The sequence below is a fragment of the Schistocerca gregaria genome, chromosome 3 (assembly GCF_023897955.1).
Source record: "Schistocerca gregaria isolate iqSchGreg1 chromosome 3, iqSchGreg1.2, whole genome shotgun sequence".
NCBI classification, from domain to species: Eukaryota; Metazoa; Arthropoda; class Insecta; order Orthoptera; family Acrididae; genus Schistocerca; species Schistocerca gregaria.
Genome location: NC_064922.1, coordinates 315,702,263 through 315,774,351, shown reverse-complemented (window position 1 = coordinate 315,774,351; position 72,089 = coordinate 315,702,263). Strand labels below are relative to the sequence as shown.

At 40.8% G+C, this 72,089-nt stretch overlaps 1 protein-coding gene across 2 annotated transcripts; it reads left to right on the top strand.

Moving 5' to 3' along the window:
* Window positions 1-14,022: 14,022 nt before the first annotated feature.
* Window positions 14,023-56,001, top strand: LOC126354090 (histone-lysine N-methyltransferase KMT5B-A). Of its 2 annotated transcripts, none has more exons than XM_050003475.1 (7): window positions 14,023-14,414; window positions 15,589-15,746; window positions 16,738-16,903; window positions 16,982-17,094; window positions 34,449-34,635; window positions 37,116-37,252; window positions 46,230-56,001. In XM_050003475.1, exons 2-7 carry the CDS (start codon window positions 15,598-15,600, stop codon window positions 48,499-48,501), a joined length of 3,024 nt encoding a protein of 1,007 aa, XP_049859432.1. In that variant the 5' UTR covers window positions 14,023-14,414; window positions 15,589-15,597; the 3' UTR covers window positions 48,502-56,001. The 2 variants fall into 2 exon arrangements, with proteins under 2 accessions (XP_049859432.1, XP_049859433.1); XM_050003476.1 differs by lacking the exon at window positions 14,023-14,414 and adding an exon at window positions 14,423-15,321.
* The last annotated feature ends 16,088 nt before the right edge of the window (window positions 56,002-72,089 follow it).

Sequence of the window (72,089 nt, the reverse complement as noted above, 5' to 3'; positions counted from 1 at the left end):
ACAATAGCTTATTGCTGAACATTTGAGAATTGATAAATAAAGTTCATACTTCTGTCTGGTCATGTTCAGATAGAGCGGAAAACTATAAAGTGTCTTTATATGTCGGTTGACATGAATTTTAAGTCAAGACTTCTACGTGCAGTTCATAGTTGCATCAGCAGGTTCATAATACACTTTATATTCCAGAAAGAACGTTTTTTTTAATTATTTCTCTACACATACATCATTTATGGGCTGGTCAGTTACTTTTCTCAGTTTTTTTATATGTTTTCATTTTTAGTCCCAGTAATAATTCTAACTGGGATACGCTGATTATGCAGTAGAAATTTTTTGGGGTAAAGGTATTGACTACTCACTGTCATATAATTGTACAGGAAACGACCACCATTATACAGAACATATTTGTTTTTATCCATAAGTGCTAAGTTGTTTTCTTTATCTGTATGTCAACTCCTAACTAAAATTCTCTAGGTAGTCGCCTGACAAATTTATGAAACAGTCTGTAAATTATTATTTGATGCCAACTATGATGTTTTTACTTGATTTATCCTGTGCTGATCCCATGCTTGGTTGAGATTACTAATTTAATTGACATGTTATAAGCTGCTGGCAATCATTTGCGTGACTGAGGACTGATGTTAAAAACTGCGTGCCAACCAAAAGGTTGAAGTGAGATCATTGCTTCTATTCAGTAGCAGAATTTTTAGAACATTTGAGGTACAAGAGACTTGCAACATGGCACTGCATCTATACAAGAAGTACAAGAAGCTAATTTGTGGGTGTATCAACTGAAATAATACTGTATTTTTACTGTGTTGTGTTACTGTGTTGATTTGGCGTTTGTTCTGTGACCCAGTATCTGGAAACCATCACAGAATATGGTTTGGATGATTTAGAGAAACATGGAAAATCTAAATCTGAATGGTGTGACAGATATTTGAACCACTGAGATGAATAAATAAATTAATTAATAAACAGTCAATGCTCTTCTAACCAAGCCATCTGGGTATACCTCCTGGATCATTTCACTGATTTAGTTCACCATCACTTCTCTGCCAAGAAAAAAAGATGATCAGTACATTATTACAATCCAGTAACAATTCTGGTGCTCTGATAAGTCACTCTGTCTACAGTACGGTATCATTCTATGTATACATCTATACTCTGTAAATTAATGTGAATTGCATGATAATTTTGACACATGTTAAGTTTCTTTCTATTTTCATATGGAGTGCAAGAAGAATGACTGCCGCTGTATGTGCACTGTAATTAGTCTAATACTGATTTTGTGATACGTAAGAGGCTGTAGTATTTTCCTTGGTTTTTCACTCAGTATTGGTATTTGAAACTTTGGAAGTAGGTTTCTGCATGATAGTTGGAATCTATCTTCAAGTACCTGAAGGTTAGGATTTTCAGCTCTCTGTGATGTTCTCCCAAGGCTCAAACAAACCTATTACAATTTGTGATGTTTTTTTCTGTACTTCCAACATATTATAGCCTGTGGAGGAGAAAACTGGTGATTGAAAATTCAAGAAAACATCTCACCACAGCAAAAATGTCTGCCTTAATGTACAACATAGAGGGGGATTAGCATGCATTAATAAACATCTGTTGTCCCTACCATGCAGCAATCAGAAGAACCAATACTGCTTTCCCATAAGAGGTGCGAGTGAACAATCTAAAAGTAGCAGATGGCTTGGCTACTGAGAGGAGCAGCTCTCCGCAGTTGAATTTATGCCCTGATGTGCATGTTTTCAATGAATCTCAGTCAGTAAGTAATTAAAACAAAACACATTAACACTTTTAAATCTACAAAAATAATCAATTTTTGAAAATATAATGTACATGGAGAGATACAAAATCTACTCACTAAGTGGCTGCAAGAGAACACAATCATAAAAGATATTAAAGCTTCCAAGTTTTTGTAGCTGGAGGCTCTTTCTTTGAGAAGGAAAGACTGAAACTTATGAACTCTACCCCTTTTCCTAAATATCACCAGTCCTTTTCCTTCACCCCTCTTCCCTTGCCTTCAATCCTTCTGTCAGAAGAAGGAGCCACTGGCTCTGAAAGCTTACAAACTTAAATACCTTTTATATGTGTGTTCTTCTGTTGCTGCTTGGTGACCAGATTTTTTTATCTATTCACTTACATTAACACTTTTGAAACACCTGATTTATTGAAAATAGTACACATTCAAGTACTGCTTAACAGAAGATTCATCATTACAAAATATAAAATGAAATATGGACTTTATGATATCAACAAGCATGAATCAGTTTGATATTATTCCGAGAAAACATGTCTACCAGAGCATGCAGGCCAGTTTGCAGGCAAAGTATATGTACACATGTGAATCCATAAAACATTACATTGTACACAAGGGAAAACCAGCTACTGGTATTTGAGAAACACTGAATATATCTCAGTCCAAACATTAAATCAGAATCCCAAAATGCTTTACTTGGCTCACATACATGAGGGGCACTTTGCAACCTAAACAACCTTACCAGACTGGTATCTACCAGCAAAAGACCGCAGAAACACTAGTGCATGCTCTCAGCTCAGCAAGTCACATGACCAACCACCCTAGTCAAAAGTCCATCTGTAGCCAACCACATCTGCTTCCAAACAGTCATTTATGTTTAACATTTAAATTATATTCACTGAAAATTATTAACCATAAATTTTAAAATATTCTTTCATTCTTAATTATTATAAAATTCACCCTTTCTCAGGTCATTGAATCACTGGGATCCACACACACTAGTCAGAGTCTTACTATTTTTACACATTCCATTTCCACACTGCATTATTGAAATGTTATTTTTGTTTTGAGTACCATTTCCAACTTTTCATTCAAAACATATGGTCAAATATTATATGGCTTAATGTAGAACTTAAAGTGTTTCATTGTGGGTGACTTGTATTTTCACTTAGTTTTTTCAAATCAATTTTCTCTCCCATTAAAAAATTTTCAGTGAAATTCACCACAGTACATATGTTCAGTAGGCAACATTGCCATAGCTGTGAAATGTGTTATTATGTGACACTGCTTCCTGTTATCTTCCAAATAATACTCACCCTAACTTGCTTATCATATCTATCACAGTCTCTCCCTTATTAAATGATAATATGAAATGAACAGGCCTTCTTTGAACTTTTCTGATATCCTTTGTTAAACCTATCTGGCAACAATCTCATACTGTGCAGCAATACTCCAGAAAAGGCTGGACAGATTCGATGAGGGTAACTTCTTTAACAGAGTTGTTGCCCTTTCTAATTCTTAAGTCAATTAAAATACAATATTTGGTTCATCTTTCCCATAACATTTGTGTAATGGATCTAATTTAAGTTGTTTGTAATTCTAATACTTAGGTATTTATTTAAATCAACAATCTTTAAATTTGTATTGCTGTATTTAGCAGATTTTAAGAACAGCTAACTATTGCTGCTGAGGACAACATTTTTACTTTGTTTGGCAGAGTATATGGAGATGGTCTTACATTCATAAGGGTCGTTTTGCATTTAGAGATGAAGCTTTGGCTACTGAGGTCATCGACAGATTTATTTTGAAGAATTGGGAAGCGCAGGGCTTAGCAAATGATACTTGCATTCTAACAGGCTCAAGGTTTCTTGATAAGCTAATATATGGTTGATACAGTATTGATGTTGCTCAAACAATCACGTGACACTGACACGCAGGCACTAGTGCAAGAGATAGACGAGAAACTATGAACTGGCCGTTACAAAATTCTTCTGTTCTGATTAAAATTTGATAGTTTTATGAAATAAAGGAGAAAATAGGATTAATGCTATCGTCTTACAAACTTTTGTTGTATTTGGACAGGTTTTCAATAAAGATTCACATAAATTTAAGGATACTAATGCTGCTTTTTAAGTTAAGGGTACACATTCAAGGGGCGGAGACCCTCTCCTTCTCGGGAATAAGAACTGCCTGGGCTGCCTTTGGGGTTTAAATTTCAATAGGAAGAAGTTTACAGCTGTCTACATCAGTGTCATCACTTTCTCTGCCTGTCTTTGTTGCCAGTCCTTGATACTTGTCATTGCTTTTGGTGCCAGCAATCCCTACCCATCATCACATTCACTGCTAGTCATCATCTTCACATCCAGTTGTTGCCCTCACCACCAGTTATCATCGGCCTGCGTCTTCACCGCCAGTATTCACTTCCATCAGCATCGACACCGTTTCATCACCCGTTTGTCACCACCGCCACCTCCATCTGTTTATTAGCAGCTCCACATCTTGCCTGACTTAGTTTCTTCCATCCCTGTCACATGAGAGACATTCTCATAATACACAACTTCACCAAAGCTCATCACCACTGTCCCAGCACTACTTTGATGGCCACTCACTAGAATCGGTGCCTTTAATTACTCTCCACCATCATCGACCATCCTATTGTCAATTATCTACACATCTCCATCTCTTGCTCCCACTGTCACCACATGGAGCATGTCTTCTAATCCACCTTCCTACATCCATCACCCCTTACCTACAGTATCCTGTCCAACCACAGTAGTTACACCTGCATCTCTCTCCATCCCAGCTCCCCCTACCTTTTCTCTTTCAGCTACAACTCACCAACTCCCTGTACTGAATGACACGCACAGTGCCCAGGTAACCATCAACAATGTCATCTCCCACCACCCCTCATCCCATAACCATCCTTCCCTCCAACAGCTAGGTTTAATGCAGCCTGCCACGAATTCCTCTCCTGTGCTAACTTCTTCGTCTCAGAGTAGCACTTGCAACCTACACCCTCAATTATTTGCTGGATGCATTCCAGTCTCTGTCTTCCTCTACAGTTTTTGCCCTTTATGCTTCCTCTAGTACCATGGAAGTCATTCCCTCATGTCTTAAAACAGATGTCCTATCATCCCATCCCTTCTCCTTATCAGTGTTTTTCATGTATTCCTTTTGTCTCTGATTCTGCATAGAACCTCCTCATTCCTTACCTTATCAGTCCACCTAATTTTCAACATTCGTCTGTAGCACCGCATCTCAAATGTTTCGATTCTCTTCTGTCCTGGTTTTCCCACAGTCCATGTTTCACTACCGTACAATGCTTACTCCAGACGTACATTCTCAGAAATTTTTTCCTCAAATCAAGGCTGATATTTGATACTAGTAGAATTCTCTTGGCTAGTCTGCTTTTTATGTCCTCCTTGCTCCATCCATCGTTGGTTATTTTATTGCCTAGGTAGCAGTATTCCTTAATTTCATCTACTTAATGACCATCACTTTTAATGTTAAGTTTCTCGCTGTTCTCATTTCTACTACTTTACATTACCTTCGTCTTTTTTCTATTTACTCTCAGTCCATACTGTGTACCCATTAGATTGTTCATTCCATTCAGCAGATCTTGTAATTTGTCTTCACTTTCACCCAAAATAGCAATGTCATCAGCAAATCGTACCATTGATATCCTTTCACCTTGAATTTTAATTCCACCCCTTAACCTTTCTTTTATTTCCATCATTGCTTCCTCAATGTACAGATTGAACAGTAGGGGCGAAAGGCTACATCCTTCTATTACACCCTTTTTAATATGAGCACTTCATTCTTGGCTGTCCACTCTTATTATTCCCTCTTGACTGTTGGACATATTGTATATGACCCATCTCTCCCTATAGCTAATTTTTCAGAATTTCGAACATCTTGCACCAATTTACATTGTCAAATACTTTTTCCAGGTCAACAAATCCCATGAATGTGTCTTGATTTTTCTTTAGTCTTGCTCCATTACTAGCTGCAATGTCAGAATTGCCTCTCTTGTGCCTTTACTTTTTCTAAAGCCAAACTGATCGTCATCTAGCACATCCTCAGTTTTCTTTTCCATTCTTCTGTATATTTTTCTTGTAAGCAACTTGGATGCATGAGCTGTTAAGCTGATTGTGCAATAATTCTCCCTCTTTTCAGCTCATGCCATCTTCGGAATTGTGTGGATGATGCTTTTCTGAAAGTCAGATGCTATGTTGCCAGACTCATACATTCTACACACCAATGTGTATAGTTGTTTTGTTACCATTTCCCTTAATGATTTTAGAAATTCTGATGGAATGTTGTCTATCCCTTCTGCCTTGTTTGACCTTAAGTCCTCCAAAGTTCTTTTAAATTCTGATTCTAATATTAGATCCCCTATCTCTTCTAAATCAACTCCTGTTCCTCCTTCTATCACATCAGACAAATCTTCCCCCTTATAGAGGCTTTCAACGTATTCTTTCAACCTATTCACTCTCTCCTCTGCATTTAACAGTCGAATTCCCACTGCACACGTAATGTTAGCACCAATGCTTTTAATGTCATCAAAGGTTTTGACTTTCCTGTATACTGAGTCTGTTCTTCCGACAATAATTTCTTTTTCAATGCCTTCACATTTTTCCTGCAGCCATTTCGTCTTGGATTCCCTACACTTCCTGTTTATTTCATTCCTCAGTAACTTGTATTTCTGTATTCCTGAGTTTCCTGGAACATTTTTGTACTTCCTCCTTTCATCAATCAACTGATGTATTTCTTCTGTTACCTATGGTTTCTTCGCAGTTACCTTCTTTGTACCTACGTTTTCCTTCCCAACTTCTGTGATGGCCCTTTTTTAGAGATGTCCATTCCTCTTCAACTATACTGCATACTGAGCTATTCCTTATTGCTGTATTTATAGCCTCAGAGAACTTCAAGAATATCTCATCATTTCTTAGTACTTCTGTATCCCACTTCTTTGCATATTGATTCTTCCTTGTTTGGGCCAAGTGAGCAAACATTTTTCAGCGTGCACAAGATATGATGTTCAGAGTGCATTAGACTCTGGGGAATATACATGTTCCGTGTTTGTTGATGGGGCAACGAAATATATATTTGGTAATCAAATGTATTAATATGTGTTGTGTGAATAAAGCATAAGTTTATTTTGTGCTTTAAATAGTTGTTACCTGTCATTTAGCTGTGATAATCTGCATAAACTACAACATTCCTGACTAATGTGTTAAATTTCAGCCTGCTTTTCATCACTACTATATTGTGATCTGAGTCTATATATGCTCCTGCGTGCACCTTACAATCCAGTATCTGATTTCAGAATCTCCGTCTGACCATGATGTAATCTAACTGAAATTTTCCTGTATCACCATGCCTTTTCCAAATTTAAATCCTCCTTTTGTGATTCTTGAACAGTATATTCATTATTATCAGCTGAAACTTGTTACAGAATTGAATTAGTATTTCTCCTCTCTCATTCCTTGTCCCAAGCCCATATTCTCCTGTAATCTTTTCTTCTACTCCTTCCCCTACAACTGCATTTCAGTCCCCCATGACTACTAGATTTTCATTCCCCTTTACACACTGTATTATCATTTCAATATCCTCATACACTTTCTCTATCTCTTCACCGTCAGCTTGCGACATTGGCATGTATACCTGGACTATCGTTGCTGGTGTTTGTTTGCCGTCGATTCTGATAAGAACAACCCTGTCACTGAACTGTTCACAGAAATACACTCTCTGCTCTACCATCCTATTCATAACAAATCCTATTTCTATTACACCATTTACTGTTGCTGTTGATGTTATTCTATACTCATCTGACCAGAAATCCTTGTCTTTTTTCCACTTAACTTCACTGACCCGTACTATATCTAGATTGAGTGTTTGGATTTTCCATTTCAGATTTTCTAGTTTCACTATCACATTCAATCTTCTGACATTCCACACCCCATCTCGTAGAACATTATCCTTCCATTGATTATTCAGTCTTTTTCTCATGGTAACCTCCCCCTTGGCAGTTCCCTCCCAGAGATCCGATTGGGGGGCTATTCCAGAATCTTTTGCCAATGGAGAGATCGTCATGACACTTCTTCAATTACAGGCCACATGTCCTGTGGATACACATTACATGTTTTTAATGCAGTGGTTTCCATTCCCTTCTGAATCCTTATGCTGTTGATCATTGCTGATTCTTCCGCCTTCAGGGGCAGTTTCCCACCCCTAGGTCAAAAGAGTGCCCTGAACCTCTGTCCGCTACTCTGTCCTGTTTGACAAGGCTGTTGGCAGGATGAGGGTGACTTCTTATGCTGGAAGATGGCTGGCAGTTATCTAGCTGAAATATTATGGAATGTAGTTTACAACAAGCGGCTGCAAGCCCGAAATCTCTTTGAACAGTTGATTCCCTGGGAAAATTTCAAATTTTACAACAATACAAGCCCCTGACTACCAATCTATTCTGTGAAAACCACATATCAATAGCACTTCCATTTCTGCTATATTTGCAGCGCATGTTTTAGTTGATTCACCTGTGTACAAGTACATGAACACTGTACAGTGATAGGATGCAACATACCATGAGTAATTCCCATGCGAAATAATGGGCATTTGTCACAAGGAGACATTTCAACTTTTATTTGTAGCTTTGGAGTATATCGCTCACATTTTTAGTTCTCCTGGAATAACGGTGAAAGGGGAACCCTGCTATACAATGTTCAAGGAAGATTATCCAAGGGCAAATCATTTTTCTCCATTCTAGCATTCACTGAGTAGCTGCTGCAGTTGCTTTAGAGATACAGATACTATGTTTTAGTGTCATTGACAGTGGAGATTATTCTTACAGTTTTCATCTTAAGAATTTCAAAAGTTTGACTTCACTGAATATCCTTAATAATAAAATTTTGTGTTTACAGGACATCAGTATCAGAAACTGCTTACACTCTGTTTTGCAGCAGTTAAAAGTCACAGCTAGCCACAAGCTGGAAACCTGTACTAGTCTATTTTCTAACCATTTGTATGACAGTGCACATCCTTAATGAAATTTATGACTATCTAAAAAGAGAAATTTTTTGCCCATCGGTATGGTTATGTTCTTCTTGTATCAGTCATCTAAGGACCACACTATACTTTTCCTTAAATTTCCTTCAGTGTTCTCATGTTCCTTCTTTGCTTTAGTCGACATTTGGTCAGTTATAGTTTTGTATTTTCATGGAAATCAAAGTGTTATTGTAGTTTACTCTTGAACAGAATGCATGTTTGGTCTTTTGCTACCTCAATGAACCATAACTCCTTTGTTTTGTTGCTGAGAAAGTAGCAGCAGAGTTGACTGCTCAACCTGGCAGCAGTAAGATGAGCAATATGGGCAACAGAGAAAACTCCTCATCCTTCGAATAGTATCTGTGATCTTTCCTACATGGGCATGAAGTTCATGGTTGTGTTGTGCTCTGACATCACCGTTTTATTTGACTGGAACTAGTCTTGACTTCAAGATCTGTTTTACCTTTATTTCTAATTTCTTGGCCAGACCTTTCCTATTCATTAAAGGACATTTTATGGCATACTAAGCTTCCAGTCACATTACAGTGCAGTAATGTCATACCTTGTTATTCATGAACATTGGTTTCTTCTTGTTGACAGTTTTATTTAGTTGATAGTTGTTTCCATTTTCCTGATTTGTGAAGCAAAGGCTTCTTTCTCAGAGGTGTTTGACTCTATCCACTCTCCTAGGTATTTAAATTTCTCTATCTATTGGTTATGCACTGTAGATTAAAACTGAAGAAACTGCAAAAAGGTGAGAATTTAAGGAGATGGGATCTGGATAAACTGAAAGGACCAGAGGTTGTACATAGTTTCAGGAAGAGCATAAGGGAACAATTGACAGGAATGGGGAAAGAAATACAGTAGAAGAAGAATGGGTAGCTTTGAGGGATGAAGTAGTGAAGGCAACAGAGGATCAAGTAGGTAAAAAGACGAGGGCTGGTAGAAATCCTTGGGTAACAGAAGAAATATTGAATTTAATTGATGAAAGGAGAAAATATAAAAATGCAGTAAATGAAGCAGGCAAAAAGGAATACAAAGTCTCAAAAATGAGATCGACAGGAAGTGCAAAATGGCTAAGCAGGGATGGGTACAGGACAAATGTAAGGATGTAGAGGCTTAGCTCACAAGGGGTAAGATAGATACTGCGTACAGGAAAAAATTAAAGAGACCTTTCAAGAAAAGAGAACCACTTGTATGAATATCAAGAGCTCAGATGGAAACCCAGTTCTAAGCAAAGAAGGGAAAGCAGAAAGGTGGAAGGAGTATATAGAGGGTCTATAAAAGGGTGATGTACTTCAGGACAATATTATGGAAATGGAAGAGGATGTAGATGAAGATGAAATGGAGATATGATACTGTATGAAGAGTTTGACAGAACACTGAAATACCTGAGTCGAAACAAGGACCGGGAATAGACAACATTCCATTAGAACTACTGACGGCCTTGGGAGAGCTAGTCCTGACAAAACTCTACCATCTGGTAAGCAAAATGTATGAGACAGGTGAAATACCCTCAGACTTCAAGAAGAATATAATAATTCCAATCCCAAAGAAAGCAGGTGTTGACAGATGTGAAAATTACCGAATTATCAGTTTAATAAGTCACAGCTGCAAAATACTGACGCAAATTCTTTACAGATGAATGGAAAAACTGGAGGAAGCCAACCTCAGGGAAGATCAGTTTGGATTCTGTAGAAATATTGGAACACGTGAGGCAATACTGACCTTACGACTTATCTTAGAAGAAAGATTAAGGAAAGGCAAACCTACGTTTCAAGCATTTGTAAAGTTAGAGAAAGCTTTTGTCAACACTGACTGGAAAACTCTCTTTCAAATTCTTAAGGTGGTAGGGGTAAAATACAGGGAGCAAAAGGCTATTTACAATTTGTACAGAAACCAGAGGCCAGTTATAACGATTGAGGGGCACAAAACGGAAGTTGGGAAGGGAGTGAGACAGGGTTGTAGCCTCTCCCCAATGTTATTCAGTCTGTATATTGAGCAAGCAGTAAAGGAAACAAAAGAAAAATTCAGAGTAGGTATTAAAACCCATGGAAAAGAAATAAAAACGTTGAGGTTTGCTGACGACATTGTAATTCTGTCAAAGACAGCAAAGGACTTGGAAGAGCAGTTGAATGGAATGGACAGTGTCTTGAAAGGAAGATATAAGATGAGCATCAACAAAAGCAAAATGAGGATAATGGAAAGTGGTCGAATTAAGTCGGGTGATGCTGAGGGAATTAGATTAGGAAATGAGAAACTTATTAGTAAAGGAGTTTTGCTATTTGGGGAGCAAAATAACTAATGATGGTCAAAGTAAAGAGGATTTAAAATGTAGACTGGCAATAGCAAGGAAAGCATTTCTGAAGAAGAGGAATTGTTAACATCGAGTATAGATTTAAGTGTCAGGAAGTTGTTTCTGAAAGAATTTGTATTTAGTGTAGCCATGTATGAAGTGAAACATGGACGATAAATAGTTTGGACACGAAGAGAATAGAAGCTTTTGAAATGTGGTGCCACAGAAGAATGCTGAAGATCAGATGGGTAGATCACATAACTAATGAGGAGGTATTGAATAGAATTGGGGAGAAGAGGAGTTTGTGGCACAACTTGACAAGAAGAAGGGACCGGTTGGTAGGACATGTTCTGAGGCATCAAGGGTTTACTAATTTGGCATTGGAGGGCAGCATGGAGGGTAAAAATCGTAGAGGGAGACCAAGAGATGAATACACTAAGCAGATCCAGGAGGTTGTAGGTTGCAGTAAGTACTGGGAGATGAAGAAGCTCGAACAGGATAGAGTAGCATGGAGAACTGCATCAAACCAGTCTAAGGACTGAAGACCACAACAACAACACATCTGTTTGATTTCCTACCCTTTTGCCTCTAGTGCTCTGGGAGCAGATCTAATAATGTTTAAAAATTTGTTATTCTCAAAGAAGGTCTGGCATCCTGCCTTTGCTGCTCACGCCTTCAATTTATTTATTTGTACTGCAGATATGTCTAGTGAACCAGAAAAAACTTGGAACTTCATCTGCTACAACTAGACAATTATCTGAAAAGTTCATATTTCTGTAGCTAAGCCCGACCCCATTTCTTACACTTTTGTTTCTCATTCCCTTCCACCATTTGCTGATAGCTTTGTTGAGTGCAAAGTGTATGAGACAATCTTCTTGCTGACTCTCATCCTGATTATAAAAGCATTTGTAATTTCACCCATAAATTTGACTTTGGATCTGATGTCTGTAAGAGTCTGTTGGATAACAGACCTTTCTTTGAGAATATTCGTTCAGTCACATAAATCATAAGCCTTTTTCAAAACAAGAGATGTCACTATGACTTCGTTACTTATGTGTTTCAGGTAAGGGAGAACTTGTTTAAGATTTATGATTTGTTCCGTACACAAATATCCTTTCCTGACCCGTCCTTGGCAATCACCCAATTGCGAGTCCATTTACTTATCTGCCCTAGTCTGAAGCACTCTGGAAAGGCTATTGTACGTTATTAAGAGAAGAAAGATGACATGGTAATTGTTTACATTCAGTCTGTCACCCTTCTTGTAAAGTGGGTGGATCAATGTGGAGAACTGCTCACATAGATGTTCTTGTTTTCCAGATGTGGATTATCTCAGTTCATCACCCCTCTTTTCTTCTGCATTCTTTCACTGCAATTTTCAAATCTTCCCCTGGTGCCTTATTTTTCTTTTGTGAAAGAATGAGTTGTCCAAGATCTCTTGTGGGAAGTAGTGAACCAGGATGGAACGGTGTGCTGTTTCTGAACTTGAAACTGGATTTTGGGCCCTCAAAATTAAGCAAGAATTTGAAATAATTTACCAGAATATGACAGTTGTTCTTACTGTACACAACTTAGGCCCCCTTAAGTGCAGACATGGGAGACTACACTTGCAGAGAGTTTATTTGAAAGTGTTACAGAAGTCTCAGATGAATCTGTCTTGAAGTCTCCCTAAATGTGAAAGAAGAGGTTCTTGTCAAAAGCACATTTTACCCTGCAGATAGTTATGGTACTGTTTTTCTCGGGTCCAGGAGTTTTGTACAGTTATCTTAAGTTCCATTTCTGCCACTTAAACTGCTTTTGCCTCAAAACATCTATAACACCACATCTGAAATGTTTTGTTTCTCTCCTTTCTCTGTTTAGCCACAGTCCATCATTCACTCTCAGAAACTATTTCCTTGAGGCTCAATTGAAATGCTGAGCATATCAAGAAGCATGTAACAAAGGTGTGCCATTTTTCCGTCCAGTCATATATATCTCCGTTTTTTCCGCCATCAACTTTTTCTTATTTCCTTCCACTCCCCAGAATCACTATCCCATCCCCTCGATTGAAGTTAATCAAATCTGAGCCTCCTTTCTATATTGACCCAATTGTTTAATATTCTTCTGATAAATAATAATTCAGGTTCAGTGACTAGATTTTTATGCACTAATAAAAGTAGCAGTAATCACGAGCCTTCTGTTTCCTATCACGTTGGATTTCTTTTCTTGATATGATTTAGTGCATATGTCATACACAAAAAGTTAAGTAAGAAAATGGGTAACCATTACATTTGTTTGGTGGTCGTAAGACATTATGGCAGGAATCATGTAAAACAGAAGATGCCGACTAAGTTAACTGGGGCAATCTTGTACAGAACTGGTCCGGGTGTTTTTGGTTATATAAATGTCACGGCTGAGTATCAATTACAGTATGAAGCACAACTTTACAGTGTGAAACACAACTTACATAGGCCTAAGTACTGTAATAGCAGGTCGATCGGATACAAAAAATGTAATACGAATAAACTCCAAGTACATATACGAATGAGATATTAGGCCCACCTACATGCAGGCGTTTATAGAGATCTGTTGAAACATCAAATGTTGTCTGTACGGAAAGATGTATGAAAAGCAGGGAGTTATAAAATGTATTCGTTGTCTTCACTTTGATCCTAACGACTCCAAAACTACATTTCTCCCAATGGTACAGAGTCCCAGTCTAATTTTTTTTAAAATCTCGTCATTTACATTCTCTCTCTCTCCTACCCTGTATCCTTTAGCACTGTTTTTTTTTATTACTTAACGACCCTTTGCAATTTTCTTTTCCAATACGTATTTTACTCCTGGGAAATGATCAAATATTATATCTCCTATCGTCCATTCTCTAATCATCACCAGTATATTGCAAACCAACAATGTAAGCAAGCTTCACTAATATTCAAGAAGGCCATGGACACGTAAACGACAAAATAGACCTTATTGTAGTAGAACCACCGTTATACGAATTCCTCCGCGAAGTCATAAGTAGTTCCGGAGTTGGAGCAACGATTGGAATGGCAGCTAATATGTTGTTGTAGTTGACGTTTTTAAATTAGATACGAACTTTGTATTATCCTAGAAAATTAAATGGAGATTCGGTAGTATACAGTGGTGTACGTCAGCTGTAGGCGTGTATTGAGTGAATCCTTGTCTGCCATGATTGGTTCGAAGCGTCTATCGGGAAGAAGTGTACAGATTTTCGCATAATGTGCAACAGACACACCTTATGTAGTAGTTTAGTGGGGAGCTGACTTACAAACATAGTTCTGCAATATTTCTTTTTGTAATTAGGTAAGGAAATGTGTTTGAAGTACATGTTTGTCATGTGCTTGGACCCAAATTGATGCCGAACCATGCAGCTAGCCATTGAACTTTTTAACGGTTTTCGTATGAACTTCGCAATGTTTCTTTCCTCTGTCTTCAGTAAATCTAAAAATTCTGTGTTTTGGAAGTGACAACATTGTATGTGACGATATTACACTTTTGTATTTGTGGCGCATATGTGTGGAATACGTAGCATCATTCCATCGCGTATCTTTTGTGTCCACGGGGGAGTGTCGTTTTTAACAAATAGCTTCATGCGTGTCATTGAGTTTGTTTTTATGTTATGCAGATACGATATAGGAAGTATCAGCTGTACACAGTATCATTACTCGTGATGCATGGACAACTAGAAATACTGCTGCGCCGTGTGCAGTCCTGTTAAGGCCACTCATTTTGAAATGTTGGAGAACTAGTTTGACAAATCCTAGAGTCTGCGAAAAAGAGAGATGCTAATGTGTGTTACGCATCCATAATCCAAATTTTTGAAACTTCAGTTGTAAAATTATAATAGCGTTTGCCATCGCCCAAATCGGCAAGGACGGTTTTGTTTTCATATATAGAAAGTTAACTACAACGCATAAAGAAACGCGCATAGAATTAATTGTGCATTACGTGTCAAGAATATTTTTCGTTTCAATATTTCACATTCGGTATTTGGTTACAAATGACACCAGTTCTAGGCACGCGACTGAGAACTTTTTGTACCCTACGTCTGACTCAGTTGCCGAACGCTCTTGTCATATCTTTTTAATATGTCACATTTCTGTCACCAAGAATGACTCCATGTTCTGGCGGTGCTTAAGTGCAAGTAATCGAATTGTATTCAGTTAGGCTAAGTGAAGTGTTCTCACACCAACCTCTGCTTTTACAGCTAGTACGTAAAAAAGTTTAACTTTGTCATGGTTACCACTCTATCTTTTCTCGACTTTGTAACTTTAAATAAGTGTCTTGGGGAAATATTTTTTCAGTTTCATTTTTGTTTTCGCCATTCATTTCCCTCGTTGTTTTTGTAGCTATTTTAATTTCTGTGCAAACGTAGCAAGCACAGTACTCCTCAGATGCAGCAAATAATGTTGTAACGAAGTTAATAGATGCCTTCACTGTGGTGCTGTGGAATCACTGGGACTGTTGTTTGCTTCAGTGAATCAGGATGGTTGTGGATCAGGTGCCTCGACATCTGTTTCACAAGATGCAGCCAACAGGAATGTCACCAAAAGAGCTGTCGGAGAATGACGATTTGGCGACGTCATTAGTTCTTGATCCTCATTTGGGTTTTGTTACTCACAAGATGAACATCAGGTACTGTAACTAACATGATATCTCCTCACCATTATTATTTAATGTGGAAAGCAATAGTTTTAAGTAAGGATCTCTTCAATATAGTTATGTTCCTACAAGTTTTAAATGTAAACACTAGGTATAACAGCTGTAATTTACTTCACACATTGCATAAAGTAATCTGCATTTGCAAATTATTGCTTGCTATTCTACAAATGTAGGCCATATTCACTGTGAATTCGACACATTTCCTCAGGTTGTACCAGTGTAATCCTAACACTGGTTTCATCATGCTCAACCACTGTTTATGGTGTAGTCTGTATTACTTGTTAATCACTGACAACTTTGACATTGTGAAAAAGTTCTTTTAACTGAAAAAGACGATGAGATTTGGGTATAGTATATGTCAGTTGGTGGGAATACTGTAATAATATGGCAGTTTCACCGTGTAATGTTATTGATCTGTCCAAGAGGACTGTTGCATAGTTATCTTTAGAAATATCATAAATTAAATGTTTGACCTAGAAACTTGTGATCATTATTTAGCCACTGCTGAAATTAAACTCTTGTTTACATTCTTTTTGTGGGAGTATTTGAATAATTAGTATTTTAATCATAAATCTTTACTTATCTTGATGCGTAAAAGAACTGGGAAACAAAGAAGGCTGTTAGTAGAAAGGCAAAGGTTTGTCATTAGCAACTGTGCAGCCTTAAATTTTTACTGTTTCTTTAGTTCAGTTAAAACCCATGTTGTGGCCTGTGTTTTTGTTGTTGGTACTACTAAAATTATTCATTGCCTTTGGAATGTGAAAAGATTAGGCATAGATAGATGACAAAAGCTTATACTGAAAGGCTAGCTGCAATTTGTACAGTTTTGTCTTCCTTGCTTTTTACTTCAGTTCTCAGATGTAATTAATAATTATTTTTCAAACTAAGCTATGACAGAAGGTACTGTAGATGCAGAAACCATGACCACATAAATAATACATGCATGTATTGTGTTGGTTTTCAGGTACAGACCTTTAAAAGCAAACAAAGAAGAATTGAAAGGAATTATAGAAGAGTTCATAGTGACACAAAATTATGAAAAGGCGTATAATCGTTTAATATCTGGTGAATGGATGCCACGGATGACCCATTTCAAGTCGAAGCAGCAGCAACTGCGCTTAGAGGAACATGTAATATTATTGTAACAGAGTTATTTATTTTTTGTAAACCAGTTTAATGGATTAGCTAACAGACATTTTAAATTGCAGATATATCGCTATTTACGAGTCTTCGACAAAGATTCTGGTTTCATTATTGAGCCTTGTTATCGATATTCTCTTGAAGGACAGAAAGGTGCAAAGATATCGGCCACGAAAAAATGGTAAGTTTTTGTTTACGTTTATATCTTGTAGAGATCTTGGTATTCCATACCCAAAATAAACAATGTGTACAAAATTGACAGAGTAAATATAAGAGAGACGGTAGGAACTCTGACATTGAATTATGTTGTAGCTATAGGGTATCTCCTATGTCCATCTATGGAAAGTATTCCACTATGACTTTCAGATAGAATCATTTGCACTCCTAAACTTTCATTACAGTTGGGGAAAACAAATTCCCTTTAACATTAAAGGAAACATAATCATGCTTCTAGTTAATTGAATACTTGACAGTCTTGACTGAAAACATTTTTGTCTTGGCTGAAGCACAGTAAATAAAAATTAAATTTACTGTTGAAAGTAAAGGTTCCTAATGTTTTTAAACAGTGTCAGTATCATTGCGTTATTAACAACCATCTGTAATTTTACTTAATTATTTTAAATATTCCAAGTTATGTGCACATAATCTAATGGGAGGTCATAGTGAAATACTTATAACCCACAGTTAGGTAAATAGAAAAAAACTGCATTTAAGAAAATTTTTTAGGGACTAGCTAACATCAGGTTAGACACTGTTTGCCACAGAAAACATATTTTATAGTACGTGGTGTGACTATTGTAGGTCAAGCAAGTAATACTCAGTCAGTTTAGTAAGTTGAGAGACTGAATTTTTCAATGACGAACAAGTGGCACCATGTGTGTGCATGTATGTGTGTGTCAAATACTATGAGCTCCTCCCTGATGTTATGTCCCTCGTTCCATGATTTGCATGTTATAGATCTGTTTGGTTTTAATAATATGCCAACAAGTTCTTTTACCTTGACTATTGACGCTGTTGATTTTTCTCGTTCTAGACTTAATAAGGTGTGATAAAAAAGTAACAGGATTTTAAAAATTTTATGAGCTTTATGCATTCGTTTTTCAGTTTTTTTTTTTTTTTTTAAATCTTCTTGACACACATGTTCCTGTTGTATATTTGCATTTTCAGCTGTTTTGAATATTTAGTGTACTGTTGACTGTTGAAAAGGTCGTAAGTGTTTTTGAGTGCTCAGCTAATTTTTACTTTAAAAAACAATACCTCAAAGAATTTGAATTAAATTTTGCTTGAAAAGTGAAGTAAAGTGTAGCACTGCATTCGAAAAGTCCACAGTAGCTTTTGGTAGATCTACTATCAATAAGACAAGAGTTTACAAGTAGTATAAACATTTCAAAGTGGGGGGGGGGGGGGGGGACCTTTGGGGTGACTGCCGTGGAAACCCAATAGCTCATCAATTACTGATGAAAATGTCCAAAGAAGTAATGAAAATGTGTCTGGAAAATCACCAGATCATCATCAGAGAGGTTGCTGATGGTGTCAGCATATCCTTTGGCTCATACTAAGCAATTTTTTCTGATGTTTTGGGTGTGATACATGTTGCAGCAAAGTTTGACTCAAAGTTGTTGAATTTAGGTAAAAAAATGTTGCACAGTCATTGCTCAGGAATTGCTGAATGAAGTCAACAAGCCAGAACTTATAAAGAAAGTTATAACATGTGTTGAAATAAGATGAACGTTGAAACCAAGGCCCAGTTGTCCCAATGAAAACTGCCTGAGGAGCCAAGACCGAAAAAAAATTGAATAGTTTAATCACATTTGATGGTTATTCTCACCGTTTTCTTTGATTACAGTGGTTAGTGGATCATGAGTTCCTGCCCTATGGTTGTACTTCAATAAGGAACACTATCTAGAAGTTAGGACCCATTTGTGCAAAACAATCTGAAGAAAACGATGAGAAGTGTGACAAAACCACTCTTGGAAATTGCATAACGATAATGCTCTCCCTGACCCCTCAGTGCTTGTTCTTGACACCCCCCTCTTTTTTTGTATAAAAACAAACTTTGTATGTTGCCTCAGGCACAGTATTAAGTGAACATGACCACCTGTGTTTTTTCTGTTGTTGAGGCTGAAGAAAACCCTGAAAGGATGTTGTTTTACCACCATTGATGAGATAAAAATACAATCGCTGAAGGGGCTAAAGCCATAATGAGAGGTCAGTTCAAGAATTGCTTCTGAGATTGGAGAAAGTGCTGGCACAAGTGTATGATGCCTGAGGGGGGGGATTACTTTGGAACAGAAAAATTGATGTTGTTGAACTATTAAAGATTCTTTAAGAAAAACAAAAATTCCTGTTGGTTTCTGATCACACTTTTATCACCCTGTCTTGTAAGTTCCATATCATTGCTATGTAATGGAATATTTGGCAGTAACAGTCAGAGTAATTATTAACAAACTTATATAGAGTCATTAATTCTTTTATAATGTATCATTGCGTCAAGTGTGCGGTGGTGATGTGCATTTACATGTGCTTGGTAGCAGATACTTAAAATTATCGTGTTAGATGGCAGGCCTCCTGGAAGTAACTCATAGTTATTAGTTCTAGTCAAACTCTTATTATACTATTGCTAATTTCTTCTGCAGTTTTCATTTGTATTTAAAACTTGAATAGGCTACAGGAATCATTATGCTGACTGCATGAAACTTCAGGCCCATTCAAGATGTTGGTGACAAGAGCTTGCAGTGCAGACATAAATGTAGCACACAGTGTATGTTGCATCCTACACCAAATGGCAGCTCACAAGCTGTAGTCTGGCTGGGTTGAAGGTGCCACCCTGGATTACGGATATAGGCTGGCTGAACTGAGATGGGCCATTGATGGGCCAGCCTGCCTGACAGGCTAGTGGGCCAGCAGTCAGCAGCACAGGAACTCTGACCACCCTCTTACGCCACCACCTCATCTGCCTCTCAACATGTCCCCCTTCAAACCCTCCCCTCAACCTCCCCCTGCGGGTTTGGGGGTAAGAATAGGCCCGCGGTATTCCTGCCTGTCGTAAGAGGCGACTAAAAGGAGTCTCAAACGTTTCGGTCTTTATGTGATGGTCCTCTTTTGGGTTTGACCTCCTTATCTCAAAATTCTTCCGAAGAGCGAGCCGATTGGGGAAGGCCGCCTTACTTGGTGCATTGTGTCCATTGTGCATTGAGATCTTTTGCCAAGTTATTCGTCATTGCATTGCAGTCCTGACCGCTCTCCAACTCTTTGGAATGGATACGTTCCTGCGTGCATTTTCCGCCATGCACTGTGCAGTGCCGCTTTCTGCTCTGACGACAAACATGGACTACGTGTCACCTAATATCCAGCACGGTAGCCAGTCCGTTGTGGTGGGGCCGCCATGTACCATGTTGGTTGTAGCCCCCGACAACACAGCGATCGCTCTGCTGATGCCTGCGCCGTTAACTCCCCATGTATGCCAAGGAGTAGATGCCTATCTCCCTGGGGCATCGAGACTCCCGGCAGTCTCTAAGCGTTCTCGGACTCGATTTAATGCTCAGAAACATGATCGGAAAACGTTCCCCTCCCTGGCCACACCGTGGGAGGAGCGTAAGTCTCAGGATAGCAGTGACAGTTATTCGCCCCGGTTCCTAGTTTGTAAGAGAGCTGATGGGGAGTCCATCATGTCCACAAAGCCTCAGTTTTTTGTTGAGCATTTAGAGGACAAGTTTGGGGAGGTGGAGGGCTTGTCCAAAATGCACTGTGGGTCAGTTTTGATAAAAATGGCATCCTCTGCCCAGTCACAAAGGTTACTTGCTTGTGACAAGTTGGATGTTAACGTTACCATCATACTACATAAGAGTTTAAATATGGTCCAGGGTATTATTTTCCATAGTGACCTACTTTTGCAGTCTGATGACTAGCTGTGCGCCAACTTAGTGTCGAGGTGTTCATTTCGTCTGGCGCGTTCATTGGGGTCCGAAGGATAATCAGGTTGCTATTGGTGCCTTCATCTTGGCTTTCGAGGGTGATACAGTACTGGAGAAGATCAAGGTGATGGTCTACCAGTGTGATGTCCCTCCCCCCCCCCCCCCCCTCCCCCTCCCCACCCCCTGTGGTGCTTAAAGTGCTGGAGGTTTAGCCATATGTCTTCCCGCTGTACTTCCAACCTCACATGTAGAGATTGCAGACGCCCATCACATCCCAATACTCCATTTGCCCCGTCTCCCATCTGTGTCAGCTGTGAAGAGCATCATTCACCTTGCTCGCCAGACTGCAAGATATTACAGAAAGAGCGAAAAATCATGGAATATAAGACCCTGGACCGACTGACCTATACTGAGGCTAAGAGGAAATTTGAACCGTTACATTCTGTGAGAAAGACATCTTCATACGCTGCTGCTACAACACCCATGCTAGCCCCATCAGTTCAGCGAATTCCAGCTAGATCGCCGAGCCGTACAACTCCACATGCCCCCTTGCTCGTGGGGGGCACTTCCCATCCTTTTACTTCTGCACAACCTACCTCGGAAGCAACACCCCTCCACCCATTGGGGACATCCGTCCCCACTTCTAAGCCAGAGAAGTAACCAACTTCTTCGACTGCTCTCGCTCGCAAGGGGTCCCTCCCTTCCCAGGTTTCCACAAGCGGGAAGGATGACGTCCGACACTGGTATAAGTGCCCACAAGCAGCTGGTCGTAGGGCTTCGCGATCCTCCTCCGTCCTGGAGGAAGACCTCTAAGGCCAAGGAACTAGCAGTGGCACACACCCCATCACAACCTTCGAGCTCTGCGTCTGAGGATGAGGTGGAAATCCAGGCGTCTGGTGAGGACCTCGATCTCGCCGGTCCCTTAGACACCTTGGATAGCATTTGTACAGGTGCTCAATCAGTGGCAGCCGGTGACCCAGTGGCGTAATATGCCTCCCCAGTCCCTTCACGCCTTTCTCAGCCATGGACAATATCATCCTCCAGTGGAACTGCAGTGGTTTTTTCCACCATCTTGCTGAGCTCCGACAACTTCTCAGCCTTCATCCTTTCCTCTGCATTGCTCTTCAAGAAACTTGGCTTCTGGCAAGGCGAACCCCCGCCCTCCGTGGCTATCGGGGTTGTTATAGGATCCGGGCAGCTTATGAAAGGGTATCTAGTGGCGTCTGCATCTATGTCCTACACTCCCCTCACAGCGAGTCTGTGCCTCTACAAACACCTTTAGAGGCTGTTGCTGTTCAGGTGTCGATGCCAGAGCAGTTACTGTCTGCAGTCTGTATCTTCCACTGGATGGTGATGTCCTGCAGCATGTCCTGGCTGCGCTGATAGCCCAATTGCCACTCCCCTTTCTGTTTTGGGTGTCTTCAACGCCCCTAACCCTATGTGGGATGGATCAGTGGCAACAGGCAGAGGCGCCACCATTGAGCATGTATGGGCACAGCTTGAACTTTCCCTTTTAAATGATGGTGCCTTCACGCATTTCAGTGTGGCTTGTGGCACATACTAAGCAATCGACCTTTTGATTTGCAGCCCTAACCTCTTACCGTCTGTCCAATCGAGGGTGCACATCAACTTTTGTGGTAGTGACCACTTTCCGATCTCTCTTGACTCTTCTGGGCGCACCTGCAGATGGGCTATGAATAAGGCTGACTGGGACTTGTTCTCCTCCGTTGTCGCTGTTGAGCCTCTTTCCAATGACGCCATGTGGTGGTTCACTCCGTCACCACTGGCATCATTACTGCCGCAGAATCTGCTATTCCCTGTCCTTCTGGGTCCCCTCGGTGGAGGACTGTGCCTTGGTGGTCGCCTGAGATTACTGAGGCAATTAGAGATCATAGGTGGGCACTCCAGTGTCACAAGTGACATCCCTCATTACCACAACTCATCGCCTTTAGACGGCGCCATGCGCGGGCCCGCCGCCTCATTTGCCAACACAAGTAGGAGTGCTGGGAACGGTATGTCTCCACCATTGGCTTTCGTACCTCTCCATCACAGGTATGGGACAAGATTTGGCGACCCTATGGCTATCCGACACTCATCAGTGTCCCTGTGCTTTCACTGAATGGAGAAGTTTGTACTGACCCAGACACAATTTCCAACAACTTAGCAGAGCATTCTGCTCAGTGTTCCGCTTCTGCGAATTACCCACTGACTTTCCGCTCCATTAAAGAGTGGTTGGAGCGTCGGAGCCTTTCATTTCACATGCGCCCTCTTGAATCCTACAATGTTCCATTCAGTGAGTGGGAATTCCAAAGTGCCCTAGCCGCTTGCCCTGATACAGCTTCTGGGCCAGATCACATCCAGTGTCAGATGCTGAAACACCTCTCAGTGGACTGCCAGCACCGCCTCATCGACCTTTACAACCGTATCTGGGTCGAGAATGAGTTTCTGTCGCAATGGCGGGAAAGCATCGTTACCCCTGTTTTGAAGTCTGGCAAGGACCCATTGGAGGTGGACAGCTACCGCCCCCATTAGCCTCATCAACGTTGTTTGCAAGTTGCTTGAATGGATGGTGAGCCGGTGGTTGAGTTGGGTACTGGAGTCTCGGGGCCTTCTGGCTCCGTCTCAGGGTGTGTTCCGTAAGGGCCGCTCTGCCGCCAACAATCTGGTGAGCCTGGGTAGTCAGCCATCCGTACGGCCTTTGTCCGCTGTCAGCACATCGTCGCTCTCTTTTTTGACATGTGGAAGGCATACAATACGAGCATCGTACCTTCCACATACAAGTTGCGGCCTCCAATAGGCCATCCATCCATCCCCCCCCCCCCCCCCCCCCTCCCTCCGAGTTCAGGAGAACTGGGTGTACCGCAGGGATCTGTCTTAAGTGTCTGCCTGTTTTTTAATTGCAATTAATGGGCTCACTGTGATGGTGGGAACGTCTGTCTCAGCATCCTTTTATGCTGACGACTTCTGCCTCTACTATAGCTCCATTGGCGATGCAGCTGTTGAAAATTAGCTGCAGGGCGCTATCCGCAAGGCGCGGTCTTGGGCTGGAGCACATGGCTTCCAGTTTTCGGCTGCCAAGACCTGCGTTAGGCATTTCTGCCGGCGACACACTGTTTACCCTGAGGCACAGTTTTATCTTGACGGCGAACCTCTCGCTGTGGTGGATACACATTGGTTTTTGGGTGTGGTTTTTGATGCCTGGTCGACTTGGCTCCCTCATGTTCGGCAGTTTAAACAGATGTGTTGGCGGCATCTTAATGCACTGTGATGCTTGAGCCACACCAGGTGGGGAGCCAACCGATCTACCCTCTTGCGGCTCTACCAGCCGTTAATTTCGTCCTGTCTGAATTTTGGGAGCCTGGCTTATGGCTCAGCATCGCCTTCTGTGTTGTGGGTGCTGGACTCCATCCTTCACAGCGGGATCCGACTCGCCACTGGCGCTTCCTGGACCAGCCCTGTAAACAGCATACTTGTGGAGGTAGGTGTCCCTCCACTGCGGTTACGATGCAAACGTTTACTGGCCAGTTATGCTACACGCGTTTGTGGCTTGCCCGGTCATCTTAATCATCGTCTCCTGTTCCGTCAGTTGGTCGTCCATCTCCCAGAATGTTGGACCTTAGTCGGGTTGTACGATTGCGGTTCGCGTCAGAGAGCTTCTCTTCGGGCTTGGGGTTTTGCCTGTTCCACTTCCTTTTCGGGCCCCTTTGCGTACACCCCCGTGGTTTGTGCCTCGCCCTTGCCTTCTGTTCGAATTGGCACAGAGCCCGAATGACTCAGTTCCTCCTGAGGCCTTCCACTGCCGCTTTCTTTCCATCCTTGCCACATATCAGGCCTATGGCATTGTTTACACTGATGATTCGATGGTAGCTGGTTGTGTCGGTTATACTCTCACTGTAGGAGACGGTTACGAACAATATTCGTTGCCTGCTGGCTGCAGCGTTTTCACTGCTGAGCTGGTCGCCATCTCTCGTGTCCTATCCCCCTGCGGGTTCGGGGGTTAGAATAGGACCGCGGTATTCCTGCCTGTCGTAAGAGGCAACTAAAAGGAGTCTCAAACTTTTCGGTCTTATATGATGGTCCCCTGTTGGGTTTGACCTCCATCTCTCAAAATTTTCCGAAGAGCGAGCCGATTGGGGAAGGGCGCCTTACTTGGTGCATTATGTCCTCCTTGCGATCAGACCTTTCGCCAGCTTATACACCGTTGAACTGTAGTCCTGTCCGCTCTCCATCTCTTGGGCATGACTATGTTTCTGCGTGGAGATAACACCTTGCACTGTGCAGTCCCTCTTTCTGCACCGACGGCGACCATGGACCACATGTTACCTAACATCCAGCACGGTAGCCAGTCCGTTGTGGTGGGGCCGCCATGTACCCTGTTGGTTGTAGCCCCCTGATAACACAGGGATCGCTCTACTGATGCCTGTGCCGTTAACTCCCCACGTATGCCAAGGAGTAGATGCCTATCTCCCTGGGGTATCGGGACTCCCGGCAACGGCCATCCTGCCAGGTGGCTCTTGCTGTGGCTGGGTGGCGCCTGTGGGGAGGGCCCTTGGTCGGAGTAGGTAGCATCAGGGCGGATGACCTGCAATGAAGCGTGGTGCATCGTCTCTCGCTGGTGGTCAGCCGCCAGCAGTCTCCAAGCGTTCTCAGGCTCGGTTTAATGCTCAGAAGTACGATCCGAAAACGTTCCCCTCCCTGGCCACACCGTGGGAGGAACGGAAGTCTCTGGATGGCAGTAGCAGTTATTCGCCCCGCTTCTTAGTGTGTACGAGGGTTGATGGGGAGTCTTTTCTCTCCACAAAGCCTCAGTTCTTCGTCGAGCATTTAGAGGACAAGTTTGGGGAGGTGGAGGGCTTGTCAAAAATGCGCTCTGGGTTAGTCCTGATACAAACGGCATCCTCTGCCCAGTTACGACGGTTACTCGCTTGTGACAAGTTGGGGATGTTGCCGTTACGATCACACCCCATAAGAGTTTAAATATGGTCCAGGGAGTTATTTACCATAGGGATCTTCTTTTGAAGTCTGATGAAGAGCTGCGCGCCAATTTAGAGCGCCGAGGTGTACATTTCGTCCGGCGCATTCATCGGGGTCTGAAGGAAAATCAGATTGCTACCGGTGCCTTCATCTTGGCCTTCGAAGGGGATACATTACAGAAAAAAGTCAAGGTGATGGTCTACTGATGTGACGTTAAGCCCTATATCCCTCCCCCGATGCGGTGCTTTAAGTGCTGGAAGTTCGGCCATATGTCTTCTCGCTACACTTCCAGCCTCACATGTCGAGATTGCGGACGCCCATCACATCCCAATACTCCATATGCCCCGCCTCCCATCTGTGTCAACTGCGGGGAGCACCATTCATCTAGCTCGCCAGATTGCCGAATTTTCCAGAAAGAGCGTAAAATCATGGAATACAAGACCCTGGACCGACTAACCTATACTGAGGCCAAGAGGAAATATGACCGACTCCATCCTGTGAGAATGACATCTTCCTACGCTGCTGCTACAACACCTATGCTAGCCCCGCCTGTTTCTCCAATTGTGGCCGGATCGACGAGTAGTAAAACTCCTCCTGCCCTCTCGCCAGTGGGGGGGGCTCTACCCACCGGGTTGCTTCTGCGCCACCTACCTCAGGAGCAACACCATCCCACCCATCGGGGACATCCGTCCCCACTTCTAAGCCGGAGAAGTGTCCAACTTCTTCAGCTTCTCACGCTCGCAAGGGGTCCCTTGGGTCCCTCCCTTCCCAGGTTTCCGCCAGCGAGAAGCCTGACGACCGACAATGGCGTAAGTGACCGCAATCAGCTGGTCGTAGGGCTTCACGATCCTCCTCCGTCCCGGAGACTGAATCGGTGAAGCCCTCCCAGCCGGTGCGACCCAAGGAACGGCGTGAGAAACCCAAGAAGAGCTCTCAGCCCAAGGAACTCGCGGTGGCAGCCATCCCACCGCAACCTTCCAGCTCTGCGTCTGAGGATGCGGTGGAGATTCTGGCGTTCGCTGAGGACCTCGATCTCGCCAGTCCATCAGACGCCATGTAAATCACTATCACAGGTGCTAAATCGGAGGCAGCAGGTGACCCAGCGGCGTAATCTCCCTTCCCAGTCCCGTCAAGCCTTTCTCAGCCATGGACAACACCATTCTCCAGTGGAACTGCAGCGGTTTCTTCCACCATCTAGGTGAGCTCTGCCAACTTACAAGCCTTCACCCTTTCCTCTGCATTGCTCTGCAGGAAACTTGGTTTCCGGCAATGCGAACCCCCGCCCTCCGTGGCAATCGGGGTTATTACAAGAACCGGGCAGCTTATGAAAGGGTGTCTGGTGGCGTCAGCATGTATGTCCTGAACTCTCTTCACAGCAAGTCTGTACCTCTCCACACACCTTTAGAGGCTGTCGCTGTTCGGGTGTGGACACCACAGGCTGTTACCGTCTGCAGTCTTTACCTTCCACCGGATGGTGATGTCGCGCAGCATGTCCTGGCTGCTCTGATAGCTCAATTGCCTCCACCTTTCCTGTTACTGGGCGACTTTAACGCCCAAAACCATCTGTGGGGTGGGTCAGTGGCAACAGGTCGCGGTGCCATCGTTGAGCATTTATTGGCACAGCTCGATCTCTCGATCTTAAATGATGGTGCCTTCACACACTTCAGTGTGGGGCATGGCACATACTCCGCCATTGACCTTTCCATCTGTAGCCCTAGCCTCTTACCGTCTATCCAATGGAGAGTGCATGACGACCTTTGTGGTAGTGACCACTTTCCGATCTTTCTGTCACTACCACAGCGTCAGTCTTCTGGGCGCCCTAGCAGATGGGCTCTGAATAAGGCTGACTGGGACTTGTTCTCCACTGCCGCTTTTGAGCCTCTCTCTAACGATGACATTGATGCAGTGGTTCAATCGGTCACCACCGGCATCGTTACTGCCGCCGAATCTGCCATTCCCCGTTCTTCTGGGTCCTCTCGGCGGCGGACTGTGCCTTGGTGGTCGCCTGAGATCGCTGAAGCGATTAAAGCTCACTGGCGGGCGCTCCAGCGTTAGAAGCGACATCCCTCAATCGAACACCTTATCGCCTTCAAACGGCTGCGTGCTCGAGCCCGCCGCATTATCCACCAACGCAAGCTGGAGTGCTGGGAGCGGTATGTGTCCGCCATTGGCCTCCATGTCACTCCATCGCAGGTCTGGGCCAAGATTCGCCGCCTCTATGGCTATCGGACCCCTGTCAGCGTCCCTGCGCTCTCACTGAATGGAGCAGTTTGTACTGACTCCGACGTCATTGCAAACTGGTTGGCACAGCACTTTGCTCTGAATTCCGCTTCTGCCAACTACCCCTTGGGCTTCCGCTCCATTAAAGAGCGGATAGAACGCCGGAGTCTTTCTTTTCGCACCCACCATCCTGAATTGTACAATGTTCCATTCAGTGAGTGGGAATTCCGCAGTGCCCTCGCCGCCTGTCCTGATACCGCTCCTGGCCCAGATAGCATCCACTCTCAGATGCTGAAACACCTTTCAGTGGACTGCCAGCGACGCCTCCTCGACCTTTACAACCGCATTTGGGTCGAGGGTGAGTTTTCGTCGCAATGGCGGGAAAGTCTTGTTGTCCCCATTCTGAAACCGGGGAAGAACCCTTTGGAGGTGGATAGCTACCGTCCCATTAGCCTCACCAATGTTCTTTGCATCTGGCTCCGTCTCAGGGTGGGTTCCGTAAAGGCCGCTCCGCCGCCGACAATCTGGTGAGCCTGGAGTCGGCCATCCGTACTGCCTTTGCCCGCCGTCAGCATCTGGTCGCGTCATCTCATCCTTTCTACGCTTCATGGATGGGTCCTTCGGGGCCCTCTGCCGATCTATATCCGCAATTTTCTGTCCTATCGTACCTTCCGCGTGCACGTCGCGGCCTCATATAGTTCCTTCCAAGTCCAGGAGAACGGTGTGCCACAGGGTTCTGTTCTAAGTGTCTGTCTGTTTTTAATAGCCATTAACGGGCTCGCTGCGGCCGTGGGAAATTCTGTCTCCTCTTCTCTGTATGCTGACGACTTATGCCTTTACTACAGCTCTATTGGCATTGCAGCTGCTGAACGTCAGCTACAGGGCGCAATCCGCAAGGTGCAGTCTTGGGCTGTAGCGCATGGTTTTCAGTTTTCGGCAGCCAAGACCTGCGTTATGCATTTCTGCCGGCGACGCACTGTTCACCCGGAGCCGCGGCTTTATCTTGACGGCGAGCTTCTTTCACTGGTTGAGTCACATAGGTTTTTGGGGGTGGTTTTTGATGCCCGGTTGACTTGGCTGCCTCATATTCGGCAGCTTAAACAGGCGTGTTGGCGGCATCTAAACGCTATGCGATGCCTGAGCCACACCAGGTGGGGCGCCGACCGATCTACTCTTCTACGGCTTTACCAGGCGTTGATCCAGTCCCGTCTGGACTATGGGAGTCTGGCTTATGGCTCAGCATCCCCATCTGCGTTGCGGCTGCTGGACCCAATCCTCCACAGCGGGATACGCCTTGCCACTGGTGCCTTCCGGACCAGCCCTGTGGACAGCGTACTTGTGGAGGCAGGTGTCCCTCCACTGCGGTTACGACGCCAACAATTACTGGCTGCTTATTCTGCCCATGTTTTTAGCTCGCCCGGGCATCCAAATTATCGTGTCCTGTTCCCACAGTCAGTCGTCCGTCTGCCAGAACGTCGGCCCCGGTCGGGTTGTCCGATCGCCGTACGCGTTAAACAGCTTCTCTATGGGCTTGAGTGTTTCCCTGTACCACCTCCTTTCCGGGCCCCTCTGCGTACACCCCCATGGTGTGTGCCTCGCTCTTGCCTTCGGCTCGACTTGGCACAGGGCCTGAAGGACTCAGTCCCTCCGGTGGCCTTCCGACGCCGCTTTTATTCCATCCTGGCCACGTATCAGGGCTCTGGCGTTGTCTATACTGACGGTTCGAAGGTTGCTGGTCGTGTCGGTTATGCACTAACTCTAGGGTACCATTCTGAATAACGTTCGTTGCCGGCTGGCTGCAGTGTTTACACTGCTGAGCTGGTCGCCATCTTTCGTGCCATAGAGTATATCCGCTCCTGCTCAGGTGAGTCCTTCGTTATCTGGAGCGATTCCCTGAGCGGTTTAGGAGCTCTCAACCAGTGTTTCCCTTGTTCTCGTCTGGTGACGGCTATCCAGGAGTCCCTGCCTACTCTTGCCCGTTGCGGCAGATCTGTGGTCTTCGTTTGGACCCCGGGCCATGTTGGGATACCCGGAAATGAAACTGTTCACCGCCTGGCGAAAGAGGTCACTAGTGCACCATCTCTGGAGATTGGCCTCCCGGCGACTGATTTGCGGGCACTATTACGCCGCAAAGTTTTCGATTTATGGGATACTGATTGGCGCAACCTGCCCGTGCCAAACAAACTCCGCTGTATCGAGGAGACGACTACTGTGTGGCGGTCATCCATGCGAGCCAACCGCAGGGAATCAGTCGTCCTTTGTCGGCTCCGCATTGGCCACACCCGACTCACGCAGCTGTGACGTGAGGATCCCCCTCTTTGTCGTTGTGGGGCGTCCTTGACGGTGGTCCATATTCTGTTGGAGTGCGCCCTTTTAACTGTGCTCAGGCAGACTTTTGCGCTGCGTGATACGCTCTCTGCGCTTTTATCTGACGACTCTTCCATAGCGGACATAGTTCTGCGTTTTATTCGGGCAGGGGGATTTTATCGCTTAATGTAAGTGTGTGTTTTTGTGTTGATTCTGGCCTATGGCCTACGATTTGTCTGATTTTTTTTTTTTTTTTTTTTTTTTTTTTTCCCATGTGTTTCTTGGTGGTTGGCTTTTCCCCTTTTGTTTGTATGGTCGGCCAACCACCGTCACACTCTGTGTGATTTTAGTTCGTCTTGTCTGGTCTTTGTCTACATTTATCTTGTTCTGTGTCATCTGTCTTATCGTCTGTTGATCGTTTTTATCCTCTGTGAGTGTCCCTTTAACCCCCCACAAACCAACCAACCATCTCGTGTCCTAGAGTATATCCGCTTCTGATCAGGTGAGACGTTCGTTATCTGTAGCGACTCCCTGAGCAGTTTACGAGCTATTGACCAGTGTTTCCCTCACTCTTGTCTGGCGATGGCTATCCAGGAGTCCCTCCCTACTCTTGCCCGTTGTGGCCGCTCTATGGTCTGTGTGTGGACCCCAGGCCGTGTTGGGATACCGGGCAATGAACATGTTGGCCGCCTGGCCAAACAGGTCACCAGTAAACCATCTCTGGACATTGGCCTCCCGGAGACTGGTTTACGAGCAGTCTTACGCTGCAAAGTTTTTGCACTTTGTGACACTGAATGGTGCAGCATGACCACACCAAACAAACTCCGTCCTATCAAGGAGACGACGAATGTCTGGCAGTCATCCATGTGAGCCTCTCACATGACTCAGTTGTCCTTTGTCAGCTCAGCATTGACCACACCCGCTTGACACACAGCCATTTACTGTGCCATGAGGACCCGCCTGTGTGTCGCTGCGGCTCGGCTTTGATGGTGGTCCACATTTTCTTGGACTGTCCCCGTTTAACTGTGCTCAGGTAGGCGTTTGCGCTGCCTTATAAGCTCCCTGCCCTTTTAACAGATGACAATGCTATGGCAGGCTTAGTTTTCGTTTCATTCGGGCAAGGGGCTTTTAACACTTTATCTAAGTGTTTGTAGTTTTTTTGTGTTGAGTGTGGTCTTTGGCCTATGATTTTAGGCTGGGTTTTTTAGTGTGTTTCTGGGTGATTGTCTTCTCCTTTTTTTGTCTCTTATGATCGGCCAACCACTGTCACACTCTGTGTGATTTTAATTCCTTTTGTGTGGTCTCAGTCTGAGTATTTCTTGTCCTGTGTCGTCTCTTGTCACCTCCATTGTTCGTTTTTCTTGTGTGTGGCTGTTTGAATTTTTTGGAAAAAGGGAACAATGACTGTCGTGGTCTGGTCCCTTCAATCCCACGAACCAACCAACAAACCTCCCCTCAACCTGCCATGTCAAGATGTCTCCCTCAACCTGCATCACACAACCCTCCCTCAACATGCTAACCTCAAACTTCCCTTCAACCTGCCTCATCAACACGCCCCCTAACATGCCTGCTCAGCCCCCCACCAAGCTCCCAACTTGCCCTGCCAAGCTCTCTCAACCCCCACACACCCCTCAATCTACACACCCCTTAACTCCCCCAACTACAACACAGCCCAGTGCCTCCAGCACCTCAACCACTGCTTCAACTCCATGTCCTCAACCTGCACATGCCCCTCAACCAGTCGCTTTAATCCACACATGCCCCAGCACTGTTTCACCACCTCAACCTGGGTACTGCCTCCCCCTCCCCCCCCCCCCCCAAAAAAAAAATCAGGTTGGCTCAACCAGCACCATGTGCCTCTCAATCTCTCAGCCAGCAAGATGTCTCACTTCCACAATCAAGCAAACCGCCTCAGTCATTCAACACAGCAGGCCATTCCCCTCTCCCTTTGTGATGCCTTCCCTCTCAACAAACCCCTTCCTTCTCACCCATGAATTCAAATTGAGTCCTTGCACCTTGACCCACCCACACCCCTTACACATGGAGCCTCCCTCTCAACACTGCCTCCATCCATGCAGTCTGTACCTATAAACTGTCCCCTCCCCACTCCTAAACATACTACCTCCACCCGTTCAAGATAAATAAGTTATTGTGAATGATACTTGTGTAGTTCTTGTTTTGTGCAGTGCCATTGATATTAACCAACATATAGTAAAGCTTACTGCCAGAATTAAATTTCAGGATGTATCATGACTCAAATATGGACTATGACTTTTCATAGCCTGTGTTCCTAGCAGCTGAGTTATTCAGGGACTCATCATAATATAAGGGGCATTCAAAAAGAGATAAGCCGGAGGCTTAATTACAGAAACCAGTACATGTATATTAGAAGTATTGACCCTGGCTGTTGAGACACTTGTCCCACTGTGAAACAGTTCGGTGAATGGCTGTCTCATAAAATTCCCCGGGTTGTGATGTTAACCAGTTCCTCATGTACAGTGAATCCTTTTCCCCTCAGAGCCTTTTTAAGTGGACCAAAAATGGCGTAATCACAGAGAGGTCTGGACTGTATGGAGGGTGGCCAAGAACGTCCCATTTGAATGTCTGCAGGACTGCTGCGACTGTTGTCCGGGTGAGGTTTTCCATTGTCATGGAGCAGAATGACCCCACGGGTGAGATTGTATGGTCGTTTTGATTTGATTGCTTGGTGAAGGGTGGTCATGGTTTGCAAGTAACGCTGGGCATTCACTGTTGTCCTGTGCTGCAGGAAGTGAATCAGAAGGGGGTCATCTTGATCAAAGGAGAATGTCAGCATAACCTCTCCTGCACTTGTATGGATGGCCTTTTTTTTTTTTTTGTGGTGGTGGTGGTGGTCCTGGATGCTTCCACTGGAGACGACGACGTTTTGATTCTGGTTCGATGTGATGACATCATGACTCATCTCCAGCCACCTCTCTTGCCAGGAAGGCATTTCCTTTCTGAGCATAGCGCTGCAGATGAGAAAGACAGTGGACCGTTCGATACGCTTCTTGGTGTGGTTGAAGACTGTAGGGCACCCATTGGGCACACAATTTGCACATGTGCAGTCATTCCTTCATGATGTGATCACTTCTGACACTCAATCCGACCATGGCAGCTATGGCTCCCACTGTCACTTGACGGTCCTGGGTAATGACTACATCCACCAGCTGGACGATGACATCGGTAATTCAGTGTGGTGCTCCAGAACGTGCATCATTGCCTAATGGCACACATCCTTCCCTGAAGCACTTGTGCCACGTCCTGACCCTTGCAAGATAAATGCAGTGTTCGCCGTACACTTGTGACATTTGTTTATGAATGTAGATTCCTCCTCCTGCTTCCACTGTCAGAAAAAAAAAAACACAACCTTTTGCTCTTCTGTTGACGCCTATTACAATGCGACTGGTAACGTTGGACGATTGATGCATGCTGCTCGTAGCTCTGTCTAGTCACGTGATGTGCATCATGCCCTCTAGCGACAGGCTGTGAACTTCCACACTGATTGGGACCACACCTCATTACACACGTCAAGATATTACTCTCCTGTCACCAGTTTGCGAATCGAGACTTCGGCTCGTTTCTTTTTGAATGCACCTTGTATAATACCTTCCTTACATTATAGCTTCACTATGTCAGTCAATGTCAAACAGAGGCTGCTTTAGCTTAAATGGTAATTTTAATTTGTGAATTTTGCCTCTATATATGAAGTCTAACAAATTGAATCTTTGAACGTGCCTTGACTACTCACTCTGTAAGAGCATTTTGGAAAGGCAAGAACCTGTTTGAGCACCAGTCTGGATTTGGGTTAAAGCTGCTAAGACGTTTTTGGGAGCAACACTTATTTTGGATGTTGAGTGTAATGGATGTAACGATTACATTGAGATCTTTTCCTTTTAAGTACTGAAAAATATATATCCAATTTCCAACCATAAATAGTATTTTTGAGGAATTAACAGACTCATTGCATTCCGTACAGTGTTCTGGGACTCCGTATTTGTTGTATATTTATAGTATATGTCTTGGGACTGAGGAATAGATCATCAGCCCCATATTTATGACGTGATTAAATTTACTTCTGTTGTATTACACCTCCATACAGGTACAAGAATGAAAAAATACCATGTTTGGTTGGTTGTATAGCAGAACTGACAGAGGAAGAAGAAGCAATGCTGCTACATCCAGGAAAAAATGATTTTTCTGTGATGTTCAGCTGTCGCAAGAATTGTGCACAACTGTGGCTTGGGCCAGCAGCATTCATAAATCATGATTGTAGAGCAAATTGTAAGGTAAGGGTAACAATTTTTATACTTACTCTTTTAGAACTGTATTAATAGTTAAAGGTTATTCATACTTAATCTCAGGAGAAAACATTTATGAAGAACCTACCATTGCATTTTGAACATTTCTGTGCAAATGTAGTGTTTGTCAGTGAAAATGAGGAGGAAATCAGATTTGTTGTGGCAGAGTCCTTCAGTTCTGCAGGACCAGTTTTAATCTGGTTCTGCATCTGTTAGCTCCACCGCACCCTTCTCCAACCTTTTCGTGTTCACATACTGAAGGCCTTGCCTTTGATCAAGGTCTCTCATGCTGCATCCTAGACCACCTTAACACACAACATTATAAAACTTGTCTTATACAAAGTTTGACAGTGATTGAGGTTCTGATAATTGATTTATGCAGCCTGATTTTAAGTTAATTTTTCTTCCTCTAAACAGACAGTAATAATGGTACAAAATTATAAATTGTTTCTGTTCGGTCACACAAGTCTTTATGTATGTGTTGTTGAAATTCATTCCATAGTCCCATTCAGACATACCATTTAGTGAGTAAGAAAATTGCAGTAACTGAACTTAAAATTTCTGGTACCATTAACTACCGGTTTTAACTATTTTATGAGAAAACTGTTGAACAAACTTTTACATGTAATCTGGATTACTAAAGTGCGCGGCATTTACGGCGGCAGCCGAGTTTGGGTTAGTTCTGCACATCTGACATCACAAAACGCAGTCAGCCAATGAACAGAGAACGACGTTGCCAGAGCTCGACTGCAGTGCAGAGCACGGACGAGTGTCTTCAGTTTAGAAACGTTCAGTGATAAATAAAGTAATTGAACAAAAGCAATGTCTTGAGAGAAGACTTTCTTTTATAGAAAGTTTGGAAAAAGCATTCTTTGTACCAATTGCTTCATATTCTATTAATTAATTAATTAAACCAAATAAGCAATAAGCCTCCTAATTCAGGCGATGGCAAGGATAGGTGTTTGTATCATTCTCACGAACTTTTCCGCAATAAAGAACAGCGGTAATAATTTATTTCCTATTGTTCTTTGAAGAAACGTGAGTAATTCATAGGCATACCAACAGTGTTTGTATTTTGCGTGACATGTTAAAGTCCTCCAGCTCTCTTAAATGACAAGATGTGTTAGTGTAATGGTTAAGGTGTTTAGTTGCTAAGTGAGAGGGTCTGAGTTCAAACCTCGTTCGGTGTTTTATATTTTCTGTATTTAAAAACAATATCGAAGTGTCTTACTTCATGAATTTTTGAAATTTCTAGTGCTTTGTCTCTTAATTATAATCGTGATAAGTTTTCGGTTTTTCTAATTTTGTCTTCCAATATTTCTTTTCACAGCAATTGAAAACAATTAAAAGGCACACATACAATATTCATGTTATCTGTTTTGTTTGTATATCTTCTCTTCTCTCCGCTCCGACTCCCGGTCCCGCTGCCTCCGCTCCGCTATTTTTGAGTTGTGTTCAAAAAGAAACGGAACTTTTGAAATGGCTGGCAGTGGGAGGTGCTGCGGCTATCGAGGGCATGTATGCCAAGTATAGACAACTTACTGCCACTAGTAAGTGAGCTACACTTTCACGGCCTTCGCATGGAACTTTGCGATAGTACCTTTGTATACACTTATGGCTCGCAGACTGACCGTGGGGTTGGGTCTGCCTTTGTGATTGGCACCCGTGTCTTTCGATATCTGCTTCTAGCCCACTGCTCAGTATTTACAGCCGAGCTCTTCGCCCTGTGTCAGGCCACGGAGTACATCCATTGACATACTTTTCAATTGTATCCTCTGCTCAGATTCACTCAGTAACCTTCGAAGTCTATGTGCGCTGTACACCACCAATCCCTTAGTGCTGCGGGTCCAGGAAAACTGTTACTTGCTCACTCTTAGTGGAGCCAGCATGATGGTTGTGTGGGTTTCTGGTCATATCGGTCTGCCAGGAAACGAGGCTGCTGACACTGCTGCCACGGGTGCAGGCATCGTACCTCGGCCCGCGAGTTCCTTTATTGTCTCCAATGATCTCTCTGTTAGAAGGAGGTGTCCCTTTGGCATCGCCAGTGGTCCTCAGTTCACGGGAATAAGCTCTGGCATATTAAGCGTCTCCCAGCAGCATAATTATTCTGTTTCCTTATATCATTGACGGATTATGGACCAGCAGCATAATTATTGTTTCCTTATATCATTCGCTGATTATGGACTTAGTATCCCATTGTACAGTGATCTCACTATTTATAGTGATTTTAGTTTTTCAGTAAGATTGTATTATTTCCCCACAGTTATTTAGTGAGAATATCTTCAGTTATTATGAGTGTGTGCTGGTTTACATACTGAACTATGAAGAATGTGTATGTCAAGAAATATTGAGGTTTGTGAAGAAATTATTAGTCTTATAAAAAAAACTTACATCCAAGACCAATAGAAAGTACCCCACGTAGAAGTTTTGAGAGTAAATCATCTTTTTTCTTCTTTTGTTCTTCTCAGTTTGTGGCAACCGGAAGGGATACTGCTTGTGTAAAGGTTCTTAGAGATATTGAAGTTGGAGAAGAAATTACATGTTTCTATGGTGAGGATTTCTTTGGAGATGGGAATTGCTATTGTGAATGCGAGACATGTGAGAGGTGAGTTGCATTAGTGTCAATACTTTTTTTATACTTTTTAAATAACTAATTTTTTCTGGAAATATTTTATAGGATATCAAATTAAGTACATTATGGGTAATAGATATTCTTAATAATTGGTGCAAAATCTGTGGAATCTTAACATTAGTCTTTATAAAGGCATTGGCTAACCATTCCAGAACTATAGTGTGGACTTCTCTAAATTTATTTTTGTTATAATGACTCAAGTTTCATTTATGAGACGGAATTTCCATAAACTGATAATGTGAAATCAGCATGTTATCAGGATTACTTGGTGTTTTCCTGAAGTGGACCCTCACAAAGCTTGTAAAGATAACGGAAACATTACAACATCATTTTTAATGGCAGCTACAAGGAGCAGTTAACACTAAGCACTGAATTAAAGAAATTTCTCATCTGTCAGTATCCCTCTCCCACCATCAAGGAAGGGTGGAATACAGTTCTCCCAATTAACTACCTTTCTAATGCAAAAATGGCAAGTACTGAGGTACATGACCACAGAACAAGAAATCTACCAAAATCGTTTACAGAAGTAATGCTAGTGCACCTGATGAGGTGTGTGTTTGATTTATTATTAGATTATGTGACAGGACACGCTCTCTTTATGACTGCAGTTTATTGTAGGTCATTGGAACAACTATAGGTTCATAGTGATTGGAAGAAGGTGAAAGTCATTTGTGTTCTCACGGTGATTTGCCAGAATGATGCACATAATTGGAAGCTGTTTGCTGCTTCTACATGTAGTAAAATTAAAAAAAAAAAAAAAATATTCTGTGCTAACTATTTTCGAACTAAAATCTGCTCTGGCGGGTTAACTTGGTAAAAAGATAACAACGCCAAGGTTGATGCTGCATCTTTACCTCTGGAAGACTTTCAATACTGTGTATTAAAATTATTAAAAATACTTAGTACACATTTACTTAATGAACAACATTCAACCTTGCAGATTATCACAGCAAGTTTGTGATTGAATTTACAGCTCCTAAAAGACAGAAATCAGCATGTTATTCTTAATGAGATGGAAAACTCGGATATAAAATAAACTTCAGGAAATTGATTTGGTGTGTGTGTGTGTGTGTGTGTGTGTGTGTGTGTGTGTGTGTGTAGGAAAATTGCAAGACTGAAGACCAGTTAAATGCAAAAAATGCAAAAAAACCTGCGATATATTGATGATCACTGCAGTAACTATAACTTAACCCTTAATGTAAATAAATGTAACATACTGCGCCTGAATAGGTGGAAAGAGCCATTGCTGTTCATTTACTCTGTAGGCAATAAATCCCTATTTAAACAGTAACAGTTGCGAAATGTCTGGGTGTATCTGCCCTTTGTGACCTAAAGTGGAGTGACCAAGTGAAACTACTAGTAGAAAAAGTGTATGTCAGTCTGACTTAGTGGGGAATTCTATGAATATGTAGTTCACCGGGAACAGGTAGCTTACAAAAACTCTCATTTGTCCAATTCTCGAGTATTGTTCAGAAGTCTGTGATGCTGACCATTCAGTATTAATTGAGAGAATAGAGAAGATCCAAAGAAGAATTCGTGTGTTTAACTAAGTTTTTTTTGGTCAGTGTGAGAATGTTACAAAAGTGATCAAACTAGAGTGGTGTATGCTACAAGAGAGGTTAACATGTGTTCTGGAGAGGGTTAATGTTGAAATGCTGACATAGAAGAGACACAGCATATAATTCCTCTAAATAAACTTGGTACAGTGACCACAAAGAGAAAAATGGAGATGTTAGAGCGGAAAGGAGGCTTGGTGACAGTTGTTCTGCCTAACCACTAATTGCAAGTGGACAGGAATAAGGAGAAATGAATGGCACCAGAAGTACTCACTGTATGGTGGCTTATGATATAGCATGCATAGAAAAAATTGTTGCATTTGCTAGGGGTGTCTATTCTAAAGAAACAGATTTCATCTCCATGTCAGTCCTATTAATTGTTGTTGTATAGATGATGATACTTCCAATTCTCTTGAATGCAACGGTTGTTAGAAGGCGTACAATGTAAATGTAAATTATTCCGTGTATGGTACTGCTGGTTGTAGGCTCAACATTAGTAATGTATTATCCTCTCTACCACTGCTATTTTGTTTTTCAGCCCTTGTTTGTTAAGGTATATGCAATCAGCTATTGCTTACCTGTATTAGTTGATGGTATGATTTCTGTTTGATGTGGTACAATTTTCTTAGAGCTTTTGTGCGAATTTGTTGGCTGTTAATGACCAGTCAAATGTTACTGGCATATAAAGTAGCTTTGAGTATTTTACATGGGGGGGGGGGGGGGGGAGGGTGTTTGAAAAGTTGTCTGAATGGAATAGAAAAAAGTACTTACATCATTGAAATTTTTTTACTTTTCAATGTAGTCTCGTTACACTTGGTCCAACGATGTTCCAGTGCCTTGCGCCCATCTCGAAAATGAGTTTCCTCCAAGCCCTCAAAATAGTGGTAAACTCTGGCTGTCAAGTTTTTGTTTGAAGTGAATCTTTGTCCACCAAGAAAAATTTTCAGTTTTGGGAAGAGATGGAAGTCTGATGGAGCCATATCAGGTGAATAAGGCAGGAGTGGCAATTTATACCGCAGTTCGCGTGATTTTACCATGGTAATGGCACATGTGTGTAGGCATGCATTGTCTTGATGGAAGATGACTTTCTTCCTTGCTAAACCTGGCCTTCTTTCACATATCTTTCGTTGCAATTTGTCAAGGTGGTTAGCAGAGTTTTCTCCAGTAATTATTTGTCCAGTGAGGAGGTAGTCTACAAACAGAACCCCCTTTAGGTGGAGATTCCAATTTACCAGATATAGACTGGGACACTCAGATGTTTAGGGCGGGTGGTAGGGACAGAGCATCGAGTGACATTATACTGAGTGCACTATCCGAAAATTACCTCGAGCAATTAAATAGAGAACCAACTCGTGGAGATAACATCTTGGACCTACTGATAACAAACAGACCCGAACTTTTCAACTCTGTAAGTGCAGAACAGGGAATCGGTGATCATAAGGCCGTTGCAGCATCCCTGAATATGGAAGTTAATAGGGATATAAATAAAAGGGAGAAAGGTTTATCTGTTTAGCAAGAGTAATAGAAGGCAGATTTCAGACTACCTAACAGACCAAAACGAAAATTTCTGTTCCGACACTGACAATGTTGAGTGTTTATGGAAAAAGTTTAAGCCAATTGTAAAATGCGTTTTAGGCAGGTACGTGCCGAGTAAAACTGTTAGGGATGGGAAAAACCCACCGTGGTTCAACAACAAAGTTAGGAAACTACTGCGAAAGCAAAGAGAGCTTCACTCCAAGTTTAAACGGAGCCAAAACCTCTCAGACAAACAGAAGCTAAACGATATCAAAGTTAGTGTAAGAAGGGCTATGCGTGAAGCGTTCAGTGAATTCGAAAGTAAAATTCTATGTACCGACGTGACAGAAAATCCTAGGAAGTTCTGGTCTTAGGTTAAATCAGTAAGTGGCTTGAAACAGCATATCCAGACACTCCGGGATAATGATGGCATTGAAACAGAGGATGACACGCGTAAAGCTGAAATACTAAACAGCTTTTTCCAAAGCTGTTTCACAGAGGAAGACCACACTGCAGTTCCTTCTCTAAATTCTCGCACAAACGAAAAAATGGCTGACATCGAAATAAGTGCCCAAGGAATAGAAAAGCAACTGGAATCGCTCAACAGAGGAAAGTCCACTGGACGTGACGGGATACCAATTCGATTCTACACAGAGTACGCGTAAGAACTTGCCCCCTTCTGACAACCGTGTACCGCAAGTCTCTAGAGGAACGGAAGGTTCCAAACGATTGGAAAAGAGCACAGGTAGTCCCAGTCTTCAAAAAGGGTCGTCGAGCAGATGCGCAAAACTATAGACCTATATCTCTCACATCGATCCGTTGTAGAATTTTAGAACATGTTTTTTGCTCGCGTATCATGTCGTTTTTGGAAACCCAGAATCTACTCTGTAGAAATCAACATGGATTCCGGAAACAGCGATCGTGTGAGACCCAACTCGCTTTATTTGTTCATGAGACCCAGAAATTATTAGATACAGGCTCCCAGGTAGATGCTATTTTCCTAGACTTCCGGAAGGCGTTTGATACAGTTCCGCACTGTCGCCTGATAAACAAAGTAAGAGCCTACGGAATATCAGACCAGCTGTGTGACTGGATTGAAGAGTTTTTAGCAAACAGAACACAGCATGTTTTTATCAATGGAGAGATGTCTACAGACGTTAAGGTAACCTCTGCCGTGCTACAGGGGATTGTTATGGGACCATTGCTTTTCACAATATATATAAATGACCTAGTAGATAGTGTCGGAAGTTCCATGCGGCTTTTCGCGGATGATGCTGTAGTTTACAGAGAAGTTACAGCAAGAGAAAATTGTAGCGAAATGCAGGAAGATCTGCAGCAGATAGGCACTTGGTGCAGGGAGTGGCAACTGCCCCTTAACATAGACAAATGTAATGTATTGCGAATACATAGAAAGAAGGATCCTTTATTGTAGTTACTTCTGTAAAATATCTGGGAGTATGCATGCGGAACGATTTGAAGTGGAATGATCACATAAAATTAATTGTTGGTAAGGCGGGTACCAGGTTGAGATTTATTTGGAGAGTCCTTAGAAAATGTAGTTCATCAACAAACGAGGTAGCTTACAAAACACTCGTTCGACCTATACTTCAGTATTGCTCATCAGTGTGGGATCCGTACCAGATCGGGTTGACGGAGGAGTTAGAGAAGATTCAAAGAAGAGCGGTGCTTTTCGTCACAGGATTATTTGGTAACCGTGATAGTGTTACGGAGATGTTTAGTAAACTCAAGTGGCAGGCTCTGCAAGAGAGGAGCTCTGAATCTCGGTGTAGCTTGCTTGCTGGGTTTCGATAGGGTGCGTTTCTGGATGAGGTATCGAATAAATTGCTCCCCCCTACTTATATCTCCCGAGGAGATCACGCATGTAAAATTAGAGAAATTCGAGCGCCCACGGAGGCTTTCAGACAGTTGTTCTTTCCGCAAACCATACGCGACTGGAACAGAAAAGGTAGGTAATGACAGTGACATGTAAAGTGCCCTCTGCCACACACCGTTGGGTGGCTTGCAGAGTATAAATGTAGATGTAGATGTAGATGCATCTCAGAACAGTGATGCCATGACTTTCCCTGCCAAAGGAATTGCCTCTGCTTTGTTTGGTGGTGGAGAATCGGTGTTTTTCCAATGCTTTGAATGTTGTTTTGTCTCTGGGGTATAGCAGTGCACCAAAGTTTCATCTGTGGTAACAAATCGGCACAAAAAAATCTTTTTCGTTTCTCCTAAAATGGGCCAAACATTGTTTCGACATGTCCATTCTCAAGCATTTTTGATCCAGCGTAAAGAGTTGTGGCACCCATCTTGCAGATAATTTCTTCATTTCTAATTCTTCAGTTAAAATGTGATACACTCTTTCAGATGACATCTAACAAGTGTGAACAATTTCACCTACTTCCAATAGATGATCTTCCATGACCATTTTGTGCACTTATGCAATGATTTCTGGAGTACGACACATCTTGGTCGACCACTGCTTGGATCATCATCTAAGCACTCCCACCCAAATTTAAACTCTTTTGTCCATTTGGCAACAGTTGAATATGAAGGAGCAGAGTCCCCCAGTGTATTCTGGAAATTGGCGTGAATGTCCTTTTCATCCATCTTGTCTGAATGAAGTACTTAATCACTGCTCGAATCTTGATTCCCCCCCACCTTCACAAATTACTATGCAGGAACAACAACAGAGCCACGCCACTGCCACAGCTCTCTTCCAAGAGCACTGACATGGCACATGTTTACAGCCAACAGTCCAATGAATATCACATGAACAACTCATTCTAGTGCTGACTCTTGTGGTGATTCTGAGAACTTTTCAAACCACCCTCATACTCGAATCTAAGCCACACCTGAAAAATGAAACTCGAAATTCAAGGTGAGAGAAAAGTTTAAGGCCGCACCTTCAAATCGAAACAAAGTTGGTCCATTGTAGCATGAGACACAATTTAGGTCAAATGAATGACGATACAGCTACAGTAGTTCGGTTCGAGTCATAAGCTTAGCAGTTGAGCTTTACCAGGTAGCCATTGCTGTGCATACTTCGTCTGGTTTGAATTGATTGCTTATTTTTCTTTGATCTCGTAAGTGCTGATCTCTTTGTTATAGGTCTTTACATCACTCTAAACTGAAAATGCATTACTGTACTGTGTCATGCATTGTTTGTCACATTCTGATAATGAGTGTTTACAACCTGTAGTCGCTCTCGGCATGGCTTGCTTTTGTGCACACTAGCGCCGCTTACAATTAAAAAAAAAAAAGAGACTGAGAGGAATTGTCTCATTAGCGAAACATTGGCAAAGAGACTGCTATTTGTTGTTACTTACACTGCTGCTTTCTTTGATTATGATAAACAAGAACCAAATAATAGACAGCGTATGATAGATGATGATCTGAATGAGAGTTTAGCGAAAATTTTTCTCAGTTTGAAAATCTTTCTCAGTTTGAAAATCTTTGCAGACGCCTCTTTAGTACATTACATTCTGCACTGAAATTAGTCGTCTTAGATTTAAACATCCAGTCAATTGCCATGCTTCATTTCTGAGTGTGTCACTATTAGGCATAAGAATAATACAAGTATATATTAAAAACAAAGACTCCAAAACTTACCAAGCGGGAAAGCGCCGGTAGACAGGCACAATAAAACAACACACACACAAAATTTCGAGCTTTCGCAACGGCGGCTGCTTCGTCAGGAAAGAGGGAAGGATGTCGGTTTTAAGGGAGAGGGTAAGGAGTCATTCCAATCTGGGAGCGGAAAGACTTACCTTAGGGGGAAAAAAGGATAGGTATATACTCGCGCGCACGCACACACACACATATCCATCCATCCATATATATATTTTCCATGTTTGCTGTTGTATCTCTCTAGTTTCGTAGTTTATTAGGCAGACAGGATTTAAATGAGTTAGCAGCAAACACGAAAGAATACATGGCAAAATGTTCACATTTGTATTATTCTTATGGTGAAGAGAATACTGCATGTGATTCACAATTCATAGAAGTTCCTATAAGGAATCATCTCTTCTCACAGGTAGGAAAACATTCAGTATGTGGAGTTGGCCATATTGACAGACATCCCAAACAGTCTTGCCAGTTGGATTTTCGTAGTACATTGAAAGGCTGCTACATTCGAAGATGGACAATATGGAATTTGTATTTACTTCGTTGGATAATGTATGAAAATGCAGTGGTCAAAACTCGAGGGGAGAAAACAGCTCGTCTTCCACAATTTTTTTTTTTTAAATTTTAAATTTATTTGCTGAAGCAGAGGGTTTGGCGCCATTATTTATCTTTGTGACTGCAAAGCATGCCTGTGTAGCGCTACATTTATTCAACGGCAGAAGTTAGTTGTGGTGGCAACTACCAACATTTTTCAGAACTTCCACTTACTTTGCACTCGATTCTAAGCCACAGGAGGTTTTTGGATTACAAAAACCGGAAAAAAGCGCAGCTTAGATTTGAGTAAATACGGTACTTAAGTTGGAACTGGCACTTCAGGTTTTGAACCACCAAAAGATTATAATTTCTGAAGTTTGCTGTATTTAGTGAAAGCAGTCTGTGTATTAAAACTGTGAGCAGAAGTGATGAGTTGTCCCTCAGCTGCAGTAGGTGCCTGTAATATCTTCAATGTAACTAGATAGCAACTACAAATGCCAGAAAAACCCTACATGGCAGCTGGCCCGAGGCATAGCAGATGCTGTATCGATACTGGCTAGAGTTTACAGAGCTACTTAGTTGGCTTATGCAGCTTTTATTTACTGTGCCCTATGTTTGATATGGATAAACTCAGGGGTCCTGAATCTGTCAGCAACTTGTAAATTTCAGATAATTATTATTTCTGCTGGTAGTGATATTGAATAACACTGTTCAAGAATCACTACAATATTTGTCAGTACTGTGCTTCTTTTGTTGCTTGGCATGTATCTGTGGAAATAATATAACTAACCAGTACTTGGTCAGTCAGGCTCCACCATAGCGTGAGTGAAATAACTTTGTTATTAACAATTTGTAGGACTAGAATGTAGAATGTGGTAGCCCCCAAATAAAGTTTGTGGTAAAATATTGACTTGTAACATAGAATGTTTACATTTGTCATTAGGGCCATATTCAAACACACTTTGCCATATTTAATGCACTTTTCATGATAAAAGCAAAACTACAAGGTAAAGTCAGGATACAACGAGTATTTTGATGCATATTATGTGGCTCTACTCTTACTTCCTGCAGGATGTGGAGGGCATTGTTGTTGGCTTGTGGATCACCATGCCTAATAAGCTCTGCATTTATCTACAAAGCAGACAATACAGAAAACTCATGGTGCTCACAAAATAGCTGTGATTAGCATGCGGCTGTTTCCTACCACTTGACTTCTGAAATGTCAATCACAAAGCTATTTTAATCGAAAAACAACACTCTTCAAAAAAGTAACCAAAAGTTCTTTGAAGAATATTAGTATTGTGCCTGAGTTACTAACGAATGAAAATCAGTTAATGTCAGAATGAAAATCAGTTAATGTCAGCTTTAATGTGAATTACAGAATATAAGACATGGTACAGGTTACTATTGGTGTGGGACAGATGGCAAAGTATCTCAACATCACAGGGCTCAAACTAGTTGCAGAAGGGTATTATATATTAGCTGTACTTGATGTTGAAGGAAAAAGTATACTGTGTAAATAGTTTTTTTCCTTTCTTTAACTTTTCCAGAAATTAATATTTAACTTGTTGGTTATTGATACTCTTGTAATTTTTAAAAATTATTCTACAAAAACATTGTTCTATCAGTGTTCTTCTAGTATCACTGTGTTATAAGACACCTATTATTGAATTATTGTTGTTTGTGGTGTTCATTTTGCTTACGTTTATTTGCAGGAGGGGAACAGGAGCATTTGCTAAAGGAAAACCTAATAGTGATGAACTTAGCTCTGGTTACCGATTGAGAGAGACTGATAACCGTTTAAATCGAACAAAACATCGACAGAACCCTGTGCAAAAGCCAGAGTTTGTGGGGGAAAGAGAATTGATTGACAGTGCAGTCAATAACAGGTCATCTGCCAGCAGTGAAGCTAAAACATCTATTGTTGCTCCTTTAAGCATTAAGGAACTACGGCAAAAGGGATTAACAAAATACGATGCAGAACTGCTGATTGCAGCCCAAGGATCTAAATTTTCAGATATTGAACATGCAGTTAGCAGTGGAACACGTAGAGGAGTTGAGAAGATGACGGCAGTGTCCACCACGCAAGAATCTTCTGCTGCATCTTTACCACTTGGAAAGGCCAGCACCGAACGAATTGCAAAAGAACGGAGTGAAAGGATAACTAGAAGGGAAGTTATGCGCTCAGGTTGTCATTCATTAAAGTCTGTTCGCTCAGGTGGTTCCAGTCGATCCCAACGGCTTTTGCGCAAAGCGCAGACCAGGTCGGAATTAAAGACAATGCAGTTAAATTCTTCACAGGTTGACGATGATGATGATAATGTTACTCTTTCAAACTTAATTAGTCGCAGTTCATCATCTTTGACAGAGGATACTCAAAATAGTAATAGTAATTGCTCTAGCAATAGCAACAGTAGCTGTATCAGCAGTCTTAGCAGCCTTAGCAATGACAGTGGGGTAGTTTCTGACAGTGATGGGCAGAAAGATTGTTGTGACATGCAGGTAGGGGCTGATGCACCTGAGGGCGAGACTTGCGGGATCACCTTAAGGAATCACAAAAGGTTGAATGAACTTTCAGTAGATGCTTGCCTTGTCACAGAAAGAGCTGTTAGTTGTAGCATAAATCATCAGGTGGAATCTAATTGTGTTGTAGAACGTCAGATGCCCGAATCACGGCAAGATGAAACTATTGAGAGACTCAGTGAAGTGACACCTGTGTCGCATGCACCAGTCAGCAATACTACACAAGCTGAATGTGAGGATAAAAGAGCAGTGTTTGAAGTCCTTCAGGAAACTAACGAAGAAACTACATGTGAGCCATCGAAAGCAGTTGTTGATAATAAAACTGTAGAGAATGAAAACAAAGAGTATTCTGATGTTGTAGTGGAGGCAGAACAGTCTTTCAATGATAATGATAATGATAATGATAATAATGATGATGATGATGATGATGTGGATGATGATTATGATGAAAATATTCCGAATAAGAATGAGACTGATAGTTGTGTTGATTCAGATGTTGGTATGGAAAATGGACACACTGCATCATTTGATACTGGAGCAAATGAGAGCTTTCTTGAAGATGATAGCGGCCATCAAAGTGGCCAGTCGTGTTCAACGATAAATGCAGATTCCCAGTGTGAACTTACAGGAGAACCTGCTGTTGCACCACTGTCTAATCAAAACCTACATTGTAGTGAACTTCATGTGAATAACAGTGTGGAAAATAATTTTAGTTCTGTGACTCAGTACACAGAAAGGACGAAGGATATCTATGAATTTAGTGACAAAGAAGATAGTGATTTAGCTGAACCCCAACGTTTTTGTCGTTCTAGGTTGTTAGGAAATTCTCTTGGTAGTAATTCAGTTAGATCACCAACATTGTGTAACAGTGCTATTGAATGTTGGAATAAAAATTCTTGTGAGGTGAGAGAGACATCAGTAAAAGTGCACCACTCAACAGACACCGAATGTGCTCGTGAAAATAATATGTCCAAACATTCGCTACCATTAAGTGCGCCGATGCCACCCCCTAAACCAAGTGAGCCAGGACGTTTAAAACTAACACTGCGCATGAAGCGTAGTCCGATGTTGGATGAAATTATAGAATCTGGTTCAAATTTCAGTGATGACAGTTTTGCTCCAGAGTATGAAATTCTAAGGGTTGAAGGTGTAGAAAATGAGAATCTTATGAGAGGAAGTCATAAAAATGGTTCTCATAGAAAGAAGAGGCACAAATCTAAGGATAGAGAAAAGAAGCATAGACGGTTAAAAGAACTTATGAATCGACAAACTTTTGACGATATAAACGAAGAAAATAACATTTTTCGAAAAAGTGAATGCAACAGCTTCTATTCTTCTTCGAGCAAGGTGGAAACTTTCGTTCGCCCGCCCATGAAACGCTTAAGACTGATATTAGGTAACGAGACTCATACTATTGATATACCAGCTACTGCCACAACAGCACCCATTTCAAAATCAGCTTAGTTTGAAATTACTTGAGTTTAACGTCTTTCATGCAATTAATGTATGGCTCTGGTAGCCCTCAGTAGAGTTATCATTGGAGCCCATAATTGAAGAGTATTTAGTAATATTTCATTAGTCTGACAGTTTCAGAACAATATTGCAGAAGTCTAATACTTCTATTTTGTTGGGCTTATTACCCTAATTGGAATTTCAAACTTAACATGCAAAAACTAGTTTTGCATTTGCCTAACAAAGCGCAAAAAGAAGAGGTTTCTGTTGTAATTTCATGGAGTGATCGAAAGTTTCTACTTGTAAATGGATATATTTTTGCATTGAAATTCATAAATGAATATCTGTTGCCATTAGTTGACACAGTAATTATGTAATAATTGATGCCTTAGACAATTTGACTCTCTAAAATTTGTATTGAGGTTTGTGTTTTACATATTTACGTACCATTTTATGTACAGCCACACAAAGTTTTGTGGTTGTAGATCTTCTGTTCTTCTCAGATGGTAATACATAATGCACTTCTGAATCTGTTCTGTCATTTACATAAAAGTTTTGTGGCATGTACGTGCGTGAAATTTGATTGAATAAGATACATAAATTAAGATATGGTATAATTTAGCTAGCATTGTGAAGAAAATGAAAAGGCAGTGTGTTTGAAAATGCCCTTTATATCATCTTCCACCTGGGTATCACCATAAATATCTAAACGCAGTGTGCAAAGTTTGATATTGATTTATAAGTTGAAATTAATATTGGTTTATAAGTTGAGATTAATATTAAAAAAATGCAGTAAGTTGTAAAATTCCTGGCAACTAAAATATTGAAAATTTCAGTTCAGAGTTAAAATGAAAAGGGGAAGATGTTTGTTTGAAGTAATGCTTTGTTAAAAGCACTCCTCTCCCGCTTTGACTTATACAGTGTTTTATTATCATTGGCTGTTTAGAAAACGATAAACAGTACTTGTTCTAGTAATGAACAATATTGGTAATTTTACTAAACTCACAGATCCGAATATTGCATTGCTTCCAAATGGGCAAAAACACTTCTGCCTTTTGAGTATGTCAACCTGACCAGTGTCATTTCATTGTTGTTACTTATGTATCTTATCTCCCCCTCCCCCCTTTTTTCCAGCACTTCATTTGGTGCCTGCTGTTTGTATGTTCACACAATTCTCATAGAGTTATAAAAGTAGCATATATAACAATTGCACTGCCGTTCATGTCAGTGGTTACGTAGAATTATGTGTAATTATTATGAGTATGTGTGGTGTTACCTTATTGTCAAATCTCCTTTTTTTTCATTTCTGTTGTGTGATGAATACAGTTTCTGCTTTTGTTAATTGATATATATACTTTGTTTCTATGTGGTTTTGAGACATGTCTAAAGAAATATTAGTAAGTTGCAAGTCAAATGTGATAACTTTTTCAGTTGATGAAATAGTGCATTATGTTGCCTCATGTGAATTTCAGTCCATGGACATTACTGGAAAATTCTTGTAGCAACTATGAAACATTGCTTTTGTGAAACACACTTACATATATCCTGTTAAATTAGTCACATAATAACTTTTTAATTATATGAATTCCATCATGTGGCATTTTGTGTGCAAGTTCATTACTCATTCTTGCTTTTTCTGTACTGTTATTCTACAGTTTTAAAGTTTTCTCTTGTAAAGGTGTAATTATTATCTTTATTATATTGTTACTGTAGCCTGTCTGTCTAAAGTTAGGTTAATATTATTCTTGCTCATGTTGACGTATTAACACTGGAATGGTGACTAAATATTACTATGCTCTAGAAATGTGCCTGACATAATGGACTTAGGTACTTTAAAATTTATATAGATATGTTTTCATATACACAGTGGCTCAGCCTTTTTTTACCCCCTTTGTTACTAATTTGGGTAATCTTTTTGCAGCAGATCCATTTACAATTATCTCGGTGAATATTTCTAGTCAAAACCTTTTAAATAAGACAGCTGAGGAATTGTGTGCTTCTGAGCAACTAAATATGCCTGAGAAATATGTGCTTACATCATCAGTTGTGAAGTTATCTTGAGATGGTTGTTATTTTGTTGTTATAATCATGGAAAGCACAAAACGTATGCACTGGCATACAGTATTGTCTCTAAAAATATTCTGATAGGTTTCTTGTTTTTATAAAAATAAAAACTTAATATTCAGTTTCTCAATCATTGTCTCAAGTCAGAAGTAATAAGATTTTGTATTTATTTGGTTTTTCCATTTGTGTTTCTCTTTATCTGTATTACATTGTCAAGGCATATTCAGCTGCACGTGGAACATTTAGGTTCAGCTGAATCTCATGATCAGATGTATCTAATTTGTTCCCTTTATTGCATAAATCATTTGTTATTCACTGGACATATATTCAGAATTAATACTTGTTTATGGCAGCATTCTCAAATGCATAGAATTACCATATTCCACCTATAAAATGAATAGACCCATTTTCTTAATTTGTAGGTGTTGAAAAATAGCCATAAGATCTGTGAAATTGTCTCCCTGTGTATTCCTCCCTCATCTATGGTGAATGGTGTAAGATGTGAATGGATAATATATTTTTCTGCAACACGCTGGTGCTAAGGGGAAGTAGTACTTCAACAATATTGAATGTGGCCTCCAATTTTCTCTACTGTTTGCTTTTCTTATACTTCCAGAGCCTCACTGCCAATAATTGTAGTTCTATTATTTTCAGTCTTTTAGGTGATATATAATTGCATTTGCTTCTCCACATTCTGTTACTAATGTAACTATGTGTAACCATGAGCTGTTGCTGTCATTGTGTGGAAGAGGACTTGGCACGGTCTTGAATATGATTATAGGGTCGCCTTTTTTCTTTAAAGAAATTGGCTGTTCATAAATTAATCATTCCATTCCGTAGTGAAATAAAAGACGCAATCAGCTCTTCTTGTGCCAATGTCCTCATTTCAGTACATGCATCATGCATATTTGTAGTAAAATTGATTTTTATTTACTTGATATGTATATAAAAGTGGGATTGAAATGTGCAGAGAATGGTCTTTATATACATATATCAAATTCACATTTGAATGAAGAATTCCTGAAAATGTGGGAATATTTTCATTTGGCTGTTAAAATGTTAGTGTGTTTATATTGTGTGTGTGCGTGTGCATGTGCTTCTGTATATAAGTATGTCAGTACATAATTTTCAAAAACTGCCAGTCAGTTTAGATGTAAATAGTTAAGTCTTTGAATAGTATACATGTTTCTTCATTTTGTAGGCATGGTATGCCCTTTTTCTGTAGCAAACAGTGATGTGCAAATGAAGTTGTTTTATGTCACATGTGCTTATGGTGTCTGTGGACCATTTGTGAATTGATTAATCTTTCTTGTCCAGTATGGCCGTCATATAATATTTTGTGCCACCACTCACAATCAAGTGTTTTACATAGCAATAAGATTGCAAATGCTAAAGCTGAAGTATCTGGTATTTGGTGGAGGCTACTTTGCTACATATTAAGAAACATGTGTCTTTTCTTGTTGGTTGTTAACTTCTGTTGTGATATTTACCTCACTTATTTTAAATGTTGTTGTATTTAATAAATAGTTTAGTTTTTAAGTATTCAAGTACTTCATCTTATTGAAACATTATTTAATTGCACTCCCTTAATTTCAAGGGAGCTGATATTGTAGTATGGATAATATTTATCTGCTGCTTTGTTTTTCATTTTGTGCTGGGGCAAAAATCATACTTTCTATGAGAGAGGAAAAAAAAATGCATGTATGAATCTTGTTGATCTGGTTTTATTTGTTCATTTTGATGGACACATCAAAGCCTGGAATATGTAAAGAATCAAAATGTAATAGTTCTTGATCTACAGGAAGGGAAAAATTCCCCAGAGATGTGGAATGTCGGTTTTTGGTACTTACTTATGAAAGCTTACTCTGCTCATATGAATTTTAAAGAAAATCTTCACTATTTTATGAAGAGAAGATGAGGGTACAGAAAAACTTGTGAGCAGTTTTCAAGAGTGTAGCACTTCTCATATATTTGAGCAAAATGTGGAAAACTGAAGCAATAATGATTAGCTTTAATGCAATTTATTTCTGTACATTTGTCCACTTACAAATATATTTCCAACTTTAAATAAACATATAGTGGAAGTTATGTGAACTACAGCTAATTGTGAAGCTATGAATTCCCTTATTGGAATGAAATGTGGTGTCTGTTTTTTGAAGGTATGATGTCAAACATTTAACTCTCTCTCTCTCTCTCTCTCTCTCTCTCTCTCTCTCTCTCTCTCTCTCTCTCTCTCTCTCTCTCTCTCTCTCCTTTCTGGTGTTCCCTCCCTCTCCCTGTTTCTTTGCATGTTTTGGTGCATTTTTGTCGGGGTACAGTTAATTTACCTGTAGATGAGATATTTGATTTTGTAAGAAATAGTTGAGCCAAAGTTTTCCAATTTTCAGTATTGTGTTATGCATTTTGTTAAATAGTTTGGAGTTGCTCCTTTGTGACTCCACATTTGTTGTGCAGTGACTACAGAGATGGGCTTGTTTCTCTATTCTGTGTGCATCTGTACCTGAATTCTGGAATCACTAATTGTAATGAATGATTAGATGATAGACATACGGTTCCATGTCAGGTAAAGTCAGGCTACTTTCCGCAATCTGGGAAAATTATGTTGGTGGATCATCTGATCAATTTTACACACCCTGAAGAAAATGCTGCTGTTATTAATGTTATTGCTCCTATTAAATATTCTGTATGTTGGATGAACAGATGTGAGGGACTATTCCTGAAAGTCAAAGCTTACATTAAAGAAGAAACACATCTACAATTCTACTATATTTAAAAGTATAGTGATTCACTAATTTTACTTTTTTGTACTTTGGTGGGGGGAGAGTGGTAAGAGTAAAATATAAACCTTGGGGGAACCAAATAAAGAGACAGAGCCAACATAAGGACCATAGTTTTTCCTTTTATGTCTCCTGTGTTTCATTTTTTTTCTTCTATACCCAATATAATTATTTACAGTTGACACAATCGGTTGAAGTCTCGCTTCCACTTTAATGCATAGCTGAGGAGTTTCTAGCTCTTTGTTGATTCATTTGCTTACCTTTGTAAGACAGATCAACATTTAACTTTTTTATTTATGTAACTGAAAACTAACTATGGCACCACCGTTCCTGTAGCAACGAAAATGTTGCCTGTGCCAGTGACAATCTGATTCATTTTTTTTTTTTTATAGTGTAACATTTTACTGTGAATTGTGGAAAATAGAACTTTGAGACGATATCATTAACCTCTCCCATCCTCAGAGTTTGTACTGACTCATGTATGACTACAAGCTGCTTGACTGCAAATAGTTTTTTATTGTTGCTTCAACTGTATAGTAATTATTATGTCAAGATTGGCTGCTTACTACAAATATTCACACAGCTTGTTTCAGCAATTTATTGTTACCTTTCAGTGACTGTACAAGTCTTCTAGGAATTCATGTTCTGTCACAAATGAGTGCCAAGAAGAAAGTATAAGATTTCTTTATTATTACAATTTTTGCAACCACTGAGTAACCTTACAAGAAACAGATTCTCATTGTTCCTGAGTAGTCAGAAGCTATATCATACTGGCGAAATTTTATTAGTGTGCAAGTAAGAACATACTTTGTTAGGGAGAAATAATGACTGAAACCCTTTGCATGGACTTTCGTTGCTAAAAAGATAGGGACAGAGGGTAGGTTTGCATTTCTTATATATCATTATAGATTTAATTGTGTTGATAATTAAATTCATATGAAACACAAATATACCAGAACAATAACACACAAATTTTGTATCAGTGGTCCTAAAGATCAGAAGTTTCAATTTAATGTAAGGGAAGCAAATAATGTAAAATGGGTGATCACTCTACATTAATATTAAGTAGCCACTATTTGCTGATTGCTCCCACTTAGAATTAAACAGCAGGGTTTTTGGTTTCACCATCCATATAGTGACCATATTGTGCTTAGTTGGTTGGAAGTATTTGAAAAATGAATGCAAAAATCAACAAAATTATCATCTTTCAACTATAAAGCAGCACAGAATTCAAACTGCTCATTTTGGTGAGAGCATCAGGAGTAATACAGCTTTTACCTGACAGAACAAGAAAAAGGCACTAAAAAGCAGAGGCAGATGAAGTTATTGTTACATGATAGATTGCTTCACCACAAATATGCAATATGTGTTGAAAAAGCACTGCAATTTGACCAGCTTCAGTTACTTTGTGTGCAAAATGTAGGTCAAATATGGTCCACAATACAAGACTTTGTTTATAACTGTTTCTGAAGATAATCACAATTCTCTCAAGTAATACTATTTCTCTGTCCTTTATGGGAAAACTCATTTAGACTTCATTATGAAGACTACCTCCAGCTTTAAAAATAGTTGACAATCTAACTGTGCTAATAGAACAGAGTGAAAATTGTGTAATTGACAAAAGATTGAAATTACAATTATCATTTGTGGGGTGAAAAATGAAACAAAAATAACTTATTAGGATATAATTGGGGGTGAGGGAGAGGGTACTGTTAAGAAAACTATGGCTTTTGCAGACTGACAGTGGGATAGGAAAAGGAAAAAACCGGCTCACAGCTTCTTCTTACCCCCTCTCCCCCATCCTACTTTTCTTGTTTGTCAGGTGGTGGCCTCATTTATTAATCATTCCTTTTCCACAGTCTTCTATCTTCTTTGTTCTTCTTACTATAGCTTCAAAAGGTGGAACCTTTTAGCAAACACCCAAGATAAATTTCTTTATTGGTGTAATGTACTTGGAAAGAATAACTTTTTAGCTATAATTGGTAACTGCAGAGATTTGAAACCAGATGTTCAGTGTGTGTGTCTTATCCCCAACGTACGTTGTGTGTTCTTGGATAAGCTGTTACCTTTTTTGTTTCCTGAAAATCTCTTTAGTTTCTGAGATTCCTTGAATTGTTTTTGTGAATGATGGGAATTAAATGAGAGGACAGTTGATTCAGAAAGCATTAGTGTGCACATTTAGACTGCCCTTTTTAGTATTCCAGTTGAATGTATGAAATCGAGTAGCACAAGTTAAGTATTATTTGCAGAGTAAGTGTTTATTCTACACTAAGTTGTGTGTTCCATTTTGGACTATTTTTTTCTGTTTTATGAAGAAGTTGCATTATTACATTGCCCACAGCAGACTCGTACCAGGTTGGGTGTCTTAATTGGAATAGCTCTTACTTTGTCTTTAAGTTCCTAACAGATTTGAATCATGATGCTGTGAGCCATAAGGGAATCAAGTATACACAAAATCATGTTTGTACAAGATGTATGTGACTTCTTCCCATATTGTAAATATTGGTAGAATTTGATATGGAGAATAATGTGTAATATAAAAATTAAACACTGCCATTGTAATAAAGATTCATGGAATGCAAACTGGATCATTTTGTGAAGATAATGTTTCCTGATTAAACCTAATTTTTGTCTGCAACACTGCCATTGCAATAAAAATTGGTGAAGTGCACTAACGCATTTTATGCAGAGAATCCTCTCCTTGATCAAGCCTTGTAGAAGTATGTTTATAAACTTATTACCTTGAACAACTGTTGTGCCAATTTATGTATGAGCTGGTAAAGCACTAATGTGGTTGAAAAATGTCTGTTCTTGTGTGTCATTGCTCATGTTTGGAGTGTGTGTTTGATCATCATAAAGAATGCACATTAAGTTGCAGACAGGCACAATTTACACACTCACATAAAGCTTTTGGCCACAGCCTTCATAGCTAAATAGAAATACATAAGCAAGCACACCTTATGCACACATGGCCTGAGATCCTGGAGTTGGTGGTTACATATGCATGAAGTGTGCTTGCTTACTTTTATGACTGGAGTTTATCTTTTGCTGATGAAGGCTGTGGCTGAAAGCCAGTCAGATTCACATCACCAATACTGCAGGCCGTTCTATTTGGTTGTTATCTCTCTCTCCAGGAAGATATTCATGAGGTATGCAGTGTACTTAAGTATTATTCCCTTGGAAGACAAACTATTGGTGAAATGTTGAATGTATGACTGAACAGCAGGTTTGAGGATCCTGTCTTTGTTCTGCACAGCGTGCAAATAATTGTAATGTCAGACATCTGTATGTGATATTGGCCTAGAGTGTGATGGATCCATCTCCCAGATGAATGCATGGTACTACATACCTGAGTCATGCTTTGATACCTTCCTGCCTCCACACGTTTTTGTGATTACTTTCAGGCTTCAGATAAATCGTTAACTCGTCAGGGAAGAGAGCCTGACGCCATTGATCCAGGTTCCATTCCTGGTGTTCCCTTGTCCTCATATGTGCACAACAGTGGGAGGGGGGGGGGGGGGAGGTTGTAGTTTTAATGGGTGTTTTCAAGACCAGATTGTGTGGACATAACTACATACTTTCTGGGCTGATATAGCCCTCCCTGTTACCATCCAAAAAGGAAGTATGTAGTTCTGCTATATTTCCTTTGAGGTACATACATTGTGTTTGGAAATTCCCATGACAAACTTCTAGTACTTGTAGAGGGTAAACTATAGTTTCCGTGCTACAGCCATTTGAAAAGATGCCAAGTATGCCACTTTTACAGATAATTGATTACCTGTGACCCAGTACACCACTTGTTTCACAGTCCCATTCATTAATAGCCAAAGAAATTACTTTTGTACTCGTTGACTGGCCCTAAATGTGATGCAGTATGGCCTCTTCCAGTTCGGGTGTGTGGTGTTTCCTCGGTGCACCAGTCACATCTACTGATGGTGAAGGTGCTACCCTTTTTTTAAGATACTGCGTAATTCTGGTGGAAAAGGCTATGTGATGGAGTCAGACATTGTGGAGACTGGTCATGATTAAGACAAAGAGCAGCTCTTCCATTAGCATGAGATTTGCCATTCAGAAGGATCTTGTTGTATTTTGCAAACATGTACTCAACAATGTTGTTCTGACACTCACAGGAGGATCAGAGAGGTAGGATGGATGCCGAATGACATCATCCGATCAGATGTAACCATCTTCCACCATGACTACACTGTCACATACATACATACCTAGCAAACATTTTTTCAAATGGCTGTATCATGGAAATAGACTTTTCCAGGCATTAGTTCCTAGTCAGAATACTCTGCACTCCCTCCCCGCTACGAATCCTATAAGTTTGTAATGAGAATTTCTGGACACCCTGCATAATTTAGAACAAACAGATTTCAAAGAGAAATATACATCCAAGAATAAGAATTAGCTGTCTCAACTGAATTTATTGGTGGTTTTCCATTAGTTAAAAGACAAATGCTTGAACAAACAAATGTAACCCAAGACAGAAAAAAAGAATACTTTTGAGGCCAGAGATGTAAACTGCAATTTTTAATAAATCAGTGGAAAATTAAGGATGGAATAATGACAATATTATGAACACAGAAGACTATTTACTGCATGGGGTAGATACTGAGTTGCAGACAAGCACAGCAAAAAAGACAGCTCAAAAAGTGAGCTTGTGGGCAAAAGGCCTTCAAAAGTAAACACACATGTATGTATGCAAGCACAACTCTCTCAGAAATAAACACTGAGGCTGGATTGCAAGCAGCTGTGCATCATGGAAGAAGCAATCTGGATGGTGAGAGTAAGGAGAAGGCTGGGGCAGAGAGGAGGCCAATAGTAGGTTAGGGGTGGGAGATGGTAAGTGCTGCTTATGGGAACATACAGGGACATGTTGGGTGCAGGGTCAGGCAGCTAGGTGCAGTTGGGTGGTTAAGACAAGGGGAAGAGGGGTGAGAGCCAAGGGAGTGGAAAAAGAGAGAAGTGTGTTGGTGGAATAGAAGGCTGTCTAGTGTTGAAGTGGGAGCAGCAAAGGACAGTGACTAATGTAAGTTGAGGGGGGGTGGGTTATGGGAATGTGGGAAATATTGCAGGGAGTGTACCCACCTGCACAATTCAGAAGAACTGGTGTTGGCAGAAAGGATTCAAATGGCACAAGCTGTGAAGTAGGCATTGAAGTGAAGAACCTTGTGTTGGGCAGCATGCTCAGCAACTTGGTGGTCCAGCTGTCTTTTGGCCACAGTTTGTCGGTGGTTGTCCATGCAGACAGACAGCTTATTGGTTGTCATGCCCACACATAATGCAGCACAATATCCCTGCCTTTGATGGTGGGGAAGGTGATGCCTTTGACAAGACTGGAGTACATGGTGATGGGAGGATTATGGGACAGGTCTTGTATCTGTGTCTATTGCAAGGGTATAAGCCATGAGGCAAGGAGTCCGGACCAAAGGTGGAATAGGGATGATGAGGATATTTTGTAGATGTGTTGGTAAGTGGAGTACCATTGTGAGAGGGGTGGGAAGGACAGTGGATAGAATATGCCTCATTTCAGCACAAGACTAGAAGTAGTCAAAACCCTGGCAAAGAATGTGATTCAGTTGCTCCAGTCCTGGGAGGTACTGAGTCACAAGGAAAATGCTCCTTTATGGTCATTCAGTGCGTCTATGGGTGGTGGTGTGTGACAAGAAAGATAATGCACAGGAGACCTATTTCTGTACAAAGTTGGGAGGATAATTTCGGTCTGTGGAGTTCTAAGTGAGACCTGTGGGTACATTTGGATAGGGACTGCTCATCACTACATATGTGGCAACCATGGGTAGCTACGCTGTATGGAATGGACTCCTTACATGCTGACAGAGGCTCCACAACTGTAGTTTCGAACTGCAGGGATTACCTGGTGGAAGGACTCCACCACTTGCCAGTTTTGTCCACGTACAAACCCTGCCACAGTGAACCTATTCCAGAAATCCAACAGGATTAGGCCCATCCCATAACCTTTCATATGTTGTGTGCTGAAATGGGGAATATCCCTCGCAGTATCCATCCCATCCTCCCTACAGTGAAAGTCCACAACCCACCAAACCTACAAAATGTCCTCATCCATTCCTACTCCACCCCTGCTCCGAACTCCTCGCCTCACGGCTCATATTCCTGCAATATGCCCAAACGTAAGATCTGTCCCATACATCCTCCCACTACCAAGTAATCCAATTCTGTCACAAGCATCACCTAGCCCATCAAAGACAGGGCTACAAGTGAAAGCAATAATGTAATGCATAAGCTATGCTGCAACCACTGTGTTGTGTTCTGCGTGGGACAATCAACAAGCTTGCTATTTGTCCACATGAACGGCCACTGACAAACTGTGGCCAAGAGACAGCTGGACCACCAAGTTGCTGAGCACATTGCCCAACACATCATTCTTCACTTTACTGTCTGCATCACAGCCTGTACCATCTAAATCCTTCCTACCAACATCAGGTTTCCTAAAGTGCACAGGTGAGAACACTCCCTACAATATATCATAGGTTTCTGTAATCCCACTGGTCTCAACCTTCATTAGTCACAGTCCTTCGCCCATGTATCCCGTTCCCTACTCTCACTCCAGCACTACAATGCCTTCTACTCCACCAACACACCCATAGTCTCTGTACTTCTCTCCTTTTCTGCTCTCTTGGCCCCCCACACCCTTGCCCACTGTCTAACAGCCGAAGTGCACCTCACTGCCCTACCCTATATCCATCACATCCTTGCATGCTCCCTCAAGCAGCGCTTTACCATCCTGCACCCCCTACCCTATTATCCCTATTCCCCCTCGGCCCCAACCTTCTCCTCACCTCCACTACCCAGATAGCTTCTCCCATTGTGTACAGTTGCTCACAGTCCGGCTTCGCCAGCCGGACACACACACACACACACACACACACACACACACACACACACACACAGAGAGAGAGAGAGAGAGAGAGAGAGAGAGAGAGAGAGAGAGAGAGAGAGAGATAGCAGTCTATTGTTTTCATAATATTGCAACTTTAAATAATAAAGAGATACCCAATAACACAAAATAATCTTTTCTCTGAGCTGAAAAGAACTAGCTTGCCCTCTTTGTACATAATCCAATGTTTTTGAACTAAAAATGAATGAGGAAAATTATTTAGTGGGAGGTAGAGTATTAATGTCTCAGGAAGGGTGAAATCAATGAGATCCATACTGTAACAGATCTTTTTGATTTGTGATCGTATGTTGTTGACCACTATTGCAGGTTTCTTTATCTTCTAAACATGAAGTGCTCTGGACAGACATTACATCTGTGTGATGCTCAGGTCACAGCATTTAACAGGATATTTCAGTTAATGTCTAACAATTATCAGTACAAATTATTTGTTGAATATGAATTTGCCGTGGGTGTAGATGTATTACCAGATTGTGATGTATAAAGATTTGTGCTGGATCACGACTTGAACCCGGATTTCCAAATTCTCAGGAGCAGTGGCCTTCACCATTCGGCTATCTGTGCTTGCTTTCTGGCGCAACCCATATATCATTCTCTTATTTATGTCTCCCATTAAGCTATCAGCATTACTTGTTCCCCACTTAGGGAGAATGACACCACCAAAAGGAATAGAGAACCATTTTTATCACCATGTGCCCTGGCTCAGCTTATGATTTGATGATCAGTCTCTATGAATTATCATTCTAAATTATTCACTGACTGCAAATTTCATGACGTTAGCTGCAGTGGCCGAAGATGTATTACACAGTTGTGACACATAAAAATTTGTGCTAGACCTGGATTTGAAACCAGATTTCCCACTTGTGACAAGTGCTCATCTTAACCGCTTCAGCTATCTATGCAAGCTCCCCAGTCCCACTCAAACCTCCACATGTCACAGTCCTTGTCTTTGTGTCGTAGTCTTATGTACATCTGCCTTAAGGTAACAGCTTGTGATAAGCAGGAGATACAGTTTTGAGTACTGGTCTGGCACAGACTGTCACATGTCACATTTTAGTAATACATGTATACTCACCACAGGTGTTGTCATGAAATTCATTCAGTGAATAATTTGGAATGATATTTCATACAGCTGCTGATTGTCAAATCATATGTAAGTATCATAATTATCTTGTCATGCCCCAGTTTGCAGCATGTAGAGAACTTAGACACAACAATTTTAATGTCTTTGTATGCAGCTCTAGGACTATAGTGACAAGGATGTGTATTTATGTGAAAGTCTTATTTATTCTGTTTGTATTGTTGCTCTAAAATGTTTATGTATTATTGTATTTTAATTTCTTACAAAGCATGGTGGATCTGTATGAAGGAGCATTTGTTACACAAGTAAACAAGGCTGGTGCAAGGCAGAAATTTGATGAAAGAAAGCCAGTTTTGAAATGGCACATTAGAGAGAGAGAGAGAGAGAGAGAGAGAGAGAGAGAGAGAGAGAGAGAGAGAGAGAGAGAGAGAGGGGGGGGGGGGGGGGGGGGAGTGCATGTGTTTAAATGAGTGAGAGTGTATGTGTGTGTAAGCACGCTAACATTGAGGTTGAGCGCCGATGGTGAAATGAGGTTTGAACAGACCCACCTGCACATGTAACAACTGTGTACACTTGAGACAAATAGTAAGCCGAATGTTATGTTACTGATGTACAAAAAATGAATGATCTGGATTACCAGTAACAGCAACAGTTCCAGTAACTCCAGTGTGAAAATTTGCTAACTCACCACAGAAGTCTGTGAGACAGTGTACCCATGAAACCAGGGCAAATCACTCAAGCATTCAGTGCATTTTGAAGACTAAAAAGTTTAAATGCTAAATCCAAGACTGCTACACACAATAAATGAGGATGACATAGATCATAAAGTACTGCGAGTGGTTTAGTAGAATGTTGTGCGACAGTGGAGTGCTTAGACAGATGACTGTGTGGACTGATGAGGTGCAACTTACACTCAGTGATACAGAAAACTGTGGCAATTCCATCTATTGGGCCACAGCAAATCCACACATCAATGTGTACAAACCTGTGAATTTAGTGGGAGTGAATGTGTGACATTAGTTATCTTATTGGGGTAATCTTTGATGAGATTGTAACCCATGAGATGTACCTATAGAAGCTTGAGACATCCATTTTGCCTGCCATCAGTGAGATGTATGGAGATGAAAGATTTTACTTTCAACAAGCTGATACCCTACTGCACTACCACACTCATATCAGGAAATATCTCAATGAAAATCTGCACAAAAACAGTTGTATTGAATTTTTTTGTTTTATTTTATTTATCCATCTGTTGACAATAAGTATTGTATGGTTGTTGTCAAGCCATTTCAAAGAAATGGACACAAACAATATACACGTAAAAAAGTACAAAGCAAGATAATAGAATGAGGTTAATAATAATACAATGAAAGTAATATAGCCTATATACATCCCTGCTTGTTATTTTAAATGCATAGTCTGTTTTTCATAAGGTTTTAGTTCTGTCCTCCCTTATATACACAACACTGCTTAAGATATATTTACATCACACAACAACAGCTGTCCTTTAAGTATGTAAATGTAATGAATGATTAGGTACATATTGTATTTTCCATTTTGCCTTTATAAATATCATCAGAAAAAATTATTGACCTACATAGTCATTTACACAATAAAAACATGGTTCTTCTAGAATTTTTTTTAAATTCTGTTTTAAATTTATCATCTTCTAACTGCCTGATGTTGACTGGCAGTGCATTGTACAGTTTTGCACCGATATCGCTCACATGCCTTTGTGTATTCGTTCTTTTCGTTCGCTGAGTATGGAGTGCTGCGCTATTACGGATATTGTAGTTATGAAAGTCGGCATTTGTCTGAAAATCTGCAATGTGGGTCCTGATATACAATACACAATTGTATATGTATAATGGTGGTATAGTAAGTATTCTAAGCTTTTTGAATATGGGTTTGCAGTGTGTCTGTGGATGACTGTGAGTTATTATTCGGCTGACCATCTTCTGCAACAAACAAATTTGTTTTAGGCACCTTGTTGCGGAACCCCAAAATATTATTCTGTATGTGGCAAGAGATTGAAAATAGCCAAAATATGCGAGTCTTGCACCCTCTGAGGTACAAACATTTGCAATAATTTCTGAGAGCAAAACAGGCTGAATTGAGTTTCTGTGCAAGTTTTATTACGTGGTCATTAAAATTTAATTTTTCATCCACATGAATCCCCAGCAATTTTGTGGATGTCACTCTGTCTAAGGCTTTGTCACCCCACACTAGATCGAGATTTATATTTTTACATCTTTTCCCAAACTGCATATAATTTTTTTTTATTTACATTCAATGTCAACCTGTTTGCATTGAGCCAAGAGTGGATGTAATTAAGTACTTTAGCAGCAGTTGTTGGTAGCAATTGCTTTGGTGCACTTATTATCACACTAGTATCATCTGCAAATATTATTGCTTTGGCTGCATCATATGAGGTGTGAGAATCATTTATATAGACAAGAAACAATATGGGCCCTAGGATGCTGCCTTGTGGTACTCCTATTTGTACATATTTTTTGCCTCTGATACTGAATTTATTTTGTGGTTGGAGTAAGTTGATGTCAGTCCTACAACCTGTGTTCTGTTTTTTAGTTATGATTCAAACCATTTTTTTCCTATCCCGTGTATACCCAGCGATTCCAATTTTTCTAAGAGAATGTCCTGGTTCACAGTGTCAAAAGCTTTGGAGAGGTCTAAATTTACTCCTACTACACTATAATCTTTTTCTAGATTTTTGATTATTTGTTCAGTGTAGCACATTACTGCTGTTCAGTATTTTTATGTGCTTGCAAGCCATGCTGATTTCTTTTAAGTAAATTATGGTCATTTAGATATGTGTTAATTCGGTGCTTCATCAGTTTTTCTAATATTTTTGAAAATGCTGGGAGGAGAGATATTGGGCGATAGTTTTCTACCTTATACTTGTCGCCGTTTTTAAATAATGGCTTCACTTTTGAAATTTTCGTGGCTATGTATGCAAAGGGCTTTGTGATTTGTGGTGCTGTCCTTGTTATGATTGACACAGGCACCTCATCTATGCCAGCCAACATTTTGGGTTTCAAGCTTTGTATCACTTTCAACACTTCACCCTCATTTGTTGGCTCTACCCTCATCCTACAAGCTGTTTTTGGATATTCAGGTTTTTCTTTGTTTGTAAATTTTAAGCTTAATGAAGTTGTTGCATTTATGAAATAATTGTTAATATAATTTGGCAAATCTTGTTTATTAATATTGACATTTTTAAAATTTTTGAGGCTAATGTCCTGGTTTTCACAACTCTTCCCCGTTTCAGTCTTCACAAGTCCCAATATGGCTTTTGATTTGTTTTCAGACTGTCTTATAAAACTATAATTACTCATTAATTTTGCTTTAGCAATTACTTTTCTATATACCCTCTTGTAATTCCTGACATATTCTATGAATTGTGGGTCTGTGGATGTTTTCATTTTAGAGATTAGTCTCTTTGGAGTTCCACAGGAAGTTTTGATGCCAGTTGTGATCCAAGAACTTGGCTTTGTATTCCATGTGACCTAATTTTTGACATCTTTTTTGGAAAACACATTTCAAAATATCCCATGAAAATGGAAGAAAATGTGTTATATGCATCATTTGTATTTGTTAGGTATAGTACTTCTACCCAAGCCTCATTAGTTAGCATATTTATTAATTCTACACAGTTCTCTGTAGAAAAAATTCTTTTATACATGAAGTGTGTTTTTTTCTCTTTCAGTGGCCTTGAAGGGATTTTGAGGACAAGAGCACTGTGGTCTGATAATCCCAAATCAGTATTTGTTACTTCAACTTCTGTGCGTCCTACATTTGAAAATATATTATCAATAAGACTGACTGTATTATTTGTTATTCTTGTGGGTGTGTGTATGTGTGGAAGCAGGTTGAAACTACATAACAGATTTAGGAACTGGTCTTTTAGCCTACTTTCACTCATAAGATTAATATTAAAGTCCCCACACACAACTACAGTGGCTCTATCGGTGAACAGAGTTTTAAGCAATATTTCTAATTGGTTAAAGAATATGTCTGCATCACCAGTAGGTGGTCTGTGTATTGCTAAGACTATGACTTTTCCCTGTATTTCATTCAACTGCACAGCTGCAGCTTCAAAATGATTTTCTGCACTCGATGATTCAGCTTCACCCCTTCTTTTATAGCTGATACTTGCTTTGGTAAATATACATACACCTCCATTTTTGGTATTTTTTCTACAATATTGGCTTGCCAAATTAAACGGATGAATATTAATGCTACTTAGTTCAAAACTTCTGCACCAATGCTCCACAATGCATGTGCAGTCAATATTTGCACTGTTCATAGCTACCTCAAGTTCTAATGATTTATTTCTAAGACACTGAATGTTTAAGCTTAGAATCTGCAGGTGATGAGGATGAGAACTGGTTACTTTTGTATTTACATTTTGTGGTGTCATACTCCGTTCCTTGCCCTGGTGAGGTACCAAAAATCCTCCAGAAGGACAGGTTTTCTGCACCTTGTAGGTTGTTCACTGGGTTATGGTTAGTTGCTTGCTGCTGCTGCTTGTGTAGCTCCCGGTGTCATTGATGCTGTCATTGCTGTTGTTGATGATGATGATGATGATGATGATGATGATGATGGTGTAGCTGTTTCTGATACTTCAGGTGTTGGTTCTGTTGTTATTGATATGCTTCCTTGTGAATTGCTAGCACTTGGGATGTTTTCTTGCAATGTCAGAACATCACACTTGTCTTGTAGTGGAGATGCTTCATTTTCAGATTCACCAAGTAGTTTGTGGATTTTGTCCTTGAGGGGAATTACGTTTGAAGTGTCACAACTTACTTTAGTTTTGGCATTTACTATTTCTATTATTTTTGCAATTACGAAATTTTTTCCTAATCTATTTAAGTGGAAATCATGTCTAGTATGGAATCTCCTTCCTAGTTTGCTTATATCAATGAAAGTCACACTTTCGAATTGTTTGCATATCTGTTTCATCTCACTATTTGCACTTTCCACTTCTTTGTTAATGCAGGACCATTCCGCTAGGTCATGACAATGTGGTACTGAAAATACAATGACGTTAGTACATCTTAGTTAATACGGTCGCCTTTTTAGTGAAAGCAACAGATCTTGTTTTTTGTTTCTTGCGACGTCGTTTGTTCCCGCCAGGAAAACGGCAAAGTTTTTGTTGCTTAATGTGGGAATTTTTTCGTGGCTTATTGCAGTTGCTGTGCAGAATTTCACACACGGTCTCACCATGGAAGTTAAGTTCACATTGCTTTTATTACGAAAGTCAGTAGCTATGTTTCGCCCTTGGCTGTCTGAATATATTTTGATTTTTGTAATTGTTTTGGAGCTAAAAAATAAGGGCCTAACTGAGCTGTTTATTTCCTCTTTCTTTTTCACACAAGCCGATAATCCATCGGAACTACATAAGGTCGGCAGATGTTTGTTTACTAGATTTACGTCGGATTTCTTATTTTTCTGCATCAACAAATTCTTTTGTTCTGGCTTATTTACAAGATCCTTATGCTTTTCACATGGTTCATGAGCACTATCACTAAACACTGCACTTCCACAATCTGTTGTGGAAAGTACTTGAAATAAGTTGTCATGCACAAAGGTTCCATTTATTTCACAATTCTCTTGATCTTGTACTTTTTGTTTGCGGCCGCTGCACTTAACCCTTGTCCACTTTTCGGAAACTGTCGAACTATCTTGCAGAAAACGTGGCGTGTTCACTTTGGGTTTTCTTTTCTTGAATTTTAGTAATATCCATTTTCAGGGTGTTGATTACGAACTGTAGGCTACTAATTTGTTCATTTAGCTTCGTAATTTTGCCCTTGCAGTTTTCACACGATTTCTTTTTTGTTGCAAAATTTACGTTTTTGTGGAGAGACATTTCGAACTTTTACCTTCGAAATGCCTCTGGACTTTTACCTATGGGGAACATTCCTGTGCAGATATCCAACTGGACGTATTATGGTAGGTAGTTCATCAGCAGTCCAGCAGCATAATCTGTTTACGGACGCTAATAGTGGCCGCTTCGAATACATGCACTGCACTGATATGCTACACTTTCACCAAAAGTGAGACATTTCAGTCAGTTAAATTTTGTAGTTATGAGCAATTAAAACAGTGTATACATTTTTTGGACCACTCTGTATAAAGATTTACTCAGAGTCTTGGTGGAGATGCTTTCTCTTTACAGATATGTGTGATAAAATTCCTAAAACTAAGTTACATACACTAAAAAAAGACACACTGTGAAGAAATTATCCAAATGGGACAGAGATTGTTAGCTATGATGTACATGTACAGACAAACAGTTGATTACAATTTCAGAAAAACTGGATGATTTATTCAGGAGAAAGAGCTTCACACATTGAGCAAGTCAATAACACATTGTTCCACCTCTGGCTGTGTGCGAGGAATTATTTGGCTTGGCTTTGAGTGATAGAGTTGCTGATTGCAGTGCCCTGTCCTGTTCTGTGTTGGGAGAGATCCAGTGACCTGGTTGACTGAGGCAGGGTTTGGCAAACATGAAGACAAGCAGCAGAAACTTTCGTGTGTGGGGGGAAAGGGGGGGGGGGAGAGTTCAGAGTATTGTTGGCATACTGCTGTCCTGTAAGGTTGCCACAGATGACAGTCAAATGGATCCTGCTACGAAAAGAAATGGCCCTCAGAACATCACTCCTGGTTGTCAAGTTGGTGGCCTTTGGGGGTCAGTACAAAGTAGAACTGACCACTGAAGAGAATTCTTCTCCAGTCATATTCCAGACCGAAGAAATGTCTGGAGATGTCCCAGGCAGCGGTGGGATGCTAACCTGATTGTTGCCCGCCATACGAGCCTATAACCAGGAGGGGTCTGGCATGCCTTTTCTTTTCATTGCAGGTCTCCTTTGGTTGTCATCTGCAGCACACCTGCAACACAGCAGTATGTTGACGATATTTTATGCCCTGTTTTGTTGCCCTTCATGGCAAGTGATTCGGGGCTAACATGTCAACCAAGGCAATGCCTGCCTGCACACTACAAGAGTTTTTAATTCTTGCCTTCGTGCTTGCCAAACTCTGCCGTAGGCAGTAAGGTTGCCAGATGTCTCCCTAATTGAGAAAGTTTGGTGTATAGGCAGGGCCCTCCAACCAGCTCAGGATTTTGATGATCTAACACACCAGCTGGACATAATTCAGCATGATATTCAGCAGGAGGACACCCATCAACTCTATCGATCAATGCCAAGCCGAATAAAGGCCAGAGGTAGACCAACGAATTATTGACTTGCTCAATTTGCGAAGCTCTTTCTCTTAAAAAAACTGTTCAATGTTTCTGAAATTGTAATCATTTCTTTGTCTGTACATCAGCACATTTTCACAACATATAGTGATTTCCATCCCATATGGTTAATTCCTTCATGTATATATAGTGTAGTTCAAACTGTGCAAATATTGGGGAATATAGTTGTTTCTGTTGTGATAATGACAATTGAATAATTATGCTTTGATTCATTATATATATATATATATATATATATATAATATATATATATATATTAAAAATAAAGATTCCAAGACTTACCAAGCGGGAAAGCGCCGGCAGACAGGCACATGAACAAAACACACACACAGAATTACGAGCTTTCGCAACTGGCAGTTGCTTCGTCAGGAAGGAAGGAAGGAGAGGGAAAAATGAAAGGGTGTGGGTTTTAAGGGAGAGGGTAAGGAGTCATTCCAATCCCGGGAGCGGAAAGACTTCCCTTAGGGGAAAAAAAGGACAGGTGTACACTCGCACACACACACACATATCCATCCGCACATACACAGACACAAGCAGACATATTTAAAGGCCACGAGTTTACACGAAATGTTTGTAAACTTGGAACAATGGATTTTATAGCAGCGGTTATGTTGAAAGCGTTGAAAATTTTAGGTTATGGTTTGGAAGTAAATTACGTATTATTGAGTATAATTAGGCAGGATAAAATGTATGGTAGATTACGGAAAAATGGAAGATGAATACAAAGTGGAACTTCTTGTACAAACGAAAAGAGAAAGTAAGACGATAGAGAAGATTTCGAAATGCAACAGAGACAATAACAAACGTAATTGTTGGGTTCAAATTAATGACGATGTAAATAAAACAGAAAGAAACTTCCACATGGGAAAAATATATTAAAAATAAAGATTCCAAGACTTACCAAGCGGGAAAGCGCCGGCAGACAGGCACATGAACAAAACACACAAACACACACACAGAATTACGAGCTTTCGCAACTGGCAGTTGCTTCGTCAGGAAGGAAGGAAGGAGAGGGAAAAATGAAAGGGTGTGGGTTTTAAGGGAGAGGGTAAGGAGTCATTCCAATCCCGGGAGCGGAAAGACTTCCCTTTGGGGAAAAAAAGGACAGGTGTACACTCGCACACACACACACACATATCCATCCGCACATACACAGACACAAGCAGACATATTTAAATATGTCTGCTTGTGTCTGTGTATGTGCGGATGGATATGTGTGTGTGTGTGTGTGTGTGCGAGTGTACACCTGTCCTTTTTTTCCCCTAAGGGAAGTCTTTCCGCTCCCGGGATTGGAATGACTCCTTACCCTCTCCCTTAAAACCCACACCCTTTCATTTTTCCCTCTCCTTCCTTCCTTCCTGACGAAGCAACTGCCAGTTGCGAAAGCTCGTAATTCTGTGTGTGTGTTTGTGTGTTTTGTTCATGTGCCTGTCTGCCGGCGCTTTCCCGCTTGGTAAGTCTTGGAATCTTTATTTTTAATATATTTTTCCCATGTGGAAGTTTCTTTCTGTTTTATTTACATCGTCATTAATTTGAACCCAACAATTACGTTTGTTATTGTCTCTGTTGCATTTCGAAATCTTCTCTATCGTCTTACTTTCTCTTTTCGTTTGTACAAGAAGTTCCACTTTGTATTCATCTTCCATTTTTCCGTAATCTACCATACATTTTATCCTGCCTAATTATACTCAATAATACGTAATTTACTTCCAAACCATAACCTAAAATTTTCAACGCTTTCAACATAACCGCTGCTATAAAATCCATTGTTCCAAGTTTACAAACATTTCGTGTAAACTCGTGGCCTTTAAATATGTCTGCTTGTGTCTGTGTATGTGCGGATGGATATGTGTGTGTGTGTGCGAGTGTACACCTGTCCTTTTTTTCCCCTAAGGGAAGTCTTTCCGCTCCCGGGATTGGAATGACTCCTTACCCTCTCCCTTAAAACCCACACCCTTTCATTTTTCCCTCTCCTTCCTTCCTTCCTGACGAAGCAACTGCCAGTTGCGAAAGCTCGTAATTCTGTGTGTGTGTTTGTGTGTTTTGTTCATGTGCCTGTCTGCCGGCGCTTTCCCGCTTGGTAAGTCTTGGAATCTTTATTTTTAATATATTTTTCCCATGTGGAAGTTTCTTTCTGTTTTATTTACATCGTCATTAATTTGAACCCAACAATTACGTTTGTTATTGTCTCTGTTGCATTTCGAAATCTTCTCTATCGTCTTACTTTCTCTTTTCGTTTGTACAAGAAGTTCCACTTTGTATTCATCTTCCATTTTTCCGTAATCTACCATACATTTTATCCTGCCTAATTATACTCAATAATACGTAATTTACTTCCAAACCATAACCTAAAATTTTCAACGCTTTCAACATAACCGCTGCTATAAAATCCATTGTTCCAAGTTTACAAACATTTCGTGTAAACTCGTGGCCTTTAAATATGTCTGCTTGTGTCTGTGTATGTGCGGATGGATATGTGTGTGTGTGTGCGAGTGTACACCTGTCCTTTTTTTCCCCTAAGGGAAGTCTTTCCGCTCCCGGGATTGGAATGACTCCTTACCCTCTCCCTTAAAACCCACACCCTTTCATTTTTCCCTCTCCTTCCTTCCTTCCTGACGAAGCAACTGCCAGTTGCGAAAGCTCGTAATTCTGTGTGTGTGTTTTGTTCATGTGCCTGTCTGCCGGCGCTTTCCCGCTTGGTAAGTCTTGGAATCTTTATTTTTAATATATTTTTCCCATGTGGAAGTTTCTTTCTGTTTTATATATATATATATATATATATATATATATATATATATATATGTTTGTGTGTGTGTGTGTGTGTGTGTGTGTTTTCCTTCTGTTCTGTAGCATGTTTTCAGGGTCATGCTGGGGTTGTAATTGCTACTGTGGTAAGTAATAAATTGATGTCAATTATCTAAATGTCTGGTAATTTCTAGCATTAACGACCGGTTATGTGTCAACATGCCAGGTTTTACAGTACAACAAATGAAGGTGGAGAAAGTAATTAATTAATTCAATATGTAACTGACAGTTATGGCTCAGGAGATGTAGAAGTACAGGATACTACTGTCTGAACCTTAGCAACTTTAAATTTAGGATTGAAATACTTAAATGAGCTGGTATTATTGAGTTTTGTGGAAAAGCCCTACACAGCAGTGGTAGAGTCTACTCAGTACGACACAGCTGAACGAAATGCACATAAGAAAGCTCTTCTGGCAGAACTTGGCAAATATGATAAGAAGTGTAAGTCACAAATAATCCAAACAATTTCAGGCAGTGACTTGAAGTATGCAAATATGCATAGGGCAATGAAACAATGTATGATTTGTGGAACTCATTATCTCAAACTTTTGAGTAAAAAAGTATGGCTAATCAATTGCTATATGAAAGCATCAAGTACTAATATTGAAGAAAATGATCCAATGTGCAGTTTGTTTCTAATAATGCCTCCAG

What these genes read in the sequence shown, in the direction of transcription:
- LOC126354090 (XM_050003475.1), top strand. Translation starts at nt 15,598, where the DNA reads ATGGTTGTGGATCAGGTGCCTCGACATCTGTTTCACAAGATGCAGCCA. An exon ending in ACTCACAAGATGAACATCAG is followed by an intron (nt 15,747 to 16,737) that starts GTACTGTAACTA and finishes GTTGGTTTTCAG; the next exon opens with GTACAGACCTTTAAAAGCAA. An exon ending in AACTGCGCTTAGAGGAACAT is followed by an intron (nt 16,904 to 16,981) that starts GTAATATTATTG and finishes TTTAAATTGCAG; the next exon opens with ATATATCGCTATTTACGAGT.